Below are 71,102 nucleotides of genomic sequence, written 5' to 3'. Positions count from 1 at the left end.
GCAAATTCCTGGGCTCACTAGCCAGCCAGTATAGCCAAAAGAGCCAGCCAGCCCCTGGTTCAGGGAGAGACCCTGTCTCAAAGGGATAAAATAGAAAAGAATAGGACAGTACATTAGATGCACCCCAGCTTCTATACACACATGCATAGAGCATATTGCCACATACATGGATGTGCGCACACACACACACACACGTAAACACACACACAACGTTTTAAAAGTTGAGTAACCATTAGCCCATTTCTCCCCACCACCACCAAAACTCATTTATTTCCATAAAAAGTGGAACAAACGCTGATTAAAATAGAATGAAATTAGACATTACTTGAGGTGGGAGGGGCTGGTTGCACTGGGACTCTGAGTCTGTGCGTGCCAGATCACACTCACCTGTACGTCATCCTCAGGTATGACATCATGTACTCTTGCTGGAGTGCTGATCCCTTGGACAGACCCGCCTTCTCACTGTTGAGGCTGCAGCTGGAAAAGCTCCTGGAGAGTTTGCCTGACGCACAGGACAAAGACTCCATCATCTACATCAATACCCAGCTGCTAGAGGGCTGCGAGGGCCTGGCCGACGGTCCCTCGGTCACCGGGCTAGACATGAACATTGACCCCGACTCCATCATCGCCTCCTGCACTCCCGGCACCGCCATCAGCGTGGTCACGGCGGAAGTTCACGAGAACAACCTTCATGAGGAAAGATACATCTTGAATGGGTGCGATGAGGAGTGGGAAGGTGCGGCCTCCACTCCTTTTGCTGCCGTCGCACACGGAAAGGATGGGGTTTTATCAGAGGACAAACTCACCAAAAATGGCGTCTCCTGGTCTCACCGCAGTACGCTGCCCTTGGGGAGCACGGCACCAGATGAGCTTTTGTTTGCAGACGACTCCTCAGAAGACTCTGAAGTCCCGATGTGAGACCAGCTGGGTGGAGACGTGACAGAACCAAGCAAACGCTGCGTCCTGCAATTGGTTGTCTCAATCACTTTACTATTGCTGTGATGAAACATCATGACCAATGCAACCTTTAAAAGACAGGGTTTGATTGGGTTTACAGTTTCAGAGGGTGAGAGTCCGTGATTGTTGAAGGAAGGCGTGGTGGCAGGAGCAGCTGAGAGCTCACATCTTAAATGGCAAGCAGAAGACAGAGAGCACTCTGGGAAATGGCACCAGTCTTTTGAAACCTCAAAGCCTGCTCCCAGTGGCAAATCTCCTCCAACAAGGCCACACCTCCCAATCCTTCCTGAACAGTTCCACCAACTGGAGACCAAGCACTCCACTGGGGGGCCGTTCTCATTCAAACTGCTACACTGATGTCTTGGTATTTGTTTTCCTTACCAAGTAAAGTCTATGGCCCTGACAACACCGGGTAAATGCTGTCAAGTCAGTTTTCACCATAATCACACAACCAGGGTCTGGAGAGATGGCTTTTTACAGCGATTTCTTTTATAGGGTTGCCAGGAACTAAATCGTGTGGCTCCCAACCACCTACAGCTCTAGTCCCAGAAGGTCTGATACTCTCTTCCGGCCTCTTGGGGCACATGCACACGTGAGGCACACTCAAACACAGCCATATAAATAAAAAATAAATCTAAAAATAAGCAAAGAAACAGCAAGCCTGGGAGTATGACTCCGCAGCTGAGTGTGTGTTTGTTTAACCTCTGGACTGCCCTGCATTCCATCCCAACACCCCCAAACAGAACAAAATAAAAATACAAAGGCTAAGGGAAATACTAAAGTCCTTAACTTGCAAGCACTAGGACGTGAGTCTGAGCCCCAGAACCTACGTAACAAAAAGGCTGATGTGGTGGCACACACATGTAATCTCAGTGCTGGGGAAATGGTCTCATGGATTTCTGAGGCCCGGTGGCTGGCCAGCCTAGGTGAATTCCAGGCCAAGTGAGACCCTGTCTCAGAAAAAAGGTGGGCAGCACCTGAGGAGTGGTACTTGATGCTGTCCTCTGACCTCTACACACACACACACACACACACACAAACACCAGCAGATACATGAACATGCACACATGCAAGAAAAATATAAATAAAATACATAATATATTTAAAGAGAGAATATATATGTATATGGTGGAGAGACAGGATATTATATTTTAATAAAAGATGACTTATTTCACTGACCTCAAAGATCTTCAAATGTATTCCTCAGTGTTAACATTTGTACAGAATCAATGTTGCTTTTTAAAAATTGTTTTCTTTTCCACAGTATTAAATGTAAAAGTGTTTGTAAAATGAAATGTCAGATTTGACTTTGATTTTTATTTAATCTTTATGGGAAGCCTCCTATACCTCCATGAATCATGTGCCTGATAAAAAATGATTTATTTGATGTTCAAGGTTTTATAACTGATTGTCTGATATGACTTCCTAATAAACTACAAATGAGGAAGGGTGTGGTCAGCATGCTCCAGACTTGGAAAGACAGCAGTCACTAGCAGCCCCGATACCTTTGCAAAGGGATTAGATGGCTGACCCTCGCCACAGCTCCTCTGTCCATTCTTAGCACTGGTTTTGAGAGAAATGGGAAAACCATCTCAGGAATCCACAGACAAATAGCTGGCGAGATGGCTCAGCTGGTCAGGTGCTTGTCACCAAGCCCAGTGACCTGAGTTTGATCCCCAGGACTGACAGGGTGGAAAGGGGGAACCAACCATGGCGTCCTCAGTCCTCCACATGGGCACACCCATACACACACAAACACATACACCCACACTAAATAAATTAGTAAACAAGCAAATGTAATTTGAAAAGAGTTCATTCATAAAGGAGAAATAAAAACAATTAAGGATTCAAGATTATATGTGCTCTGAGAAGATTTCAAGTAAAGTGTGAAAGAGTTTGATAGGTGAGTCATGTTTTGATCGGGGAGCTGTCACTCACATGAGGTGGCAGGGCAGGCCCAGGGCATAGGCTATAGAGTTCTGCCACCACTTGTTGAGCACGTGCCTTATTTTCCAGCCCTGTAAGTGTATGTTCCCTTTACTGTGTGTCCTTACACCATGGGGCCAGTGTTACCATCATGTCTAGGCCAGGAAACCATTGCTTGGGAAGACTGAGTAGTCTCCTTATGGCCTCCAGTAGCATCTGCATGCATGTACACACACACACACACACACACACACACACACACACACACACACACACATACATAAATCTTAAAGGTTTGTGTTTTAAAACATATTTTCAACATACATTACTGAAAATTTTTTGACTACTTTAAAAATTAATAAGACACATTTTGTTCGTTTCTTTGTTTCATTTTGTTTCTCTAGACAAGGTTTCTCTGTAGAAAAAGTTCTGGAACTCCTTTATAGACCAGGCTGGCCTTGAACTCACAGAGATCTACCACCTCTGCCTCCTGAGTGCTGGGATTAAAGTTGTACATCACCACTTCCAGCTAATAAAACATTTTTTAACACTTGTGCAAAGCTTCTTTTTAATGATACAAACAAGAATTTGAAGAATTTGGGTCAGTGAGATGGCTCAGTGGCCAAGGGCGCTTGCCACCAAGCCTGAGTTTAATCCCTACCTGCATGGTAGGAAGAACTGACTGCAAGGTGCCCTATGACCTCTACATGAGGTCAAAAACATTATTAAAGAAATTGAAAAAGCCAAACTGGTAGCTCACACCTTTAATCCCAGCAGTCAGGAGGCAAGCAGAGTTTAAGGCTAGCCTGGGGTCTACAGAGTGAGTTCCAGGACAGCCAAGGCTACACAGAAAAACCCTGTCTCGAAAAACCAAAAAGAAAGGAAGGAAGGAAGTGTGAGACAGAGAAAAGCCTAGAGAGATGAGTCCATGGTTGAGAACACTGGCTCTTACACAGGACCTGAGGTCAGAATCTAGCGTCCACATGACAGCTCACAGCCAGCAGCTCCAAGGGATCCAAAGCTCTCTGCAGTTTAAACATGTACTCAAAGACTGAAAAGGAAAAATTATTTTAGCACCCAGCCCTAATCTCTAGCTTTTGGTCAAGGAAGTTTTGATCCTCCTCAAAAACCTCTGTTTATATAGGTTTTTAGCTATAATCTTGTAATCTTTGTTAGCAGGTGGCTTTTAGGTACACCACTATCCCCCCCCCCCCCAACGCACCTAAGATACATTTTCTGAGCAATTAAGTGAGTTTTGTAGAATCAAAGAACTGTGGTTACAGCAACAGTTACATTTCTGGGGCTGGCAAGATGGCTGAGCTTTAAGAGCACTGGCAGCTCTTGCTGAGGACTAGAGTTGGCTCTCTAGCACCCACATGGCGGCTCACAACTGTCTGTAACTCCAGTTCCAGAGGATCTGACACCCTCTTCTGGCCTCCACCGGGGATGCACAAATGTGGCACATAGATGTACTTGAACACAAACACACGTAAAATAAGTCATTTAAAAAATGAAAGCTACAAACCGGGCATGGTGGCACACGCCTTTAATCCCAGCATTCAGGAGACAGAGGCAAACTAAGCTGATTGCTGTGAGTTCAAGGCCAACCTGGTCTACAAAGAGAGTTTAGAACAGCCAAAACTACACAGAGAAACCCTCTGTGTCTCAAAAAAACAAAAATAAAAAACAACGGAAAAAAAAAAAAGAAAGCTACATTTCTGATCAACAAAACAGACAAGCAGGATTTGTCCTCTGGGCAGCTGGCAACCAAGGTCATTCCTAAGGGAAAGGGGGTTTAATGAGAAAGGAACCCTAATGAAAGAGTTTCAAAAGACAGCTTCAGCAAACGTAAATTCTGATACAAATCAGAAGTATAACTCTTTCATTTTTCTAAGTTGTCCAGGCAAAGCCCTTTAGTCAGCTGCCCATCTTAGAGTTTAGTTTGAGTAACAATCAAAGCAGGCCCCTTTGGCTAAATTTCTTGCTTCTGTGTAACACTGTGTTCATGTTAGCTTGTTAGTGACTCAATACGCTTTCCCCTCCACCACCACATTCAAACCTCCTCCCGGTGAGACCAGGGTCTGTGGGGTTCTCAGTTATAGTCTTGAACGCTTGAAAACGTGGGCAGCACTAACTCTCCCCGATCGCATGATCTGTAAAGAGCCTTTCCTGTTCTCTGTGTATATACACCCAAGTCACTTTTCAAAGTGGCTGTTATGGTAAAAAAAAGCCTGAGAGAGGAAGTGGGAAGAAACAAATCGGGCCATTGTCCTCTGCTAAACTTGGAATAGGGCTGGGTGACCAAAGGACAGGGGGGAATAAACAAACAGCAGAAACACTAATCTGCAGTGTCAGCCTCGACCACCCTCGTAAGGAGGCTTTTTCTTCTTTCTTTTCTTTTCTGTTCCTTTCTTGGCTTACTCTAGCTCTTTCTTCCCTTCCCTTTTTTTTTTTCTTTTTTCTTTTTTGGTTTGTTGTTGTTGTTGTTGTTGCTGCTGCTGCTGCTGCTGTTGCTGTTGTTGTTTTTCCAGACAGGGTTTCTCTGTGTAGTCTTGGCCATCCTGGACTCAATTTGTAGACCAGGCTGGCTCAAACTCACAGAGATCCTCTTGTCTCTGCCTCCCTGAGTGCTGGGATTACAGGTATGAGTCACCACTATATCTGGCTTTCTTCCCTTTCTTAATGAGAGGGGAAAAAAAATAAAGTACAGGCCCCTGTGGCCAGAAGAAAAGGTTGGATGGGGGCTATTCAACCCTGGAACCCTTGGGCAAGACACAGCGCCCTGCAGGGGAAGGGGACGAGGCAGAGTCTTTGGAAGAACTCTGTCCTTGCAGACTTGCCAGCAGTTCCCCATCCCCTATGCAGCGCAAGGCCACCAACATTTGTCCCATCAGCACCGTCTCCCTTGACTTACTGTCAGTTGCCTTCTAAGCACTTGTACTTAGACCCATACATAGCTTAGCACTGCGCTCAGCCCGGCTCAGAGGAACTTCTCTTTGCACTGGGCAGCTGTCAACGCAGTGACTTGGAACTGAAAAGAGCTGAGAGTGGTTGTTGGGTGCTCAGGCCTACAAGGAACACTTCAATCAGCTACATCAAGGCTCAAGGAACATCCTAGGAGTGGAAAAAATGCAAGAGCTGCGGGATTGGAGTGGGACCTGGCCACCCTACTCATGAACTCCCAACAGCTCTTCTAGCCTGCACTGCACCTCTCACCGGACAAGTCAGTCAACTCCTGAGGCCCCGCCCCCTTGCTGAGGAGCCACTGGCAGTTGAGCTGCTGGAGGAGGGGGCACTGGTAGGTTGCCCATGTTCTGGTGGAAGACCCCATGCCAATACTCACATGCAGAACTAACTGGGCTGTGTGTTAATTTTTTAAAGGAGAGGACAAGAAGGTAGGAAGGGGATGTGCTGGAGGGACGGTAGGGACAGGGGAGGGGATGAATATTATATATATATATATATATATATATATATATATATATATATAGTGTGTGTGTGTGTGTATATATGTGTATGAAGTTGCTAAAGAGTAAAGAAAATATCCTTTAAAAAGAAATAAATATTTTCCTTATTGTATTAAATTGAGAGAGAGAGAGAGAGAGAGAGAGAGAGAGAGAGAGAGAGAGAGAGAGAATATGTTATTTTAGGCAGAGTGGAAGATGACATTCCTCACTCCTCACCTCAAGCAAGCTGTTGGGTTCTGGAGCCTGCAAGTTGCCTCCTTTGCACACACTTGGTCCTTGTTAGTCACTGACCATGTGAGCCTTGGTGTCCATCCCCATGTCCTATAGGACATAGGGACATGAGGTGGGTCAGAATGTAAAGCTCCCCCACAGGAAATGACCAAGCACCACCACTGATCTTAGAGGCCAGGCTGTTCTGGATGTCCTCACTCACAATGTCCAGATGCTGTAACTTCTCCCCATCAATGGCTTAAGCAAGTTGGGACTTCTGCTGAGTCAGTGGAAAAATAGCCACCCTCACAGTAAACTTGCACAAGAGGCAACTTCCACTTCTCTAAAGACCTTTCCTCACTTTGGAACATAAATGGGAAATCAGGAAGTCTTTCATGAGCATGTCAGTAGTGTAATGTACAATGCTCCTCTGTTTAGATTTTATTTCCTCACTTTTCAATGAAAAAGGCTGAAAAGCTATTGTTCTGTTTAATGTAAAGCTTTTCCAATTACTTATTTCACCCATTTAAATACAATGATTATTTCTATAAACTATACCCCACAGACCACTACTTTAGAATGCTTTTGTGTAAAGCATATTTTGTTAAAATGGAATTTGAGCTGGAGGAAAAGCTCAGATGGTGGCACGTTTACCCAGGATACACAATGGAATGTTCCATCCCCAAAATCGCATAAAATGAGCAAGGTGGCCCACACCTGCCATCAGAAACTTGGGAGGCAGAGGCAGAAGGGTTGGAGTTCAAGATTATTCTTAGCTATATAGATAAAGAGTTTGAATGTTGGGCATGGTGGCACATGCCTGTAATCCCAGCAATCAGGAGGCAGAGGCAGGCAAGGCTCTGTGAGTTCAAGGCCAGCCTGGTCTACAAAGCTAGTCCAGGACAGCCAGGGCTGTTACACAGAAAAACCCTGTCTCATTTAAAAAAAAAAAAAAGTCTGAACTCAGCCTGAGCTACAAGAGACCTTATTGTTGAAAAAGAACTTAGTGATTAAAATTGTACAATATGCAAAAAATAAATAAAAACAAAAAGTTCCAAAAAAAGAGAACATGGAGGGGTCATGTGGATCCCACATATAAATATTTAAAAGAGAAATTTAAGAATGATTTGGTTGTCTTGGACTCACTTTGTAGACTAGGACCAGGCTGGCCTCCAACTCACAGAGATCCACCTGCTCTGCCTCCCAAGTGCTGGGGCTTAAAAGCCTGTGCCACCACATCTGGAAAGAATTATTCTTAAATTTAAGAATTAACTCTTCCTAGTCCTTAAAGATATGATATTTTTTAGCTGTTTTGTTCAGAGAATGCAATTATAAATCTATGCAAGGAAGCATTTTCAAGCAACAGTTAGTGGCTCATATACAATGACCTCACCTAGTCACAGATTCAGAGGAAGAAACCTAGCTCTACGATCTAAGCCAACTCTAAGACTGGGACCTTAGTCAGACTGCTTAGATGACAGTTTAGACTTTATTGTCTCGTAGCCAGACAAGGCAATGGATGGTTTCAGATGACTCATTTCTTACAGAATATCCCTCCTCTGTTTTTCCAGAGGACTTTTTTTTTTTTTTTTGAGACAAGATACAAGGTTTCTCTGTGTAGCCTTGGCTGACCTAGACTCACTTTATAGACCAGGCTGGCCTCAAACTCACAGAGATCTGCCTGTCTCTGCCTCCCAAGTGCTGGGACTAAAGGTATGCAGCACCACTGTTCAGGTTAAGGACACTGCCTGTTCTTCCAAAGGCCCTGAGTTCAATTCCACATGGTGGCTCACAGCCATCTTCTATATTGAGATCTGGTGTGCAGGCAGGACACTGTACACTTAATAAATAAATTTTAAATTTTTTTAATTAATTCTTTTTTACATATACATTTATATTATTACTCATATAACAATAAGCTACCTACAGCAAGAAGAACCAAGAAACAATCAGGAATTATATAAATGTTACATTCATAGTGTTTTGGCTATTTGTATTTGGCAACCTTGAAGAAAACATCTTTCCTATCTTGTTGAGTCTAAAATTCTGAATGTAAATCAATATCTATCATATCTCATCTCTATCAACTTAAAATATTTATCTAGACCTAAAAGCATCTTAACCACTAAACAACTAAGCTTAATTGTAGAACTAAATTATCTGGTCTTCAATCCCATCAGAAGGATAAAACTTGAGAGGGAATAAAATTAATCACCTTGAGTAAACAGAAAATGCAGGTTAGTAGCTTCCAAAATGAAAAAATGACTGAGACAGTTTTCTGCCTAAACAGTCACCCAAAATTCTCTATAACGTTGGAGCATCATCTTCAGCATTCTGGCCCAGTATATCTGACAGACATATTTGTGAGGCAGGAACTATTAAGGACTTGCTTACTCTGTCTTGGCAGAGTTTGGCTGTCAACTCTGCCTGCATCCAAGCTTGCCCATTTTCAGGCAGAATTCTGTCAGTGGCTGACATGAGGACATTTTGCCCAGTGGCTCATTTGTCACCTTTGAAGCCATCTCCATAAGGAGGTTGTTTGATGCTCATCATCTTCTTCAAGGTAGGCTAGGTATTGCCAGGAGTTAACCTGTCTTATTGTCAATGAATCTTTAAAATAATAAAAACATCTCTAAATGCCATATTGTGTAGGTCTCTGGGGTTTTTGAAGACCTAATCTAACTATTTTACCTTATCTATCTATAGAATCATATATATCTGTTAAACCTAGGATATGCATTCTTATAATATAAATAGACTAGTAATTGACACGACCATGATTTGGTCAACTAACAATTCATTTGTCTAACTTACTTATCCTAAACAGCTTGCAATAGCACTTTCAAAGTATTGGAGGTAAACCTTGTATTCTACTTGAGTTGTATGGGTACCATACTTCATATTAGAGTAGAAATATATATAATGTGTGTGAAAAATAATCTTAAATTTGAATTCTATACCAATGTATCAAAATTAAACTTATTTTGCATCGATATACAAAATTCTATACCAATAAATTAAAAATAACCTAGTGAGTAACAGTTAAGGCCTTAAGTTGAGGAGTAGATTTAATAATCTACTTTTTGTCCTATCACCCCTACATATTTCTGTATTCCCTCTTCTTCTGTTTCAACCCCTATCTCCAAACCTAAGAAAGAAAGATAAAGGAAAAGAGAGACATTCCTGAGGCCAACCTCATTTTCTCTCTGAATAAGACTAATAGTAACTTATAACCAACTCCCAATGAAAATAAACATCTATAGCCCAAGAAAGCAACCAAAAACCTACCCAACTTCCCTTAAGGGAAATAAGGCATTGTTCTCTTAAGGTTTCTTCTGGCTGATTTGAGATGAATAATACCTTTGTAGGGACCCAGATAAAGCTGGGGGCAATGGTTAAACAAGCTAGGAATAGCATTCTCTAAATTTTGAGAAATTCCAGGCTTAATAGAAGTCCTGTGTGGGACAGTCTGAAATGCTGGACAATTGGGATCAGAATCTTTCCTAGAAACTGTCCTGAGAGCTGTCCTGTTCTGATGAAGAACAGCAACTGAAACACTGGCTGCTGGAACATGAAGGACGCAGGATGTCAGTGTCCAGCTTGCTGAAAAGAATGGATCTTGTCAGGTCTGATCTAATGTCAGTGTCTGGTTCTTTTGTTCTGAAAACACAATTTCTCACAAAGCACTATACAGTCCTAAAATTATAAATGTATGAGGTGTGCGGGATGTACAGAACAATTAAGGCTGGCTCTCTGCTCTTTGTATGAGCAGAAGAAAGACGTCTGCAAATCTTCACTCATGCCATACGAAGAATGGCATCTAATCCTAAGTCAGAGGGATTCTATAGCCAACAAAAAGCATTGTCTATGCACAGACATTCATGTGTCAGTCAGCTTCAAAACATAGAAATTGGGTTGGGGCTGTAGCTCAGTTGGTAAAATTACTGCCTAGCATGCACAACGCCCTGGGTTCAATCCTCAGAACCAAATAAGCTAGGTGTGGTGGCATATGCCTACACTCCCAGAACCAGATGTGGAAGCAAGAGTTCGAGGTCAGCCTCAGCTACTTCTTGAGTCTGCAGTCAGAGTGGGTGACATGAGAGCCTGTCTCAAAACAAAAGCAAAAACAAACCAAAGGCCCCACAAAACAAACTGACAGATTGCTAGGCTACATGAAGACAGATATGAGTCTTGACTATATAAAGAGCTCTTACCAGTTTTGCACCAAGAAAAAAAAAATTTGACTTCACGTTTCTCCCAAACTGTGCAAATTGCCAAGAAGCAAAAGAGACTCGGCCTCCCCAGTCATTAGAGAAACTCAAGTCAACATCACCGCCAGCAATGACTTCAAGCCCGCTGAACCACCCAGTGTCAAAGTCGGGCACCAGCAGTGTTAGGAACTGGGTGTGGTGGTGTATTCCTGTAATCGCAGCACTTCTGGATGGACACAGAGTAAGGAGGAGAATCATGAACTGCAGACTAGCCTGGGCCACACCGTAGGACCCTATCTCAAAAACAAACAGCTTTCATTCTGAACGGCTATTGTAACTTTGCAGAAGTTCATTGAGTTGTTTAGTCTTTGAGTCTGATTCATTTTCATGTATGATTTCGTGTGTGTGTAAATTTTTAATAAGCCAGGTGTGGTGGTGCATGCTTTTAAACACAGCACTCAGAAGGCAGAGAGGCAGGCAGATCTCTGTGTGTTCGAGGCCAGCCTGGTCTACAAAGCAAGTCCAGGAAAGCCAAGGCTACACAGAGAAACCCTGTCTTGAACAACAAAACAAAACAATGAAATTAATAATAAGGTCTAAAATGAAATAAATCCATTTTAAAAATACACAAATGTCCATAGGATCAGCATTCACAAAAAACAAAGGTAGAAAAAAGAAAAATTTTTTATCAATAGATGCATGCATGAACATGAGACATATTGGTATAACAGAATATGATTCTCTATTTAAAAGGAAGGGAGGGACTGGAGAGATGGCTCAGTGGTTAAGAGCACTGTCTGCTCTTCCAAAGGACCTGAGTTCAATTCCCAGAAACCACATGGCAGCTCACAACTGTCTGTAGCTCCATTTCCAGCTGATCTGACACCCTCACATCAATGCACATAAAATTAAATAAATCATTTTAAAAGGAAAGGAATTTTGACACTTGCTCAACATGGATGAACCTTGAAAATACTATACTAAATAAAAGAAGCTCTCTCTCTCTCTCTCTCTCTCTCTCTCTCTCTCTCTCTCTCTCTCTTTCTCTCTCTCCTCCCTCTCGCTCTCTCTCTCTCTCTCTCTCTCTCTCTCTCTCTCTCTCTCTCTCTCTCTCTCTCTTTTTCAATGGATAAATTTTGTATAATTCCATGTACTTGAGGACATGGAATTAGAGTCTTAGTCAGATTCAGAGGGGCAGAGAAGAAAATGGTTACTGGGTTAGAGAAATACAAAGTCAGTGTTTAATGGCTACAGACTTTCATTTGGGGAAGAGGAGAGTTCTAGAAATGAATGGTGGTGGTTGCACAAAAATGTGACTACCTTTGATGTTGTTGAACAATGTTCTCCCCCCCCCCCCCCCCCGCTTTGGTGTTTTGAGACAGGGCTTCTCCGTGTAGCTCTAGATGTCCTGGACTCACTTTGTAGACCAGGCTGGCCTCAAACTCACAGTGATCCGCCTGCTTCTGCCTCCCAAGTGCTGGGATTAAAGGTGTGCGTCACCACACCCGGCTTGAACAATGTTCTTGAAAGCAGCTAAAATAATATTTTTTATCTTTTATGTATTTTACCATAATAAAAAGTATGGATTTTTATCTCAGTCTATAAAAATAAATTAATTAAATCATTAATAACATAAAGGGAAACTCCATATGATCTCATTAGACATGGAAAATTGTAAAAAAAAACAAACAAAGAAACAAACAAACAAAAACAAAAACAAAAAACTCTTGTGACAAAAGACTCTCACAAAACTAGATATAGATATTGATAGAAACTTCCTTGAATGCCAGGAAATGAAACAAAAAAGAAAACAATGCCAGGCTGGCACTCTACAGAACCACACCCCTTAGTTCTTTACCCTCTAAACAATGCAGTATAACAACTGTTTACACAGCATTTATAATACACTAGAGATTAAAGACCTCTAGGACGGGACAAATGTGAAGGTACTTAGCTGCCAAACCTCACGACTTGAGTTTGACCCTGTGACCCCCATGGTGGCAGGAGAGAACCGGGACCTCTCCACATGCATCGTGGCATGTGAATGCTCCTTCCACAAATAAATCAATAAATGTAATTTTTAAAAAAGTGTAAGATATCTAGATAGTCAAAGGAGTTCGGGAGGTGTGCACATTATAGGCAGATATGTTTTAGGAGGCACGCACATCATAGTTTTCTTATGCGTGACCAGAATTCTGAAGGACAAGGGACAGTGGTGATCCTCCACAGACCGGGGTCTCTGCTGAAGAGTCAAAGGGGCCTCCCTCCTGCAGACCTCAGAACCGCGCCGCCGTGCCACTCTCTCTCTCTGTTCCCTGTTCCCTCCTGCACACTCTGGCTCCCTAGCTCACACTGAACTCCCAGCTCTGTCTTCTCAGACCCTGCTGCCTCTGTCTGGATTCTTGCTTCCCACTCCACAGCTTGGAAACTGTTCTCAAGTTGGAAATCACAGGAGGGATCACAGGACTTAATATCTCTTTTTCCCCCTGCCCTCTTTTAGTGTGTGTGTGTGTGTGTGTGTGTGTGTGTGTGTGTGTGTGTGTCCTGTTACCTGTGTCCCCTACTACCTGTTCATTGGGAATAACTGTGTTTCATCACCGTGTCCTAAACCCTATGGTTTCATACATTTGGCCTGATTTATTGTTGCTTTACACAGGGATGTGAACTTAGCTCCTATCATGATAGCCAGCAGAAACTCCTAAAGCACGTGATGCAACCTCATTACTGCTGAAGAGCTAAACTTATATAAACAGGCAGAAGGGTTATGTGACTGTCCATATATCCTTCTCCAGGCTTTAAAAGAAAATAAAAATATCGACTCAGGCTTCGAGAGATGGCTCAGCGGTTAGGAACACAGGCTGCTCTTCTAGAGGACCCAGTTTCAGTTCCCAGTCCCTACACAGAGGCTCACAACCAATTAGTTAATACTTCCAGTTCCAAGGAATCTGATGCCCTCTTCTGGCCTCTGTGCACCCAGTGCACAGACATAGCTGCAAGGAAAACACCTAAATCCATAAAAACAAAGCAACAATAATGATACATTTAAAAACTAATTCATAGCTCTTTTTTTTTTTTACCTTTGTCCATTCCCTTCTTGTATTGTTTTGAGACAAGTCCCGAACACCGTGTGAGTTCGTCTGCAAGAGTGGCAGAGTGAGTTTCCTCGGAGTCCTTGGGGTGGCCCTCCTTGCCTTTCTGTCTTCTATGTCAGAGCTGACTTCTGCCTGTCATGCTCTGTAGTTCTTTGCTATTCTGCCTTCCTCGTGGGTCTCAAATTGCCCTCCCAGCGATAGCCACGCTGCAAGGGTGAGCGGAGCTGAGCACCTCTGCTCCCTGGCCCTGGATGGTCAGGTTTTGATACAGCCGTCCTAAGTAGAAAGCATCTCACCTTACCCATACTCATCTCTAACCTGAGTCTGGGGCGGGAAGCTGTTCAAATATGTCACACCAGCTGGGCACCCTGGCACATGACTGTCACCCCACAGGAGTCTAAAATTATGACCCAATATTTACCAGTTAGAAGAAACAAAAAAAGCTGAGTGTGGTGGCACACACCTTTAATCCCAGCACTTGGGAGGCAGAGGCAGGTGGATGTCTGTGAGTTCCAGGACAGCCTGGTCTATAAAGTGAATTCCAAGGCAGGTAAATCTACAAAATAAAGAAAAAAAAAAGGGAGGGAGGGGGAGGGAAAAAAGAAGAAAGGAAGGAAAGAAAGAAGGAAGGAAGGGAAGAAGAAAGGAAAGCCAGCGAGCATTAGCAGGCCACAGCTCCTCAGGAAGGGCTAGAGCATCATGGCCATCTCCTCCGTCCATAATGGATATTGAAGGACCCAATGTGAGAGGACAAATAAGAAGAAAAAGAGGTTCAGAGGGAAGGGAAGGGAGGTGACAGTGGGTAGTGGGGTGAACATAGTCATAATACATTGTGTATATGTAGGCAATGTCACTTTTATTTTATTCCATGCTAATAAATAAAATCGTTTCCACTATAAAGCAGAGAAACAGAGAGAGAGGGAGGGAGAGAGAGACAGACAGAGACAGAGACAGAGAGAGAGAGAGAGACAGAGAGACAGAGAGACAGACAGAGACAGAGACAGAAAGACAGAGCGAGAAAGATAGAGACAGAGACACCGGGAGATGCAGGGAGAGGAGAGAGGCCTGGTACGGTGGCACACTCCTGTGATTCTAGCACTTAGGAAGTGAAGGAGGGGGTTGTGAGTTCAAGGACGGGGGTAGATACTGAGCAACTGTCTCAATGAAGAAGAAAGAAGCATTTGACGCACCCAGCCTACAAAGCAGCCAGCACGGCAGCACAGCGCACTGCAGAGCTCCCTTGTTTGGTTGCCCAGGACCACCAGTGAGCAGCACATCACACATCTCCAGCCGCGAAAGACCAACATTAAAAACAGTCTGTACTGAGTGTGTGCCACCTCTGCAATACCAAAAAGCTGAAAAACTGTATGTCGAACTATCATAAGCCGGGAACCATCTATACACACAGCCCCACTGCCTGGTAAGGTGACTCGGGGACATTGCTCACACACTTTTCCAAAGTGTCTCTGCGATTACATGCCATTTGCAACCATGGTAGCTGACGGGACAATTATGTTATCTTGATTGTCCACAGTCCATTTGCTGTCACATTTGTTCACTGTCTGGATTTGATTTGTTAAGATTGACAAAACAAAGTGCCAGAAGGTTGGGCGCCTCAGACAGCAGCAGTGAGCCCTTCGTCGCTGAGGAGGCTGACAGCCCAAGTTGTTGACACAGTTAGATTCCTCTGACCGCCTCTATCGTGGGCTTGGCTTGGCTCCTCTGGTTTACAACGTCCTCCCTAGGCTACGAATGTCTCCCAAGCTCCTCCTGTGACGGGAAGGCCAGTCATACGGGATAAGGGCGGCCCACCCTGAAGACCTCACCTCACCTTATCTTTCTCTATTCACATTTGATGAACTGGAGATCAGAACTCTAACACGTGAGTTTCCGGGACGCAGTATTTGCCCCAGAAGGCTAACTTAGTGGCCTGTACACTCCTTTCCTGATGAACTGGAGTCTTTATTCCAGAGACTGCTTCAAGAAGCATCTTTAAAAAAAAAAAAACTCTAAAATATAAGGACTTTTAAAAATGCTACTTATGGACTTTTAAAATTAAATACATATTTTAGATTTACGTGTTTTATTTATGTGTATGATTATTTGGCCAGTATGTGTGTATGTGGACCACATGGGTGCCTGGTCCCCAGGGAGGCTGGAAGAGGGCAACAGATGCCCTGTAACTAAAGCAGAAGAAGGGCGTAAGTCACCATGAGGATGCTGGGAATAGAACCCAGGTCCTCTGCGAGAGCAGCCGGTGCTCTTACCACCGAGCCATGTCTCCAGACTCCATATCCACAGGATGTGACCAGTTCCCCCTGTGTGATTAGCTCCTTCTGGAATGCTGGGGACTGAACCAGGGGCGAGGGCATATTGGGCAGATGCTACACACCCACCGCTTGCTGATGGCTCTTGGCTGTGTCAGGTTGTATTGATCTTATCCAAGCAGAATGCTGTGAACCTAGGGAGATAACTTACTGAAAGAAGCAAGGTTAGCAGCACTCTTCTTTGGAAATGAAATTACCCTAGAATATGAAACATCTAATTAACAAAAGTAATTACTTTTTTTTTTTTAGATGAGCACATTTTTAATGGCACAGTACAGGCAAGATCACACAATCTGTTTATATAATCCCATGGTGCAGTGTTTGGTATTTGATCAACACCAAGTATGTGGCATTTACAGAAGCTACAAACTTAGGTATAACAGAGCCGAGTATGGACATCTTTTGGGTTTTTGGCTTTATCCATTGGTGTAAACTGAATTATTTTTGTATGTTTTTAAAATTTTTATTTTATTAATTTATTCATATTACATCTCAATGGTTATCCCCTCCCTTGTATCCTCCCATTTCTCCCTCCCTCCCATTTTCCCCTTATTCCCCTCCCCTATGACTGTGACTGAGGGGGACCTCCTCCCCCTGTATATGCTCATAGGGTATCAAGTCTCTTCTTGAGTAACTACTTTTTTAAAAAATGCAATCACATTTTATTTCAGTATCGAGTGGGGAGCATGTGGAGGTTAAGGAGCTTCATGCCAGAGTCTGTTCCCTCCTTACACCTCCCAGGTTCCAGGAACAGAGCTCAGGAGGCCAGATGTGGCAGCAAGTGCCTCTGACCTCTGGACCATCTCACGAGTCCATCTGCTCTTCAATAACGTAAAATCCCTGCTGAGTCTATTGCTCGGTATCACTGTGCAATACCTAATGAGCAGTAAGACACAGGTGTTCTGAATTAATTACTGGTTTAATGGTCTCTATTAAAGGCTCTCCTTGTAGTGTGAAATGTTGCTAGCAGGGGAAGGTTTTGGGGGTGACCAGGGTGTTGTTAGAACTTTCTAGAGACCCATTCTTCTCTATTTCATTGTGAACATAACTGTGCTTGAAAATAGTTAATTTATTAAAAATAAGCGAATTAGAGGTATGGATAGCAACTCCTACTTAGCATCTGTAATTTAATCGGAACCAAAATAATTTTCAGGGAAGATTCAAATTCATATAAAACATCAATTTACTAGTGCCACCTACTGGTAAGACCTGACTATTGCTCTATAAACAATTCCCACCCCAACCCCCCAACCCCTTTAAGAGCTCGTTTTTGATGGCTATTTAACAAGGGTTTTTTTGTTTGTTTGATTTAGCTTTAGTTTTTGTTTTGTTTTGCTTTTAGACAAGGTCTCATGAAGTTCATGCTGGCCTCAAGCTTAGGCTGTCTTTGGATTCCCACGGTCCTACCTCCACCTCCCAAGTACTGGGATCTTCATTTCTGCAAACTTGTAATTAGAGAGCCCCATTATGCACCCCGGCCTTTCAGCAGGGTTGCGGCCAGATCTTTACTTTCTAGTTGTCCTGAAGGCCCTGCCTCTTTTTCCTCCTCCTCCTCTTTCCCTTTCCCTGCCTCCTCTTTCCGACTTTCCAGCTGCCTCTGGTTCCGCCCAGGCCCGGCCCTTTCAATCTCATTTTCAGTCCCGCCTCCACACTCTGGCCCCGCCTTTCCCTCGCCCAGGGGAAAGGCCCCGCCTCCTCACCACGCCCCGCGCTATAACCCCTCCCTAATTAAGCTCTTGGCCCCACCTCCACCCTCGGCTTCACCTCCTCAGCCCCGCCTTCTTCTTTGGCCCCGGCCCCTCCTTGGGCCAGAGGTTCTTCTCACGATTCTCCCGCCTCCCTTCCACGCTTCCTGGGTTCCGCCCAGGCCTAACCCTAAAATCCACCTACGGGTTCCTCCCCGCTTCCTCACACAGCGCCTCCCCGCCTCAGCCCGAGACTCCCCTCCGCACTCCCGCCGTGGCCCCGCCCCCTAGGGGCGGAGCTGTGCCAGGTGCGGCCCCGGGGCGTGGCCGGGTTCCGGGAGCGCAGGTGCGGCTTCCGTGTCAAGATGGCTGCCGCCTGCCGCTCTTCGGCTTGGCTCCCTCCCGGCCTCCCGTGCCGCCTGCCCGCCGGGGCCCAGCTGCTGCGCGTTGCCCTGTGCCTCCTGTGCTGGGTCCCGGCGGCTGTAGACGCAGTCCCTGAGCTCGGGCTTTGGACGAGGAGGATCAATGACGTAAGTGCGCTGTAGGGACTGAGGCGTGGCGCTTCTCCTGTTCCCGGGGCCCTGGCAGGGTAGCTCCGCCCGCGGACTCGTCTAGCTTTGGGCTTTATTCACTTAGGGCTCTGACGGGCTAGCAGCGGGTCCTCCGACATGCTTACTGAGCCTTTTGTCCAGACTCGCTTCTGGGAAAGGAACATCCCCTCTGCCTGACGTGGGCTTCAGGGAAGAACGATCTCATCCCAGTTGCGCTTAGGACGGCTTTCCCTTCCAAACGCTCTTGGTGTTCGTGAGGCTCCTCACGCGCTTCGCCCTGGCCTCTCTCACTGTGCCCTGACACGGCGTGTCTAGATCATGTCTTTATTTATTCAGTTCCGAGCCCCCAATCTCTGCATTCCCAGCAGCATCGTTGGGTCTGAACGCTTTGGTTAGATTACTGCTTCAGGGGGTTTGTCTAGTTTGTCTGTTACATCGTAAAGTTACTAAGCTCTACAGCCATGCATATAGTCACCTCGCCTCTCTCTGTCTTGCGTTTCTGTATGTTTTCAGCGCTCCCATCACAGTTCAGGACTTGTAGGTGTGTAGGTGGGTCAGGGGGTGGTTAGGGGTGTTTAACGGGCAAGTCTGGAGGCATGGGTGGATGAAAACTTCCTTAACTGGGCAGGCCATTAGAGAACTTGACATCCTGTGTGGTTGAGATGGGGTGGGAAGAATGCAGAGGCAGAATTATGGAAAGTCTTGCAAAATAGACAGGATATTGGGAAGTGGCATGTCAAGTTTCTCTAGAATCATGTGACTTACCCAGTGCTGCCTAGGGTGCATTGAAACAACATCCAAGTCCTAACGATGAAATTTATGTTTATTTTCCTTCAGCCAGAGGGTCCACACACTTCCAAACACAAAACTACGGAGGATCAAATACAGGCTTCTTTCTGTGTCCTGGCTCAGTGTAGTCATTTCTTTTTTTAAGACTCTTCTGAGTAGGTCCCCTGTGTGTTTTGACTGTCTTATGCTTTGGTCGGGCTGAGTTTATTTCATGTGTAGCTCAGGCCAGTAGTGTCAGCAAGCCTTTCTTTGCAAAAAGCAGGCTGATTTTTGTTGTTGCTGCTGTTCTTAGAATAAGTTGTCAGAACTTGTCTTTTAGTACAGGGAAAGTGAGACTTTCATTTGTTTCATCAACTCATCAAAAGGAAAAACAAAGTGGTTTGAGCATCACCATATGCTATTTACTAGACTGGTCATTCCTCTTGCAAAGATGAGTTTTAGATACAATCCTTGCCCTTGGAGAGCTCGCACAATATCGAGACAACACATTTTTAGGTACACCATAGCATTCTTGGGGTATTATTATTCAAGTACTGATGGAGCCAGCCTAACCCCTACTTCTGGAGATGTGAAAAGATGAATAAGCATTTCCTCTGTAAGGAAAGGAGTTGAATAAAAGGAGCGAGGGAAATTCTTAATGTGTCTGTTTAAAGCTCTGGAAGGTGGGGGGCTAAGGTCACCATAGGCCTCCCTCACTAGCCTTTGGCTTCAGACTCCGGGAGCTACCGGGCTGAGACAAGTCATGTGTGAGGTAAGCTGAGTTGGGACAGCGTGTCTCTCTTGAAATCAGTAGTTGTTATGCTACTCTCCCTCTGAGACTGGTTTATTTTTTTCTTTTCTTTCTTTCTTTCTTTCTTTCTTTCTTTTTTTTTTTTTTTTTTTTTTTTTTTTTTTTTTTTTTTTTGAGACAAGAGTTTTTCTGTGTTAACAGAGCCCTGGCTGTTCTGGACTCATTTTGTAGACCAGGTTGGCCTGAAACTCACAGAGATCCACCCGCCTTTGCCTCCTGAGTGCTGGGATTAAAGGCGTGTGCCACCATCACCTTGCTCTGAGACTGTTTCTAATAGGAGAGTGACAGACGAAAGTAACAACCGCATGGAAGTCCAGCTTAGTGAGCCAAGGAGTGCATAGGGGTTACACATAAGAGCAAGGGTGCCCCTGGCTGCAGGGGAGGAAACAGTATGGCTCATAGGCACAGGACTGCCAGGTCTCCTTTTAAGTGAATCTGGAAGCAAGGTGTCGATTATGTCACCTGGCTCAGGGTTGTTATTTGTTTTTGTTTTTAGAGGTCAGAATGGCCCAAGCATGCACCCTTCCCCCCATGTTGGGATTTGATTAGACCCTGGGATCGTCAGGAATTACTTTAGAGTATGAACAGCCAAGAGCCATCACTGGGCTTTTGGCAGAACTGCTAACTATTCTGGCTGCCTTAGGCTCCGGACTGGAGGCAGAAGAACACTGTTGTTAGGATCAAAGCAGAAACGCTGAGGGGCTGCATCACAGTCATGCTGGTGGGTGTGGAGGGGAAGAGCTACGTGTGGGAAGCGTGGGCAGTAACTAGGCATGTGCAGGGGGTGGAGATGCAAGTGCAGGAGTGAGGGCGTGGGTGGCTGGGGGACTTCATCTTCACAGCAGACAGTGTAGGACTTGGTGAGACAGAGAGGAGTGTGCCTGTTGCTGCAGGTTACTGTAGTGTGCCTGTTGCTGCAGGTTACTGTAGTGTGCCTGTTACTGCAGGTTACTGTAGTGTGCCTGTTACTGCAGGTTACTGTAGTGTGCCTGTTACTGCAGGTTACTGTAGTGTGCCTGTTGCTGCAGGTTACTGTAGTGTGCCTGTTACTGCAGGTTACTGTAGTGTGCCTGTTGCTGCAGGTTACTGTAGTGTGCCTGTTGCTGCAGATTACTGTAGTGTGCCTGTTACTGCAGGTTACTGTAGTGTGCCTGTTACTGCAGGTTACTGTAGTGTGCCTGTTGCTGCAGGTTACTGTAGTGTGCCTGTTACTGCAGGTTACTGTAGTGTGCCTGTTGCTACAGGTTACTGTAGTGTGCCTGTTACTGCAGGTTACTGTAGTGTGCCTGTTGCTGCAGATTACTGTAGTGTGCCTGTTACTGCAGGTTACTGTAGTGTGCCTGTTGCTGCAGGTTACTGTAGTGTGCCTGTTACTGCAGGTTACTGTAGTGTGCCTGTTGCTGCAGATTACTGTAGTGTGCCTGTTACTGCAGGTTACTGTAGTGTGCCTGTTGCTGCAGGTTACTGTAGTGTGCCTGTTGCTGCAGGTTACTGTAGTGTGCCTGTTGCTGCAGGTTACTGTAGTGTGCCTGTTGCTGCAGGTTACTGTAGTGTGCCTGTTGCTGCAGGTTACTGTAGTGTGCCTGTTGTTGCAGGTTACTGTAGTGTGCCTGTTGCCGCAGGTTACTGTAGTGTGCCTGTTACTGCAGGTTACTGTAGTGTGCCTGTTGCCGCAGGTTACTGTAGTGTGCCTGTTACTGCAGGTTACTGTAGTGTGCCTGTTGAGGTGGTTCACCGGTGCATGGATCTGGAGAGCAGAGGAGGGTTCTGGGCTGTTGCTTCTATTATTGTGGAAACTGTTGGGAAAGAGAAAGAGTGACCTGGCCTGTCAGTGCTCTTCAATTCCTAACTGCTCTTCCGTTTAGCACGGTTCCTTCTTAGAGGCTTTTTATTGTCGGGAAGAACTGTTTGAGTTTACTCATGGTGTGAAACACCGTGGCTGCTAGAGCCTGCAAAAAGGAGATATATCGGGGGTCACGGGGAGCACACCCAGGTCCTGTCACATGCTGAGCAGAATCTCTAGTGAGCTACACTCCCAACCCGGAACTGGTTCTTGAGGTAAAAAGGAACTAAGTAGAGGATGGAAAAGCATAAGAGGTGTTTGCAGTTTTCAGATTGAGTGCTAAGGTCCTAGCAGCAGGAATTTTTTCAGAAAGGAAACACTGCTGGAGAGGTGAGCCGGCTTTGATGTGTGGGGTCTGTATGATTTTGGTGAAGTACAATGGTAAACAAAATCAATTTGGAGAGAGATGTTATTTATTGGGAGTACTTTTACTTTGATACCAAGAGAACAGCATGCAAATATGCAGTTTGTGCTATGGCCAAGCAGCACTGCCCTTCTGCCAAAGCCCTTCTGCCTTGTATATCACCAAGGCCCAAAGAGACCTTTTTTTTTTTTTTAATGTGCATTAGTGTTTTGCATGCCTGTATGTCTGTGTGAGGGTGTCAGATGTTGGAGTTACAGATAGTTGTGAGCTGCCATATGGATGCTTGGAATTGAACCTGGGTCCTCTGGAAGAGCAGCCAGTGCTTTTAACCACTGAGCCATCTCTCCAGTCCCCCAACTAAGACTTTTTGAGGTGTTTTTTTTCTAGACAAAGTTCACTGTGTGACCCAGGCTGGCCTTGAACTCATGGCTACTTCTGATCCTTCCATCAACTAGGGAATAGACACAGTGATAAGAGTTTAAGCCTGTAAGAGATGTGATCAATTTTATATTTTGAAGATTTATTTTTAATTTTTAATCATGTGTATAGGGGTGGAGAAGCTTGTGTACATAAATGCAGGCACCTGTATAGGTCAGAAGAGGGCATCATATCCCCAGGAGCATATGATATGGGTGCTGGGAACTGAACTCAGGTCCTCCGCAAGAGCAGGAGGCATTCTTACCCAGCCAGGCATCTCTCTAGCCCCAGTTTTATGTTTTAAAATGTCTTGACTCAAAGGCTAGATGTGGAGGCTTTAAAATAAAATCCTGCTGGTCGGACAGTATCACAGGACTAGAGTGCTATATTTAGAAGATAAAGCTATGTTTAAATGGAGAAAGTTTCAACTAAGATTTTTCTGCATTTGTTTTTCACTTTAGAAAACAGGACCTTTGATATTCAGGAAAACTATGTTTAACTCTACTGAGATCAGGTTTTCTGGTAAGTATATTAACATACAATTCTGACATGTTACAAATGAACATGTTAATATAAACTAGTGTAAGATACATTAAGCTGAATGTTTTGTTTTCAACTGGTTCTGACATTTTAGAACATTGTTTCATTCAAGACTTAGTTAATTGCAAGAGCGGACCTTTTTCTATAGTTCTAAAGCAGGCTTGGTTTGGGTTTCCATCCTTTAAGACACTACTCAGCCGACCCTTGCCTCCTGGTACTCATTGTCCATCATGCCTTACAGAGTTGCCTTTAAGCATCTGAGTCTATGTTATAAAAAGACACTCTGGCTCCTCTGCCCCCTCCCTGGTCTCTTGCTGTGAGGAAGCCAGCTGTCGCAGCATCAGACGCTCCCAATAAGAGATTTCCCTGACTTTGGAACTAACTCTTTTCAGTCTTAATCATACCACCTAGAGCTTTAAGCATTTGGTGGCGCTTTATGGTATTCGAACTGAAGGTGAGACTGCTTGGTCTGTTTTAACTGCGTGTAGGCAGCCATCCTTGCTCTGTGCTCACTCTTACACTTGGATGCCTCTCTCGGCCCTCCTCTCCACTCCACTAGCTCCTGCGTTTCTTCCTCCAGGTAGCATGCCTTAGTGGCCCTGGATCATGTCACGTGCCCAGTGCCCCCTTGACACCCTGTTCTCAGCCGTAGGCTTCTAAAAGCGCCCAGGTGTTAACTCCCCACAGCGTTTCAGTTCCTAAAGAGGAACTGTTCTTGTTAGCTGCTGTGTCCTTTCATGTACACAGCAAGGAGTTCATTCGGGGGGGGTTGGATGACTTGATGAGTGAGAGACTATGTTAGACTGAAAGCAGCCCCAGCTTTAACCAGCCAGGATGCTTCCTTGACTCCCAACATTGGACTTAATGTGGAGTAGTGTTGTAGCAAGTTCTGAGTAGCTGTTAAAATTTAATGAATTTATCCACCTCATTTTGAGAAATTAGGTAATGTTTTACTCATGTTACTATTAAAACAGCCAGTTTCAGACAGCATTCGTGAAGCCTCAAGTTTATACTAGACTGCAATTAATATACAATAAAACTCTTTGTCTGGTCAGTGAAATCATTCAGTTGCTCTGGACCTGTGAAGTTTACCATCGAGTGGCATTTGAAGTATCATACCTGTCACAATGAGTACCCTGGCCTGGAAGAGGTGAGTGAAAACACGTCTTTAGTGTGTACAAAGCTGTGAGGGAAAATTATAAATGCAAAGATTAAATAGCACACCAGGTGAGCAGACTAGAAGTGAGCTTATGATTTTAGAAATGCTCTAAGTTCGAGAGAAAAAAAAAAAAGAAACAAAAAAAAAAAAAAAAGAGAGAGAGAGAAATGCTCTAAGTTGATTTGGACACTTAAGATAAATGAAAGTGTGTGCTTTGGTTGGTTGGTTGGTTGGTTGGGTTGGGTTTGGGTTTTGGTTTTTAAGACAGGGTTTCTCTGTGTAGTCCTGGCTGTCCTGGAACTCTTCTTTGTAGACCAGGCTGGCCTCCAACTCACAGCAATCTGCCTGCCTCTGCCTCCAAGTGCTGGGATTAGAGGTGTGCGCCACCATGCCCGGCAGGTGTGTGCTTCTTGACAAAACTATAAACTTTGCAATCTTCTTGTGAGGTATCTTCTAAAAATATTGGTAATGTTTAAATCAGGCTTGTGGGCCCACTGATAAAGGGCTTTGACAAGTCAACTTAGTTTGAGAAGGAATCGAGATTTCACATCATTCAAACAGTGAGCTGCTGAGGACCCAGGATGTTAGGACGGTGAATAGATTTCATGGTTCAAGTCAGTTGGAGTGCAGACACCTGAAGAAGAGCAGAGAGGGTGTGCTGAGAGTGGGGTCTCCTCTCCCGGATGCAAGGGGCTCTTTGACGAAGCTCATCATGGTTGCTTAGGAAGCTTCTCCATTATGGATGGCCTCTGTCCTGAGTAACTCCTTAGTAACACTGGGCTTCCACTTTATCAGTGCTGCCTTTTTAGAGCAAAATGTCCCTCAGTTTAACCATCTCTGCTTCTTCATGCTCACATGGTGCTTCCGGCAGGCGTCCTACACCATACTGGGTTGTCCTCTGTCTGGTGGTTAGCTTAAGCAGTTGATAGAGGAAGTATTGGTTGATCTCTTCACTGTAGAGTTAACTACGTTTTGTTGGTGCACAGAACAGTTATTTTTACAACTATGTAAATCCTGCTTTTTTAAAATCAAATATTTATCCATTCATTTTAGCAGCCTTTTATGAGTCCTATCTTATGAATCAATTTTTATTATAATAATTGACAAATGACTATTTTATTATTTGGAGTTTTCTCTTATATTTTTTCAGCATTTTCCTATGTGAATGAGCTGCCCTGTTTCTTCTATCTTTTCTCTTAATCCCAAGCAACAATACACATTAATTTTTATTTTGCTTATGTCTCATTCAATTAATTTTGTTGTTGTTGTTGTTTTCATGTTTTTGTTTAAGACAGATTTTCTCTGTAGTTTGGCTGTCCTGGAACTGTCTCTGTAGACTAGGCTAGACAGAGATCCACCTGCCTCTGCCTCCCAAGTGCTGAGATTAAAGGCATGTATCACTTTTCCCATCTCTTGTTTTTTGAGACAGAGTCTCCCTGTGTGTCCCAGGCTAGTCTTGAATAACCTTCAAGGTCTGGAATTAGCAAGCATGAACTCCCATGCCCACCTACGGGAGGTTCTCAGTCTCTTTCCTCACAGTAAGATCATGCTTGTACTTGATACTATATGCAAACATATTGAAATGGCTCAGATGGTTTGGTCTCCTCTGTTATCTTAGAGTCACAGTTAATGTTTTTTTCTCCTTGTTTTTTTTTTTAATTGTATATTTTCAAATATTCCAACCTGAATTAATTGTTGGTATTCTTTAGCTATGAAGGTGGTTTTGTTGTTGTTCTTTCTTGTTTTTAATCTCGTAGAGAAAAGACTGAATTATAACGTATAATTTGACCTTGGCTAGGAGCTGCTACAGAAGCAGGAACTTCATGCCGACGCAGACTTCTGTGCTTACTTCAAGAACATTGACTGTTGGACAACAAAAAGTGAAAACCTGGATTGTAGCAGTGACACCCAGGCATTTCCCTCACTAAGTGTGAGTCTCTGCTGTTTTAAAATCATTTATTTTTATTTGAAGTTAATACAGACACCAAGCTTGAGTAATGCTTTGTCAGTAGTTTCAGAAAGGATCTGCTTGTCTTGAAGTCTTGGTTTTAGTTTTTGCGTACATGCTTTAGGATATAAGGAAGAAATTGGTATCCTGCTTCTTTTTATTCTTCTTTCTCTTCCTTCCTTCCTTTGTACATATGTATGTATTTATTTATTTATTGAGAGAGTCAGTCTCATTATGTAGTCCTTACTGACCTGGAACTCTCTGCGTAGACAAGGCTGTCCTTGAGATCCACCTGCCTCTGCCTGCAAATGGCTGGGATCAGAGGTGTGCACCACCGGGCGTCCCGTTCCTTCTCTTGTCAGCCTTACAAGAGGCTGTTATGGTCTGTTCTCTCCCGATTCCTCTCTCATGCTTCTCGCTACCATTCTCAGGCTTTTGCTTCTGGCATCCTGTCAAATGCGCTCTGGTCAAGTTACCAGTAACCTCCATGTTGTTAAGGCCAGGTCTTACCTCCTCACTAGCAGTTAGCAACCTGAACACTACTACTTCTTCTGGTGTCTTATTCTGTCTCCCAGCAAGTGATGTTATGAATGTTAGTAAAACAATCATACCTGATAACCTGGGTTTTTTGGGTTTTTGGGGTTTTTTGTTGTTGTTGTTGTTTTTTGTTTTCGGCAGGGTGGGGAAGGGGAAGTCAACTTGACACAAGCTAGAGTTATCTAGGAAGGGGAACTTCAAGTGAGAAAATGCCTCTAGCAGATTGCCTATAGGCAGGTCTGTGTGGCATTTTCCTGATAACGATCACTGTGGGAGGGCCCAGTTTACTGTGGGTGGTGGCACAGGACACTGGGAGGCAGGTAGTCCTGGGCTGAATAAGAAAGCAGGCTAAGCAAGCCACAGGGAGCAAGCCACAGGGAGCAGGGTTCCTCCATGGCTTCTGCTTCAGGCCTGCCTCAGTTCCTGCCCTGACGTCCCCCAGGGATGGGGCATGACTGAGAGTTGAGAGACTTAAACCCCTTCCCCCCTGGGCTGCTTCTGGTCATGGTGTTTATCACAGCAATAGAAACCCTAACTAAGGCATGTGGATAGGGAGGCTATGGGTCATTGTAATTATCCTTTTCCTGAAAATTCTAAACTAAAAACAGTTTCAGTAAAACATTTAAAGTTGGTTTTAAAATGTATGTGGAAACATAATAAACATACAGAAGTACACGTATGTGCCTCAGTGGTTTTCAGAAACTGCAGACTTGGAGCGGGTATAGAACCGAGCACCTACAGCCCGTTTACTTCCTACACTTCCTGTACCCACTCGCCAGCATCCATCACACTGTTAAGGAAGCAAGTTTTAAGCATGAGCTTTGTCAATTCATGTTCGGAGTATGGTGAGACTCGTTCTCTGATACACAACTTTTAAATCGATTTTCTTCTAATGCTTTTGTTTTAATTTTCAAAAACTACATAGACATGTAATAATATAGAATGGGATTGTTTTACTCTTTTCCAGAATAAAGAACTAACAGGCATCAGAAACATTTCAAGCCAGGAAGGATCAATGGTAAACCCTTTTGTCTTTAAATTCACTATGCACAAATTAGAGTGAAATGGAAAAATCAGTCTGATGACTACTTGGAGAATGGTAGTAACTAAAATTGGAAGAAAAAAAAAGTATGCGATTTGAAGCATACATACATGTTGTTTCCCTATATTTGTTTTGTTTTGTTTTGTTTTTGAGGCAAGGTTTCTCTGTGTAGCCTTGACTGTCCTAAACTCGCTTTGTAGACCAGGCTGGCCTAAACTCTTACCTCTGCCTCCTGCCTGCTGGCATTATAGGCTTGTGCCACTACTCCCAGCTAGCCTTTTTTTTTTTTTTTTTTTTTTTAATTCCAGTTCTCAGTGTGCAAGACAGTATAGTAATGGGCGGCTGCTGTCCTCAAAGGTATACAGTGAGAAACCAGAGTGTGGCACAGCAGGAAAGGGAAATTACAGCATTTTGGGGGATCACTAAGAGGCAGAAGACTGAGTGCAAAGTGCAGCACTTTAGGAGAAATTATGTGTAGGACTGAATTGGGCATAGGTGAGACAAAATTTAGCTTTTATAGAGTGACTTTACACTTTTTTCAGCCATTCCAAACAGGAATCTAATAGGAAGCCAGTCACTGCAGTGGCTAGGACAGAGTCTGTACAAACTGCCTTATGTGAAGGAGTAGGGTATGAAAGGAGGAAAGAATGCCCATAGGTGTGTCGTGTTGGTCTTGTAAGGCCACTGGAAGATTCGTTAGCATTATTGTGGAGGTGTGAGTGTGCGTGTGTGTGTGCTACAAGTGTATTGATTGCAGGTCCCTTGGAGCTGGAGTTGCAAGCTGCTGTAAGCCACCTGATGTGGATGCTGGGAACCAAACTCTGGTCCTCTGGAAGAGCAGCAAGAGCTCTTAGCCTCTGAGCATCTCTCCAGCCCCCACTGCACAGCTTTGTTTGTTAGTGGAACAGCTGGTAACAGAGCACCTGAAGACAGTGGAATCCTTTAGTCCGTGTGGGTTGGCCCTCAGCATCTGCAGGTTGTGCATCCCTGGGTACCATATCCATGGATACAACCAAATGCAGATCAAAAACAGTCAGAAAACAATTCTATATTGAACATTTACAGGAATTTTTTTATGTCATTCCCTAGACAATCCGATATAGCAACTGCTTGCATAGCACTTACATTCTAGTAGGTATTAGAAATAATCGAAAGATGATTTTAATAAGTATGCAGAAGGATGTGTGTAGACTATGCAAATGCCATGACATTTTATATGAAGGACTGGGCATTCAAGGATTTTGGTACCTACTGGGGGTGATGCTGGTACCTATCCCTTGTGGAGACTGAGGAACAACTTTGTGGTGATATTTTGTTTTGTGACACAGTCTTACTGCTGCCCAGACTGGCCTCAGACTTAAGCTCTCTGGCTAGTCTGACATAGTTTTGACATCTCACTTCTCTCTCAACTCAGTTTTTAAAAAAACAGCATTTAGTTAAAACTAAATGTTTGGTAATATTAGGATGGAATATGAGAATTCAATATTAGAATTGTTTGTTTTGTTTTTTAAGACAGGGTTTCTCTGTGTAGCCCTGGCTGTCCTGGAACACTCTCTGTAGGCCAGGCTCCAGGCCAGGCTCCTGCCTCAGCCTCCCGAGGGCTGGGATTAAAGGCCTGTGCCACTGCTTCCCATCAAGTGGTTTTGTTTTGTTTTGTTTTGTTTTAAGACTGGGTTTCACTCTGTGGTCTTGGATAGCCTGGAACTTTCTATAGACCAGGCTGGCCTTGAATCCCCAGAGGTTTACTCGCCTCTGCCTCCTGAGTATTGGGGTTAAAGGTGTGTGTCACCAAGACCAACCCAGAAGGAAGGATTTGAATGATAATATTAAAGAGAACACAGAATGAGCGTGCATGGGGACTGTGGCAGTGTGAGTCACGGAAGATGCTGAGGATGAGAACCTTTCCCTCCCTCTCTCGGGTAAGACGTAAATGGTGGCAGTGTCTTCCCTCCCGCCACCTGTGTGATCTGTTCAGTTATTAAAACTGTCAAAAAGGTGTTAACTATGTAACTGTATCTCACATATGAATCAGCTTCAAAGAACCAAGACTTCTTCTCCTATTGCAGGATGTTGTAGCCAGGACCCAGAAAGATGGCTTCCACATCTTCATTGTCTCTATTAAAACGGAAAAAACAGATGCAATCTGGGATTTAAACGGTACACTTAACCCCGATGCTTACATTATCTGTATTCTATAGTTTTTGTCATTAATGTGAATATTATCTGTTTAAAACATGTTTTTCTTTTTTTTTGTTTTTTGGTTTTGTTGTTGTTGTTGTTGTTGTTTTCTTTTTGGTTTTTCGAGACAGGGTTTCTCTGTGTAGCCTTGGCCATCCTGGACTCACTTTGTAGACCAGGCTGGCCTCGAACTCACAGCGATCCGCCTGCCTCTGCCTCCCGTGTGCTGGGATTAAAGGCGTGCGCCACCACACCCGGCTCAAAACATGTTTTTCAAAGGCAGGTTTGTTAGCCATACATCTATTTTGAAGACTTGATGCTTATCTTAATACTAATATACTTTTTTAATAGATAGGGAGAAATGAGCTTATGTTTAAAAGTTTTTTAAAATCTGATCATTAATTAACTCTTGTATTTCTTCTCCTTTCCTCTTGGTGCTGTCACTAGTGTCTCTCTCTATGGTGGGGCCTCATGGATACATCTCTGCATCAGACTGGCCCCTAATGATTGTGAGTATTTCTCTTCCTTTTTTCCAAGTGAATTTTTAAGAATTGTAAGAGTTCCGTAGTAATAAGTGCTTTGTAGGTAATGCGTTGACATTCCCTCTATTTCTGCTTCCAGAGTGACTAAGAAATGCAGGGTGGGAGACTCGAGATGTCAGCTCTCTAGAGTCAGAAGGGTCGGAGGCTAACATTGTTTCTCTTCCTGCAGTTTTACATGGTGATGTGTATTGTTTACATATTATATGGTGTCCTCTGGCTGATGTGGTCTGCCTGTTACTGGAAAGATATATTAAGAATCCAGTTCTGGATTGCAGCTGTTATTTTCCTAGGAATGCTTGAAAAAGCAGTTTTTTATAGCGAATACCAAAACATCAACAGCACTGGACTGTCAAGTAAGTTTTGACCGTTTCCACGAGTGTGTGTGGCCAGCATAAGAACGTCAGGGGCCTGGAGGGTGGTTCAGTGCGTAAAGCACGTGATAAAAGCATGAGGACCTGAGGCACATTGCCAGGTCCCACTTTAAGAGCCAGGTGTGGCTGCATAGACGCTTACAACCCCAGCACTGTGGGGGATCCATGGAGCTTGCTTGCTAGCAGCCCAGCTGCAGGTTCAGCGAGAGACTGTCTCAGGGGACTAAGGTGGAGCGTGCTGAGTAAGGACACCTGTGTCCCCTGGTGTATAGGCTTGTGCACCTTCCATGCCACACACAAGTGAGAGTGTCAGAGTAGGACCCCAGCCATCTGAGTTTTCTTTCTTTCTTTTTTTTTTTTTTTTTTTTAATTTTCCCTTCACTTTTCTTTCTGGATAAAGAAAATTCCCATTCTCCAAAGGGTACTTGAAGTGTAGCCAGTGCTTTTGTTTTGGTTTGGTTTGGTTTGATTTGGTTTTGGTTTTGGTTTTGGTTTTGGTTTTGGTTTTGGTTTTTCAAGGCAGAGTCTTTCTGTAGCCGTGGCTGTCCTGGACTCGCTTTGTAGACTGGGCTGGCCTAGAACTCACAGCGATCCACCTGCCTCTGCCTCCCGAGTGCTGGGATTAAAGGCATGTGTCACCACGCCCAGCTTGCTTTTGATTTTTTTTTTTTCCCCTCTTCTTTGAAAAAGAAAAGAAAGGCTCTTTGGCCCTAAAAAGTAAAATGAGTATCACCAAAGTGTGTGGTGTCTGTAGTTTGTGCTGTCATCTTTTCTTCGCCCTGCAAAAGCTTCCTGTGACCAAGGGAGGCACTACCATGGCTTGCACAGTGGGATGTCTGAAGCTGGCAAGGCTGCTGTCACACATTTCAGATGTGAGCCTCGGGCTTGTAGAAGATAGAGTCAAACAGGGCAGAGAAGTGAGGGTCCAGTCTTAGTACTGACACTTTGGAAAGGGAGAGATTTCAAAGGGATAAAAATGCCCATTTGAGCTCAGTCACAAATGACCCCAGCATAGATTATTAACAGACAATAGTGATGCTGCCATCATGAAACCGCTTTGGACTCAACTGGCTATTGAAGCTGAATGATGGATTCATAGAAACTTATTACAGTGTTTTCTGTCTGCTGAGGAATGTTTCTCAAAATAGACGCATGCCTGAGAGTCAGCACAGGCAGCCCATCACCTCTCTGTTCTGGGAAGGATCGCCTACCTAGACAGAACAAAAGTAATATGAAGTGAAGAGCAGCAAACCCCAGACACCCAGGAAGAGATGAAGGGCCATTGCAGCCATTGGGGAATCCAGGTCCTTCATCTCGGGTGCCACCAGAGATTGGCAAAGAAACGCTGGGTCACTGTCAGTATATTTGACGAGTCCTGTAAAGTCCGTGTACTAAATATTTCTCACTTTGCATACCACACGGTCTCTGTTGTAACTACTCAGCTTTGCCATTGTGAGGAGCAGCCACAGACAATAAATAAAGCATGTCTGTGCTGTGATGATAAAGTTGACTTACAGAAATATGCAAGGCTACCCTTGGCCCCTAGGCTGTAGTTTAGCAAGTCCTCTTCCCTGGTAACTACTGTTGACTCCCTACTGCCTTCAGCATTAAGTCTAGATTATTCACCAGCAGAGTCCCCAGAGCCCTGAGTGACCCTGCCTCTGTCCTCTGCTCTTCTCTTGGCATCTGACATTCCCCTCCACTGCATACACGCTGTGCCTCGCCTCTCTTGTGCCTCTCAAGGGCTGCAGCATTCACCCTTTCCTCTTCCACGTATTTCCACTTAGTCTTTAAGTCCTATTGACGTGTCACCTGCTGTGAGTTTTGCAGACCAGTGACGCCCCTCCCCCTGTGTATTGCATTGCTTCCTCCTAGCCCCAGGGTTACTGTGTCCCATGCGGACCCCGTGTCTGCTCACATGGGCTGGCCACAGTTCAAAGTTTGTGCAGATAGGGATCAAGGGGCCTCTTCTACTATCGCAGTCACACAGCAGGAGCAGTGACTACTTTTGTTTCTTTTTGTGGGTTAGGATTTGAACCCCAGGCCTTGCACATTCTAGGGTAGCACTTCACCACTACAAATATACGTTTTAAATGAATAAATGACAAAGCACATGGAAAAAAGAGAACTCCAGAGAGCATGATGGCTTTCAGATACTTGCTGGACATGACAAGGGATGGGCTAGAGGGGAGCCCTGGTAGGTTTCAGGGTGACGTAAGAACACTGCCCTATGGTGAGTCTTCAGGAGGTAGTGTTGCCTTCCACTGAGGCCTGAAATATTACTTGGATTAAATGGCTTGTAAATTACAGTGGCTAATTAGTCTGATGTCAATGTCATTGCACACGGTAATATTTTAGAGTCTTAGAAGGCCTCCAAAAGTACCCATGACCAATTGTTTTTTTTTTTCCTCGCCCCTCAGCCCAAGGCTTACTTATATTTGCGGAGTTGATATCTGCACTAAAGAGGACATTGGCTCGCCTGCTTGTGATCATTGTGAGCTTAGGTTATGGCATCGTGAAGTAAGTATTGTTGCACTGAACAGCTCCTGACTCCGGTCTGGTGCTTAAGCCTGTGCACACCATGGCCTCTATGGAACTGGGGACTTATCAGTGTTGCAACCTAAATCAGTTCCCAAGGAAGAACTCTGCAGGAACATGGATTTTTAAAAAAAAAAAAAACTTGCATGGGACTGGGCGGTGGTGGTGCACACCTTCAATCCCAGCACGTAGGAGACAGAGTCTGGCGGATCTCTGTGAGTTCAAAGCCAGCCTGGTCTGCAGAGTAAGCTCCGTTACAGCCAGGGCACACCAAGAAACCCTATCTTGGGGGAAAAAACAAAAACAAAAAACCAGCAGCAACAAAAAAACCTGCCATTTTATATTATCTCCAAATGAAGACCCTGAAATGAACCCCAAGTAGCCAAGGTGGCCTGAGCCCACCAAGTGCTGGGATTATAGGCGTGTACCACCTTATATCAGTCTGTGTTTTATTATAAAGGTGCAGCAAATCCAAGCCCCAAGTACATAGCCATCATAAATAGGGCCGTCACTTATTTTCTGCTGGACATCCCATCTTCCCTTGCCCTGTAGATCACAAAGCCATGAAGTACTCTGTTCTAACGTTAGAGCCATGAGAGCTCCATAATAGGTCCAGAAACTGCAAGACTGAAGCCAGGAGGCTTGACCCCACCACCCCGAGGCTTCCTCTCTCACGACCTTGGTTACCTGTCTTGACTTTGTTTTAACAAGCTTGCAGAAGAGGCTAGGGCTGATAGAAGAACTGAGTAAGAGGTACCTAGGTTTGCAAGAAACATGAGCTGGGCCCAACTTGCAGCGGTTCCACTAGTCATAGTGGGGGTAGTGAAGGGGCCAGTGCCCATAGCCATCCAGATGTCAACACTGTTACTGTCTATAAAGCAGTCTGGGGGTGGGGGGGTATGTACCCAGAGGTGACTCCGTGCTTGGGAGGGCTGTGACCCACAGGAACACCCTCCCTGCTTTTGTGGTGATATCTGGTAGGAGACTGAAGATTGTCATCATCTGGGTCACTCCCGTCTGCAGGCTTCACTAATGGGCTGTGGTGCCATTGACCTACCCAGGGAGCCAGGAGGGGTCATGCTCGCCCAGAGTAGCGTCCCACCTGAGACTCTAACCCTACCACTGCAGCACAGGCACAGGCAGCCCTGCAGAGGTGAGAGGAAGGTCATTTTGAAGTAGAAATCTTGTAACGTCAGCCATTGTCCTTGCACAGTAGTGTGAACGGCTGGCAGGTAGTTTAAGTGCATGGCTCTTTTCAAGGTAACAGGATCATTGGGGAAGCAACCCTGATGTCAACTACTATAAAAATACTGGGAGAAATGGAGGCGCTCTGAAGTATCCACGGCAAAGGCAGAGATAGAAAAGTGGTACTAAGAGCGTGGCTTCCAGCTGGGCGTGGTGGCACAGCCTTTAATCCCAGCACTCGGGAGGCAGAGGCAGGCGGATTGCTGTGGGTTCAAGGCCAGCTTAATCTATAAAGTGAGTCTAGGACAGCCAAGGCTACACAGGGAAATCTTGTCTCAAAAAAAAAAAAAAAAGGTGTGTCTTCAAGGGTCTGCATTCTTGTGCCGTCTTGCTGATTCCCGTTGTGTTTGGGAGACAGCTAGCGCCAAGGTGTCAGGCTCCTAGGCGTTTCCTGAAGATAGACAGGAGGGAAGCTAAAACAAATGATGGAGTTGGGTTAGCTCTGTGACCAACGCAGAGATGGCATTGCTGTGTCTGGTGGTTTTTTCACAAGGGCAGTGGAGACTCTGTGTAGAAACTGCCATCTCAGTCCAGATGCAAACATGGAAACCCAGCCATGTCCTTGAATTACAGATCTTCCTTCCTAGCTGTCACAATGCTGATCTACCAATCCCTCTGGTGTGAGGATTCTGCCCACCATAAAGACTAAGACTTTCTTTTTTTTTTTTTCATTTAAGCCCCAATTTCTGACATGTTATTGGCTAATTTAACTCATAGCTGTCTTGGAGTTCTGGTCACTTTTGTAAATGTTTTTTATTCAGCTTCGTTTCTAATTGAATGTGTCAGGTATAGACAAACAACACTACAGAGTAGAGATTAGCTAAATTGCTTACCTCTTAATGGTGCTGAGAGCCAGCCTATGTATGATCTTGTTGGCTTTCTAGTCGAGGGTCATCATCCACAATTGGTTCTGCTGAGCTCTTTCCATTCTAAAGGCAGGACACTAAGCAGGAGCTGTGCTTATCTTAAAGGGGCACAGCGAGTATTCATCCCCATGACGCGTGCTTCCTAGAGGGCTCTGTTACATATAGCATTCCCGAGGTAGTGAGGATGCTCTTCTCCCTAAATGTGTTGGGCTATTATAGCTGGTGAAAGTTTTCCCCCTAATTTTTGACAATAATGGTAAAGCTGTCATGACCATTGACAAACAAGCTTTTAGATAGACTTGTTTTGTTTTCCTTGAGTAAGTATCACGGAGTAGAATTGTTAGGCTATAACTAGGTCTCTTGACACCCATAATACCAGCACTCAGAACAGGGAGTCTGAAGGATCACCAGTTCAAGGCCAGCCTGGACCTTGCATTCCAAGCCCATCCTTACCTGTAATCTGACAGGGGCCACCACACTCCAGCTGACACTTAGCTCCTCACCTGAGTTTTTAGCATGATTGCCTTGTACTCATTTTGCAGTGTCAGTCACAAGACCAATGGGCTCCTTCAAGACAGCGCTCTGGGTAGTTTGTAGGTGGCGTTAGTAGACGCTATCATCTTGGTCAGCCCTAGAAGCTGACTTATCCTAGGTTCTCCAGCCTGTTCCTGCAACCTAAGAAATAGTACTTGGTTATGTTCATCCTAGTGCTTGGACTTCAGCTCCCCCGGCACCTTTGTGGCCACACTCAGGTTCTTCGCCGGCACCGGGTGCTCCTGGGCCTCTGATGTGTCCTGTGAAAGAAAACACAGAGTCCCACGCACTGCTCTGTGACTAGATAGTGCCCTCTCTGTATTGACACTGCGAGTTCTGTGTTCACATGCTCTCTACTCACCATGTGCCCCCCCCCCCCCCACCTTCTGCTTACTCCAGGCCTCGGTTGGGAACAGTCATGCACCGGGTGATTGGACTGGGACTGCTTTACTTGGTCTTTGCAGCCATTGAAGGCGTCATGAGAGTCATTGGGGTAAAAGTCACATTAACCCTTCACCCCTTTTTGTTGCTATAGAATGCCATCATACTTTGTCTCTTCGTTTTTCTTTGTTTTTAAGATAAAAATGTATGAACTTTTTTCAGGTGGACTAGTCTGCTCTATTAATACTTGGTGAGGGAAAAGCCCAGCGGAGTGTTTCCTAAAGTGGCAGATGGTGAAAGCACCACTGATATCACCCTTGGAAGTAGCTCTATCCAGAAATGTCTGTGGTCATTATTAGGGACCTCTAACTTTGCCCTTACATACTTTAAACACAGACATATCTTATCCTGGGCTCAGAAACAGGTCCAAAGGGACAAAAGGGAGTTATGCTCTTGACTCTCACTTGGCTCTAACTCTGCTCTGACTGGACTTGCTCTCTGAGGAGTCCGGGCTCATTGTTGGAAGACCCAGGAGGAGCTCAGGCTCAGGGAAGACCCGGTCATGTGGCCAGCAGCACTTTGTCCTCTGAGGAAGTGTTGGAATTTTAATCTGTAAAAAGTCCTAAGGAAAATAAAAGCAAAACAGCCCAGCAACTCAGTGAAAGGAGCAGGGCTTCCTAAGCTGTCGAGACCAAGTGGTTAAGGAGCTTGCTGTAGTTTACTTGATCCAAAAAATCTTGTATTTTACCCAAAACGTATTTGAATTCAATGGGAAGATGATGTCCTTGTGCTCAGAGCAGTTACTCTGTGTGTTTTTGTTTGGCTCTTAGAGGAGGACATTTTCAGCAGTGTTAGAATCTTCATGCCATTGTTGTGATGCGTGTGTGTCTCTGTCAGCAAGCCTTCTCTCTTATTCGTTGAGCATATTTGTTCTTTTGCGTAGTCATGAAGAATCCTTTATATATATTTAAATATATATGTATATGTATAATTCATAGGAGGTTAATCTTTGCTAAAAAGTCTAGGAAAAATAATACCCCATCTATAAACAATATAATACATTTTAAATTTTACATACTGAACAATTAAGGTAGTGGCTGTTTTTAATATGAATTTTGAAGCAAGTGCCTAATTTATTATTTGTTACTCTTTTTCCACCCACTCTCCGCCCTTACTCTGCCTGTTCTGCATGAGTGCGTCTGTCCCTTTACCGGCAGGGGAGGTCAGGGCCAGATTTCTTTGATACTCCCAGCTCTAGGTTTGGAAGGATCTTGAAACGGCAGGTTTGGGTGAGACTGGGGCACGACAAGCATTTTATTTATTTGCCAATCTATTTATTTCTAGCATAAAATAAATTAGTAAGAAAGTACATTCATTGTTTCCAAAACAGATGACTTCTGTGTGCTAAACCCGATTCCATCAGGGTATAAAACCATCCATGGCATTGTAGTTAATGAAAAGCAAAATTGTCTCTCTTCATCAGATGGTACTTGTACACTGCAATGAAAGTCGTGTAAATTTAGGCTTTCCCTACTTTTATCTTTCAGGGCTCTAAGCACTTGTCTGTTGTTTTGAGTGACATTGTTTTAGCAGTTATTGACTCCATTTTTGTGTGGTTCATATCCTTTATCGTGTCCTTCCAAAACAGTTTGCGGCATCATTAAAATCACATTACTGTTAATTCATAATAATGATAGAATGAAATATAATTGTGCTTGATTTTTTTTTCAATATAGAAGTTTAGTTAAAGACAAGAAAGTCGTAACTGTCCAGATAAGAATGTCTTTATTTACCTGTTTGTTCCTAGGCATGTAAGTGCTCAGTGTACACCTCACAGTGAGGTGCAGAGAGAGAGCATTGTCTCTGCACTTACAGAGTTCGCTGAAACAGCAGAGCAGGAGAAGTTGCCATTTTAGAATGTTGGTGTGAGAGTAGAGGCAAGAGGGAGAAGCGTAAAGACTTCACAGAAATGATTGAGTAGCATAAGCAGGAGTTTATGAGGAAGGAAACTGAGAGGAAACACTTGGAGAGGAACTGAGGGGAACACAGAGTTAAAGTGTGAAGTTAAAGGAGACAGTGGCAGAATGTCCCACCTCAGTTTGTGTGTGTGTCAGAGGGGAATCGTGGCAGATGAGGCCACAGGAAGAGTGCACTGCAGTGGCTTCTTAGAGCCGCTTGCCTTCCTGCCAAGAACGGACAGGAAATAGACAACTCTGGGACTGGGAGGATAAGCAACCCCCAACCCCCAGCAGTACATCTCGGTCCTAACGGCTTGTCCTCTGCCATTGTGTATGTAGAAAGGAGCCTGAGCTGCCCTTTGGAAATTGCCTCTTTCCTAAAATAGCTTGTGCTCAGAGCTTTTCACAAGTCAGGAAATATGTCCTTGCATCAAGCAGAGGCCAACTTGAGCTACAAAGAGAGTTCAGAGACAGTCAGGGCTCATAAAGTGACTCTGTCTTAAAACAAACAAAGCTGGACGTGGTGGCTCACGCCTTTAACCCCAGCACTCAGGAAGCAGAGGCAGGTGGATCTCTGTGAGTTCGATGCCAACCTGGTCTACAAAGTGAGTCCAGGACAGCCAAGGCTACACAGAGAAACCCTGTCTTGAAAAAACAAAACAAACAAAATGTATTGTTTTCTTTCGGAAATTTAAAGATATATATATAGTCCAAAGATTTCTTTTTAACCACCCAGAGTGATTTATTGGGAAAACACTCAGGTAGTTTTCCCTATCATGGAAAGTTCTATAGAAAAGCAGCTCTTTATTTTCTGATCCCATCTCTGTAAATGTGGGCAGGGTATCGTCTCCTTTGCACAGCATGGGCTTTGTTTCCTTCCGGTAGGGGCTAGGGAGGTGAGGAGAGCAAGATGAGAGATATAACTTACTCAGTGTCATAAAGAAATGTAGAAATTAAAATTATTCTGGGTGGTATTGATTTACTCTAATACCCTTTTCCTTTGAACCTGAATTCAGAGTTTGCTATCAGCTGCTGTTTGGTCATTTTCAAGCACTATAGAGTGAGAAGTGGGTTTCCTGAGTGGTTACAGATGACAAGCAGGAACTAGCAGGGCTAGATTAAAAAATTGATGGTTTTAGATAATGACCTTGCTTTCTGATTTTGATGAACCTAACACAAAAGCCGTTAATCCCGTCAGAATCTAACTTACAGGTTTGGAGTTGGCAGCCTTTTTTTATGTCTCGCCATACCCCCCTTTCCTGCTTGCTTATTTTTTTTATTTTATTTTTTTATTTTTGCTGTTTTGCTGCAGGCGAATGACTCTGACCTTGTTCTTCTGGCCAGCCTGCCTCTCTCTCTCCTTGACTCGGGCTTGTGCTGGTGGATATCCTTTTCTGCCCCTGCCGCAGCATGCTCGGCTGCCTCTCTCCACCCTGTGGGGCCTGTGCGCTTCCTCACGGCTTTCCCTTCTGCAGGGGGCGGCGGTGGGGGGAGTTACACTTGACCTAAACAGTGTCTTGGTAAGTAAAGCTTTAGGTAGCCTCAAATTTGCTTGTGATATTTTTTAATCCCTTGGCTTCTAAAGAACACTTTTGGATGATTTAATGAGAACAAATTTGCTTGTTTCATTTGATCTGTTTAAAGGGGTACAATGTGTTTGCATTTTTGTAGAATGTCACAGTAGGTCCTAAGTAGTTGGATTGTGTTGCTTTGGGAGCCAGTCGTGCCAGGCCTGGTGATGCACACTTTAATCCCAGCATCCCAGCATCCCAGCATCCCAGCATCCCAGCATCCCAGCACTTGGAGGCAGAAGCAGAAGAATCTATGTAGCCTTGACCAGGGCTACATAGTGACATTCTGATTCAAAGAGCTTTGAAAAAATTAACTAAAACAAGAGAGAGAAAGAGAGAGAGGGAGAGAGGGGGTGCCAGGGGAAGAAAGGAAGGGGAGGGAACATCTTGTAAAATATTAGACGTTTATAAAGATTGAAAAATCAGTTTTTATAAAGTAGGTTTAGTTTGAACAGGATATTTTTAATTTATGAAGTAGTCCTTTACATAACAAGCATGAATCCAAAGACTGCTCTGCATTCTATTATTGTGGTGTCTGGTTCATTAATAAATGCTGCTGCTCTCTTCCCAAAGAGGAACCCACTAAATGAGCAGAGACCTGCAGGCCTCTGCTGGACTGGGGGTCAGCAAGGACGCCTCTTTCCTCATTCTTGGCAGGATTGACCTTTGCTGAGCCTGGTGCTCCTGGAAAGCATCCAGCGCTGAAAGTTCCCCTCCACCATTTTGTATTCTGGGGAAAGTCAGCAGATCCAGGACGCTCCTGCCTTACTTGACTACAGCCCCGTGTCCTCCAGTGCTGTTCTCTGTCTCATGAATGATTAGCTGAGCCTTCTGACCCATTGTCTAGTTTAAAAAAAAAAAAAACAACTAATTTCACCAACGTCAAGCCTTTCATTCCAATGTCCTTGAACCCAGTGCACAACCTCTTTAAAGGCCCCATGTGAACCCAGAGACCTCATGGAAAGACCTGTATGGTGTCACTGTGTCCGGCCAACTCCCCTCGCTTGCTTCCTCCTGTCTCCAGGTCTTCTCCTTGGCCTTTAACTCTTAAAGAGCTTATATTCCTAGTGTGTCCCTATCTCTCCATAAGATACCTATTTAAACTCAGTCTTGTGTCATCTGTTAGTTTTTAATTTATAAAAGGGAATTGATAGATGCCCTAACTACTCACTTACACCTACTGACTGCACAATGCAAGAACTAGCTAGAAAGCCAGGTGGTGGGGGCCCAGCCTTTGATCCCAGCACTTGGGAGGCAGAGGCAGGTGGATCGCTGTGAGTTTGAGGCCAGCCTGGTCTACAAAGTGAGTCCAGGACAGCCAAGGCTACACAGAGAACCCCTGTCTCAAAAAACAAACAAACAAAAAAATTCCCGTGTACTGGCCAGCCACAGCAGTGTTTCTTATGACCAAGTACCCTCCTCAACACCTTCTGTCTTTGGCAGCCACTGGATTAGGATGTACAGGAACGGATATGGAGGCTTCCAAACTGGAACATCGCATGTTCCCCCCCCCCCTCGCTTTCTTTTTTCTCTTTGAGATAGGGGCTCAGGTATTTCAGGCTGGTCTTGAACTGTTCGTAGCTGAGGCTTGCCTAGAATCCCTTGTTCATCAGGGTCCATCTCTCAAATGTTGGGCTTACGATGTCCATCTGTTCCTCAGCAACATCACCTTTCCTACGTTGGTGTCACCTCCATTGAAATGTATAAAAACCTGGTGGGCACCCCCCACCCAAAAAAAAAAAGAACTAGCTAGAAAAAGAAAACAAAAAGCAACTGAAAAGCCTTGCAGCAATTAGTGTCACAGGTAATAGAAGGCATGTCTGAGCTGAGGGCTTCTGCTTTGACTACTCCCTGCACTGTCCTGTGTTACAGGAACACATCACAGGCCTTCTTGCTTTTTTCCCTTGAAGTCTGTTTACTTTTTTTTAAAAATGTAAAATTTTGTATAGCTGGGCATGGTGGTGCAGGCCTTTAATCCTGGCACTCGGAGGCAGAGGCAGTTGGATCTCTGAATTCGAGGCCAGCCTGGTCTATAATGAGAATTCTAGAGCAGCCAGGGCTATTACACAGAGAAACCCTGACTTGGAAAACAGAAAGAAAGAAAGAAAGAAAGAAAGAAAGAAAGAAAGAAAGAAAGAAAGAAACTATCTATAATGAGATCGAATGTTCTGGCATGCAGGCAGAAGACTGTATAAATAAATAATACATAAATAAATCTCTTTTTAGAAAAAAGAAAACTGTAATTAACTAATTTTAGAATGGTCATACTGTATAGATCAAGATACATTTTCTGTGTTTTGACTTCAAATGTTAAGAACTGTATTTAGCACTGATGTATTTGGGAATATAGTACAAGATTCTTACTGTGTTTTCTTTTAACTATACTTTGCCATTTTCCATGTTTTTCCTTAACTAGTTTTTCACATTTTTATAAGTTTGGCACAGACTATGAAGACTCTAAGGCTCAGAAAGAACACGGTGAAATTCTCACTGTATAGGCATTTTACAAATACTCTCATCTTTGCTGTGCTGGGTAAGCCTTCTGTGCCTCTTTCTAAAACAGCCCATGTCAGGATTGTATGTTTTTTCAAAGGTGACTCTGTCTGTCCTTCAGCTTCCATAGTGTTTATGGTGTGGACAACGAAGACCTTCAGGATCGCAAAATGCCAATCAGTAAGTAAAATCTTAAGTATTTCAAGACTTAATTAAATTGATTAGCTAATAAGTGGTTAATTAAATTATTAAAGAATTGTCATTTATTTAATTAATTATTAATTATTGTTTTTAATTATACTGTTTTATTTTGTGGAATTTCAATGAGTTTAGTTTGTAAAATAATTTTATTGAGGATTTTTCTTTCATTTTGACCTATTTTCTGTAGAATCATCAAAACCTCTCTCTCTCTCTCTCTCTCTCTCTCTCTCTCTCTCTCTCTCTCTCTCTCTCTCGGGGGAGGGGGGGCGGGTTTCCGAGAAAGGGTTTCTCTATGTATCCTTGGCTGTCCTTTGTAGACCAGGTTTCCCTTGAACTCACAGTGATCCGCCTGCCTCTGCCTCCCAAGTGCTGGGATAAAAGGCATGCACCACCACTGCCTGGCTTCTTTTTTCCCTTTTAAATAACTCTGAAGCTAAGGGTGGATCTCAGTTGGTAGAATGTTTGCCTCAGATGCACAAGCCCTGGGTTTAACCCCAGTGCCGCATAAACTGGCCATAGTGGTACAAGCCTTTATCTCAGCACTCAGGAGGTGGAGGAGGAGACAGAAGGATCCAAAGTTCAAGGTGAGCCTGGACTACATTTGACCCTATCTCACAACACCAAAAATAAATATCTATCTGAGCAAATTCCTCCAGAATTTTTTTTATCCCTTTTTTGAACTGCTTTTTATATATTTTGAAAAGGAATTTTGTGCTCCTTTCCCCCTTTTCCTTTCTTTTTACTGTTTGTTGCTAGAGTGGTACCCAGGACTCTGCACATGCTCAGCACGTGCTCTGCCTCACTGAGCTACGCCTTCAGCCAGGCTTTGTATCCAAATGGGACTAAACATCTAAGTGTGGTGTTGCATTGGTGTCCCACTCAGCGTTGGCTTTGGGGAGATGCCCCATGCTAACTGGGAAAGCATACAGTTCTCCCTCAGAACCTGGTTCTTGAGATCACGCACACCTACAGTGTGCCCAGAAGCCTCGAGCTGCTGCAGTGTAAGAGAGGACTAAAGGAAAGAAGCTGAACCTTCTGGCTTTTCCCCTCTCCTCTTTGTTATTTTCTGCTTAAAGTTCTAAGTCTGTGTTTTGATTTTAACCCCCTAAATCTTTCTGTTGGTCCTAAAATTTTGTGAAGGTAAATATGTATGCCTTTTCAAAACAATGCTTACAACGTAGGATTCCTTGGAAGAAAATTATTACTTGTTTATTCACAAGGAGGGAGGTCTCGGCACTGCTGCGCACTGTTTGAATGGGACATTTGCACATTTATCGGAAAGTGGATGCTTTATGTTTGGATCGTCCTTGTCCTAGGATTGGATGGAGCTCTGGGTTGATGATGCATTTTGGAGCTTCCTCTTCTCCCTCATCCTCATTGTGATAATGTTCTTGTGGAGGCCATCGGCCAATAACCAGAGGTAATTAAGATGGGGAGACACAGCTTGGAAGCATTTGTTGGCTACCTTCTGTGCTGTTGAAAACTGTAGGAGGCGCATCTCACAGAAAACATTAGAAAATCCAGAATTATTAAACACTAGGCTTTTCTTTCTTGAAGGGAAGAAAATGACTGACACCCCATTCACCCAGAAGGCTGGAGTGAATGTTGTCTGACAACCTGGCAATCTTTTTGCTGTTCTATGGAGCCAGCCTTCACCTGACTCCCCCAAAATCCTGAGCATTGTTTAGGCCCCTATGAAAGAGGTCCCATGTATTTTGACTCCTCCATCAACAGAATCTGCCCTCGATGCCTATTGCCCGGCCACTGTTTGTTGTAAACGTGCAGGTGCTTTGCTGCTTTGCAAGGGAGTTTTTGATGTAGCTTTAGAATTTTTCTAAAGCTTTGTTATGATAACTGTCATATGAAGACAATCCCTTCTCCCGCCCAAAGTTTTACTGTGCTTAAATGTGTAAGAAAAACAAATCTTGAGGTCAGACTCTGGAAGTTTTGACCCAGCGCCTGCTAAAGTGGTGCTGACCCGAGTTTCATTCTCCACCTCACGGATCCCTTCGCTACGGGCTGTGATGCTTGTCGGGACCCTGACACAAAGCACGGACAGAGACTGTTGGGAAGTGCTTTGTTTTTAAGTAATTGTAATAGTCAGGTGGAGAAGACAGGCATAACAAAAAGAAGACAGAGAGAGGGGCATGAAGCCGGCCAGGAGGTAGATGAAGATCTGAATGTACTGTGGTATAGCTTTAAGATAGAGTTAGCATGTGAAAGATTAGGCTAGGGAGGAATGTGTGTCTGAGGAGAACTGAGGAAAAGCCATGTACATAGACGTCATCAAGTGTGCAGTTCAGTTGGTGCAGCAGGTGCAGCATTCTTAGCCCACATCCTTAGAACTGCTTTTGGCTTGGTATGTTTTCTTCAGAGTTTAGAACATTTGCATAGAGTTCGCAGGCTAAGCATCCTAATCTGAAATCCAGAATGCTCAGTGTCAGAAGCTTCTAGAGCACTGACCTGATGCTCCAGCAGGTATAGAGTGTGGGGTTCTGGATTTCAGCCTATTTTACATTTCAGGAAAGAAGGACAGAGAGAGCAGGACCCAGTGGCCCAGGGCTGAATGTCAGTTCAGAAAGCCGCACTGTGGACTGTGATGGTCAGCCCACCTTCCCTTGCACCTCTTCTCCGAGGAGAGAACTACTGAGTTTCTATGTATCCCTCTAGGGAAAACGAAATGGGCATGCCAGGAAGTGTTTCCTTTTCCCTTTAACAAAGGGTCATATTGGGCCAGTGAGGTGGCTCAGCAGGTGAAAGCTCTTGCCCTCAAGACTACAGACACGGATTCATTGTTGGCACCTGTATGTTGGAAGTAGAGAACCAACTCCTGAAAGGTGTCCCTGACCTCCAGTAGTATGGGCACATGCAAGCCCATGTGCACACACAAATAAATAAAAACGTTTAAACCACTGGGCATGTTAGGGCACACCTTTAATCATAGCAGCCAGGAAGCAGAACCAAGTGGATCTGTGTAAGTTCAAGGCCAGCGTGGAATACACAGCAAGATCCTGTCCTTAAAAGAATTTTTTAAAAAACTAAATAATAAAAATAAGAATAGTCATATATACATGTATTGTTCTATACCCTTTTTTAAAATATGCCTCTATATTACCATAGGTAGACGTATCACAGTAACCAAGGGCTGTGCAGTCTTTTGTAATGTGAGTGGATACACACACACACACACATATACATACACACATACATATATATGTGTGTGTATATGTTCCAAAAATATTAGACATTTTGTTATTAGATTTTTTTTGTTATTATCAGCAATGTTTTCTGAATGCTTTTGGAGGTACTTTTCTAGTGCTATGAGACAACAGAGCCTTTACTTTGATAGATATGGCCCAAAAGACCTTAGGAAAGATGGTCTCCTTCAACAGTGCATCATATGTAGTATATTTATTATATGATGTATTTAATAATTAAAATACAAAAATGTCCAGAGTATTCTAAAGTGTAAATGTTGGCTTAAATATAGATTCATTTAGTGAGATGAAAATAGAACATCAGCCTTCTAAACATAATGCTTTTTAGCCAGGCAGTGGTGGTGCACGCCTTTAATCCCAGCACTCAGAAGGCAGAGGCAGGTGGATCTCCGAGAATTCCAGGCCAGCCTGGTCTAAAAAGTGAGTCCGGAATAGCCAGAGCTACACAGAGAAACCCTATATCGAAAAAACAAAAACAAAACAAACTCATAAGGCTTTTTTGTCTATAAACATTTTCTTCTTGAAGGCTAGAGAGATAGCTCAGTGGTTAAGAGTGCTGGCTGCTCTTGCGGATGACCCAGGTTTAATCCTCAGTTCCCACACAGTGGCTCACAGACACCTGTAACTCCAGCTGCAGGGCACCAGATGCCCTTCTCTGCCTTCTGCAGATACCAGGCATGCAATGTTCTGAAATATATGCAGGTGACACACTCATACACATAATCAGTCTTTACATTTCCTCCTTTCTATGCTTGACAATTTGTAGCAATAAATTTTGTCATCAACAGTATTTTTTTTTTTTGAGACAGGGTTTCTCTGTGTGGCCTTGGCTATCCTAAGACCAGGTTGGCCTTGAACTCACAAAGGCCTCTGACCCCCCTCTCCCCCCAGAATGCTGGGATTATAGGCATGCGCTATTGCACCCGGCTCCATCAACAGTAATTTTGAGAAGGTATTTGATCTTATCCCCCTTAATGTCACTAATCTGATTAGCATCCTCTTTTCATTAGGGAAACCGCTAAAATGTGGTAGGTGGGAGGTTAGTTGTCTTAATGCATAAGAAACCTGGGCAGTGCAGTTTTTTATATGTAGTGACTGACAGGTGCAGGTTTAAAGCCTCCTTTGCTTTTGTCTAGGTATGCCTTCATGCCCTTGATAGATGATTCTGATGATGAAGTCGAGGAGTTCATGGTAACATCTGAAAATTTAAGTGCGTGATTTTTTTTCTTTTTATGATTATTGTATATATATGTGACTATTGTATATGTTTTAACATAAAGATTTTTTGAGGGAGGGGCGCTTTGAGACAAGGTCTCTCTGTGTAGACTTGGCTGTCCCAGACTCACTCTGTAGACCAGACTGGCCTCAAACTCATGGTGATCCACCTGCCTCTGGGATTAAAGGCATGTGCCACCACGCTCGGCTCAGAAAGGAATCGTCCCTTGAGATCCAAGGTCACATATATTGCTTAAATTTTTGCCTATGAGGACTGGGGAGATGTCTCAGCCCATAAAATTGTTTGCCTTGCAAGCCTGAGGACATGAATTCAGTTCCCAGAACCAGTGTTAAAAAAAAAAAAAAGCTGGGCATGGTAGCTCACTGGGAAGGCAGGCCACTGGAGCTCACTTACCAGCCAGGCTGGCCTAACTTAGTTGATTGCAAGCTAGTGTAGGTGGATGGCATCCAAGGAATAACACCAGAGGTTGTCCTCCACCACACACATGCATGTGTGCACAGATGTGCATACAGACTGTCAAGGCGGCCCACAAGTGTTTGCTATACACTGTGAGAACTCAAGTTTGGATCCCAGCACCTGCAGGAGTCAGGGGGGGAGGAGAGTGGGAGGGGCAGTACAAACAGGCAGCTCTGTAGGGCTTGCTAGCCAGCCAGTCCTCCTGAAATGGCGAACTCTAGGCTCAGTGAGGGATGCCACCTGAAAGAAAGAAAAGGTAGAAAACGATAAAAGAAGAAATCCATTGAAAGGTTACCCACCTGGTAAACAGTGAACAGAAGACTTGAACAGCGTGCAGATTGAATGTGCTTGGAGTTCTCAGTAACCATGGAGATACAAGACAGCACTGAGCTGCTCCACCCACCTATAGTGGTTACCGTCGGCATGACTGATGGCCAGGTGGAGCGGATGCCTCACACACTGCTTATTACAAGTGATGGACAGTGTAAAATCTCTTTAAGAGGATTTTGACCTTCATGTACATACCCACATAGACACACATGCATAATTTTTTTAAATCTAAAAAAATAAAAAGCTTTCACAAAATATGAAGAAAAATAATTTTTGTATCGTATTGTATACCATAAGGATACCCTGATGCTTATATGTCAAGCAAGTTAAAATTTTCAAGATATCTATGCATATGAGTGTGTGCCTGTGTGTGTGTGTGTGTGTGTGTGTGTGTGTGTGTGTGTGTGTGTGTGTGTGTGTGTGTGTGTGTATGGGGTGCTAGTAATGAAACCTAGGGCTTCACACATTCTGGGCAAATGCTCTACCACTGAGATATATCCCAAGCCCCCAAAGATGTCTTATTTTTTAAATATTGTAAATCTTACACATTTCTAAATCCTTACACATTAAAATAAATTGAATTTTGGGTGTATGTATGCTTGAGCGCCCCAGCTGCACTTCAGGCCAGCAAGTTGAAAACCTGCTTGTTGTGCTCCACAGTTACTAGAGGCTGAGCCTGGAGGACACTCCTCGGTGAGGTTGGCCAGGGCAGGAAGGCAGATCCCGTTTATTACAGACACAGAGCAAGATGGTTGCTCTCAGTGCAGAGAGTCGCAGAGGTTGAGCCTAGGAGAAAAAGCAGGAACAGTAACGGGACAGCAGTTGCTTAAAGGGACAGAATTTGAGTTGGACAAGAGGACAAGTGCTAGAGGGTAGTACAATACAGTGACTATGTTAGGGATTCGGGGTCTGTTCAGACAGCTGACAGGCCTTCATTTCCCGGTGCAAAGAAGTGATCATTTTGAAGTGACATTTGGCTAATTACCTTGATGTGCTCCTGCCCCACTGGGTGTGTTCACCTGTAAATGCCCAGTTGTTGCATATTGATTCAGAAGCCTGTTAGCTTTTCCTGTGCCTCTTTTCTAATTCTGAAATGGCATATTAACACTACTCCCGTGGCCAAAGTGGCCACTCCTAACTCTCTTTTAAAAAATAATCTTTTTTCTTATTGGGGTATTAAATGTGGACTTACAATTTTTATATATCTTGTGATGTTTCTCATTGTAGCTGAAGGAATAAAACTAAGAGCCTCAAAAACGGTCTCAAACGGAACAGCTAAACCTACTTCTGATAATTTTGTGAGTATCTGTATTTAGTGGAGTGACTGTCTAATACTTTAGAGTCTGTATACATGCTAGAGTCATCGATCATCAAAGGAGTTTTTGCTAAAGTTTATTCTTATTAAATTAGCTATTCCCATGCACCAGTGCATGTTCAGGCCCATAACTGCAGCGTCACTGTGTCTGTTGTCATCTGTCAGGTGCTGAGCTTGAGCCAGCAGCCTTTAGGCTTCCCTAGGGCTCTGTGTCTGAATCCATGTCTGGCCAGGGCTCTGCCAGGCTCATCCCAGACTAATGCTTTGTTTTGGTAAAAGTCCGTGGTAGCTTTTCAGCATATCTAAGCAATTTCTTTTGAAGCCATCTTAGGTACAGGTGGTTACCTGTTGGGAAAAGGACTTCATATGTCCCATTCACTTTCCAAAGCAAAAGGCTTTTTAAAACCATGAAGGCATGAATGAAATGTATAAATAAGGCAGGGGTTTATAAATTGTTTCATGTATATGAGTATTTTGTTTGTACGTATGTATGTATACCATGTGTGTGTGTGCCTGGTATCCTCAGGTCAGAGGAGACATCTGGAGCCTCTGGAACTGCATGGTTCCAGATGGTTGTGACTCAGCATTTGAGTGAACCTCACTATGCAGGCCAGGCTGGCTTTGAACTCAGGTCTGCCTACTCTGCCTTCTGAGTGCTGGGATTAAAGGCATGTACTTGCCACATCTGGCTCAAAGATGAGTCTTTTTTTTTTTGTTTTTGTTTTTCGAAACAGGGTTTCTCTGTGTAGCCTTGGCTGTCCTGAACTCGCTTTGTAGACCAGGCTAGCCTTGAACTCACAGCGATCTACTTGCCTCTGCCTCCCGAGTGCTGGAATTAAAGGCGTGTGCCACCACCAACCAGCTAGAAAATGAGTCTTAAAACACCTTATAGTAAAAAAAAAAAAAAACACCTTATAGTGGTGGCGTGCATAAAAGTGATGGTGGTGCTGGTTGAGCAGAATGAAGCCTTGCACTCTTTTGCACTCTGCTGCCTTGCAGTGATACTATATAAAGACTGCATATGTGTGGGAGCTCCACAGGGCAGGTGCTGTATGTTCCATGTGTGCTGTTCACTGTTGGACTTGACGAATTCTTTCTTTCTTTCTTTCTTTCTTTCTTTCTTTTTTTTTTTTTTTTGGTTTTAATTTTGGTTTTTTAAGACAGGGTTTCTCTGTGTAGCCTTGGCTGTTCTGGATTCACTCTTTAGACCACTCTGGCCTCAAACTCACAGAGATCCACCTGCCTCTGCCTCTGGAGTGCTGGGATTAAAAGTGTGCACTGCCACCACCTGGCATTTATGAAACACTGGCACATAGTGTGTGACACCTAACATCTGGTTTAAGTATGTACATTTACAAACATGCTACCAAAATTATGTTTTCAGGTGATGGTTAATATAAATATTTATTTCTACAGGATGAAGATTTGAAGTGGGTGGAAGAAAATATTCCTTCTTCGTTCACAGACGTGTAAATATCCTCTGTTCACGTCTGAACCTGAGGCTGTAGTTTGAAAGGATTCCATTCTCTGTTTCTCAAACCTGTGTGTGTGCGCGCGTGTATGCATCTGTGAGTGAGTGGGGGGGGGGGAGACAGTGTGTGTGTGTGTCTGTGTGTCTGTGTGTGTCTGTGCAGGACCCCATCACTACTTCTCACACAGCTGAACACAGCTCCCACCTTCTCCCTGTCCTTCCACTGTGCACCCATTTTATACTAGTGGCCTGCAACTAACTGGCTCTTCCTGGTTTCAGTTTTCAGAATCATTTTATTTTGTTTTTAAAGAAAAGTGCAGACATAGGTAAACCACTTACTCCATCCATTTGTGTATGTGTGCACACATGGTCACAGAGGTCAGAGAACAACTTACAGCGATGGTTCCCCCCTTCCACATGGGGCGCAGGGATCTGACTCAAGTCATCAGTTGGTTGCATACTTACCCACTGAGCTATCCCACCAGCCCGATGTCTGCTTTTAGTTAATTAATTAATTGTTTGTTTTTCGAGACAAGGTTTCTCTCTGTAGCCTTGACTGTTCTGGAACTCACTTTGTAGACCAGGCTGACCTCAGAACTCAAAGAGATCCGCCTGCCTCTGCCTCCCAAGTGCTGGCATTAAAGGCGTGCACCACCTTGCCTGGCCAGCCAAGTGTCAAAAATAAAAAAATAGCAAAGCATTGAGAATAGGGAGTGGAGTGTGGCTTTTGTTTAGAATACTCATGTGCATTTTCAACCAACTGCCCCATGTGCAGAACTGCTTGTACTAGATTGTTTCTATTTAAATTCAGAGTTTTAAAATATTTCTGTTAACTTTAGACTCAACATTTTTAAAGGAATACACGTTCTGGAAAACACACATCCTAGGTAGATGTCAATGCAGTTTTTAAATAAGTCCCTTTCTGTATCAGATGGTAGAACACAGCCAGCACCCTAAGCCCTGGTCCTGCCCAGAAGCCCTGCCGCCCCCACATCTCTGGTTGTAGAGTGGCTCATTTGAGGCTTCCAGAGACTTCACATTAGTGAGCCTGAGTGCTCCCTTCTTGCCCATTGTCCCAGTCGGGTTTCCATGACTCATGAGCGTTGCTTGAGTGACACTGTCTTTGTTGTTTCTTTTGTTTCAGAGCTCTCCCAGTGTTAGTGGACTCAGATGAGGTAAACATATTCTTGCTTACTTCCCTAGAGCTGTTTTCATTTTCACGATGTATTTCACAAAAAGTTAATTCTGCAAGTTACTTTTTGAAGCCATTTCCAGCCGAGCAGTGGAAGGATGCGGTGTGAGGCCTTGCAGTGTGCAGGACATGGGCTAAGTCCCTCTGCAGGCCAAGAAGCAGGTTAAAGCTGCTTGGTGCAAATGAAGGGAAGAGACAGTTCAGGAGATTTGAGTTTGGAAGTGTGATTTCAAAGGCATTATGAGCCTGTTGTTTAGCATCTGGCAGTATGTAGATTAATTTGTGGGGATAGTTTCTTTCCAGCTTTACTTACTAAGCATGAAATTTAAATGAAGTTTTTGGGTGGGGAAGTAAATTATGGGTCAAGTAGACATTGCAGGGTAGCCCAAGGCAGGCCACATGTGCAGTATGTGGATTAAAGGAGAAATGACAAAGTGTTGGCTCACACAGGGCGGTGGTGCACACTGTTGGCTGTAGGGCTTGAGAGCAGCTGGAAGGGGGATGGCTCTGAAGTCACCTTGTGTTCCTTTGTAGCAGGGTCACAGGGTGGAGGGTCTGCAGACCTCAGGAAAGTGCACTTTAATCCACTTGGTATGACAAATAACTCTGGATTCAGTAATAGGAAACAAGCTTCTCACTTGAGGTCCTGTTAGCTACAGTCCCGCCCCTCACAGGCGGAAGGAAGCTGACCTTTTCCCATCTCTGCTGATAATTGTTCTGCTGTGTCAGAGCATGGGGGGGAGGGGGAATCTTATCTGATACATCCCCAAATTTAGGTCTATTATAAGATTAAATAGTGACTTGTAAGAGTGGATCTAGCACCAGAGCTTGACACCCATCTTTTTCCCCCTCCAGGAAATTATGACCAGATCTGAAATAGCTGAAAAAATGTTCTCTTCAGAAAAGATCATGTGATCGGGACCGCAGTGGGTCCAGTGTGAGTGGGAAGTGCGGTTGACAGCTTCGCCCGCCCGTGATACAAGTTTTACTGTGTTGTTCTCTTGGAGATCTGTGTACGCAAATGAAGAATTCAGGTGTGGGAAGTCTGCCGCCTTCATAAAGCCATCTTTAAAACTGACTCATAAAGCAGCTTCATTGCTGTTAAGCTGCCTGAATTTGGAAATAAGTTAACATGTCTTGGTGGTATGTACTCAGATGCCTGCTGGGTGGCAGCCACGAGCATACAGATTTGTGATCTCTCAGTTTTCCCCAAGGAAAGCAGACTCTGTAGCTGGGCATGATGGCACATTCTAGTGTCAGGTCAAGGCCAGCCTGGTCTACAGTTCCAGGACAACCAGAGAGAGCTACGTACTGAGACCCTGTCTCAAGCAACAAACAAAAAACCAAAAAAAAAAAAAAGAGAGAGAGAGAGAAAAGACAAAGAATCTCTGTCAACACTCTCCCACTCACATGATCTCCGGAATGCCAGTGCCAGAGTGTTCGTCTTTTGTAGTGATAATTTTATTCGATTTTTTTATACTGAGGTGACAATATTGGAACATGAGCATGTTCATACATTTAGCCTTGCCATTTTGCTGGTGTGCACAAAGCTCTTGTTTGTAAACACCACCATGCTCTGCATGGTCATGGAGTCTAAGCTCGGGAACGTGTACACAAAGAGAGACAGGTATGTCCAAAGACTCGCAGGCCACAGGTACACATGCTGCTGCTAATTCTGCTGTGTGTGACCCCCGGCCACGTGTGACTCCCGTATAGCACTTTATCCCAGCCCCTGGGTGCACCGTTTCTTGTGAGCCTCATGTGCACTTACGCAGAACCGGTTGGTTACACCAACATCTAACTATACCATGCATCAACATGTAGTTAACCTGCCCTCAACTGTATTTCACACCTTGTCTTGTTAAATTATGCTTATAATGTATGATTGAAAGTTTCTGTTCTAATATTTTTTAAAATACAGAATGTTCTAGACTTGAAAGGCACTTGAATGTAGTGTGATGAAAATGTGAATGCTTTGCTACTTTCATGACCAAAGATACAAAGCTGGTGGACATTTATTGTGGTAATGAATGGGAGGGTCTCACATGGCTTCTCGCTGGAGGACTTCTGGCCTTATAAATTAGAAGAACTTGGAGTAATTGGAAAAACATGAAAATATGACGAGGAAGAGCATTCACCTATGACCTGAGATAATTTTCACTGTGACACCACAAAACAAACCTTTTTCTTTCAACTACCTACTTCTGAATTTATTTCCTGCGTGCTCGTTTGAAGGGGTTATACACATATGTTTCTATAGATATTTCTCTTGAAAATGTGGTCTCCATAGTGAACATTGCCAAAGTGCTCGGTGTTGGCAGACCCGGTAGAGAAAGGCTGGCCTACTGCTCCCTGGCGCTTGCCAGGGGGAGAGTGGCCTGTTCAAGCATGTTGGTGTCTGTTCCTTTTTTTCAGTTTCAGCCTGTGATGGTCTCCCATGCACTGTGCTTCCTGGTATGTTGTCTGTTTTAGCTTTGCCATAGTCCACCTTTTAACCCAGTTCTTCTAACCCTCCTTCTTAACCAGGAGGTGTACTTGCTGGTGGGGGTGAGGGTGCGGCCGGGTGTCACTGTGTGGCCCAGGTTGAAGTTGGACTTGCCAACCTCTTGTTAAGATTGCAGACATGCACTACCGTGGCCCACTTCTCGTTTGTATTTAATGCCTGGCCTTCAACCCACATGCCTGCAGGTGACTGTTTCTGCCTACAGCCAGCAGGAGCTACACGTTGAGGAGGGTGTGAGTGGGGAGTTGACAGCCGGGGAAATGTGTTTCTGATGCCACATCAGTCATGTTTCTGAAAACATGTTTCTGAAAACAGGAAAGACAAATGATGCTTCCTGTGCCACAGCTCCAGGCTGAAATGAACGTTTTCTTTCTTTCCATCCAGAGAAAGTGGAGTTTCATCCTAATCTCCTTAGAAGTGTTTCTGCAAGCATTTGTGTAGTGTCTGTTGCATTTAATGATAACTGTGCTGATGTTCGGGGCCCTGTAGTTTGAGTATTTCTTGGGGGCCATCTTAGCCCCAGCATGTGTCCCCGCGCTGTCACTGTGGATCACAAGGACTGAGAGGGCCACCCAGGTCTACCATGCAGCTCCATAACACCCTTCCCCACCTGCCTCAAGCTCCAGACAACTTGGGACTTCCCAGGTGCTCCACTCAGTTTCTGTTCAGGATGCGTTTGGACGGGCCGACCTTTTACTTGAGAAGTCTGAGGAGAAGTCTCCAGCTTTGTGTTCAAGACTTCCTGCTATACACTTCATGTTAGATTCTGATGGTTAGATTATGAGGTTTGCTTGAGACATTTTTCATGATTTGAATCAGGTTAACGTTTAGACACCTGCCTTTGGGGGTAGTTATTATATTTTGGAAAGAAACAGGAGGTGGAAATTTTAAGATTGGATTTTTTGTTTGTTTGTTTCAGGGGTTTAGTTGTTTTTCTGTCCTGTGGAGAGTGCCACCTGCTTTCTGGTGCATCATGTTTGGACTACTGTACTGTCAAGATTAAGCTTGAGTGTACATACATACAGAGCTGATTTTCACACCCTCGTTCTGAAGGTTTGGGGCTCTTGCCCTGGCTGTATATGACTAAAGCTGAGAGAGATCATCATGCTGGTTTTGTCTCTCGTTCTGATACGTGTGTCTTCATATGATCGACAGCATGCAGTAAGCAATACAAAACACCAAGCCTTACGTCTGCGAGAAAGAAGTTTAATACATAAAGTTCTGAACCTACAAACGTGTGTAGGTGACAAAACTAGATTTTTAAGGAAGTGTACGTTATAGGACAGGAACTCAGTACTGTATTAAGAAGCTTCTTTAGATCTAGGAAAACACTCATTTCTTTGGGGAGAAAATTTAGAGGTTAAAAATATATTCTCTATTTAAAAAGGTTAAATTATAGTTTGGAATAAATTTCTTTGAATATTGAACACAGAAATTTAAAGGACTTTCATTTGAAAATTGTATTTTTGTGCCTTATAATATTTGATTTGTTTTTTTTTTTAAATAAATTGCTTTCTGACATTTGGAGATTGTTTTCTGGGATGTCTGTTAGTGCTGCCTCATGAAAATCTGTAGGAAATGTGAATTCAGGAGATGGCAGGACACAACTAAAAGTCAGAAAATGTCCAGCCTCAGTTGTGGTAAACCAGGTAAAAATGGGAAGGTACTTAAACCAGGTTAGCCTAAATTTGTGTACCTGTGTGTGTTTATATGTACTCATGCGCATATGTATGTGTGTATATGTACTTGTCATGTGTGTGAGACCTGTCAGCTCTCAGTGATAAAACGAGAGTTCTCTTGATGTGTTCAGAAATCTCTCAAGTATACAGAACAAGGTTTCTGCACACACAGTAAAACTAGACATAGGCTAATTAATCTCAGCACCAGACAAGAGCAGTGAGTGAATTGTGCCTCGTCCGCCTCCTATGGAAGGGTTGCAGCTTTTGAGTTAAAGTGAAGAGTTTGTGATAAAAAGGAAGTACATGTATGAAGCATGAACAAGGGCACATGTGCAGACCTCTGCCTGTGGGAAGCAAAGCACAGGACTGAGCAGCAAGGTGTTGAATGGCTCCACAGCTTGTGCTGGCATTGAATTCAGCTACCAAGCGATCACGGCTGGGTTCCAGCCCGTCAGAAATTACAGTTAAAAAAAAAAAAATCCAGTCCATGGTCTAGAAAAATGGCTCAGCAGTTAAGACCACTTGTTCTAGCAGAGGACCTGAGGTTTTCCCAGCACCCACATGGCAGCTCACAACTGTCTAACTAATCCCTAAGGATCAGATGCTTTCCTCTGGCCTTAGAGCACTATACCCCATACACCATGTGCATGCAATGCGCATAGAAGCAAGCAAAAACACTCGTACCCATAAAATATATAAATCTAAAAATATGAGATTTTAAGAAGTTATCTGAGCCTGGCATAGTGACGCATGCCTTTAATCCCAGCACTTGGGAGGCAGAGGCAGCTGGGTCTCTGAGTTCAAGTCCAGCCAGGCCTACAGAGTGGGTCCCAAGACAGCCAGGGCTCCATAGAGAGACCATGTTTTGAAAAACAACAACAAAAAGTGATCTCTTCAAATAATGGTTCTGGGTGAGTGAAGAGGTAGGAAGGGCAGCCCTCCTCCGTATGGCTCCGGAGGGTCCCACAGTTCATTTCCATCTGTGGAAGCAAGACACACGGTCTGCATCCAACCAGCACAAAGGGCAGAGACAGCCTGGACACTCCAGGGCTAGACCCAGAAGCGGTGGACTTTGCTTCTGAGTATGTTGTCGTATATGGCCACATCAGCCTGTCAGTTAGTCCAGGAAGTGACATAGTCATGGGCCCCGCCACTGCCCTAGTTCTGTAGAAGACAGAACTAATACTAAGTTGTCTGAGGCAGTAGCCTGTGAGAGTCTTGAAGCCTTACCCTTGGCTCTCTGTGTTTCCCTAGTGTTTTTAAAGGGAAGCACACCAAACAAATACATAAAATATAACAGTGTCATAAGAAAAGGTATGCAAGCCAAGTGTGGTGGTGTGTGTATGTCTTTAGCCTCAGCACCCCAGAGGCACAGGCAAGTGGATCTCAGTGAGTTCAGGACAGCATGTTCTATATAGAGTTCTAGGCCAGCAAGAGTGACAGAGAGAGACCCAGTCTCAAAAAAGAGCAACATGATAGGAGATAAATGAAGAGCCAGTGTGGCCTTAGGGCACAGGCATAGAGCACATCCTGCTGTAAGCAGGTGTGAATGCTTCACAGCCTGGAGCTGTGCTGGGGGAACATGGAGACCTCAGAGGGCATGCCTGAGCTGTGTCTCTAACAGCAGTCACTCGGGAGGAGGGGCAGGACTATTTGCAGGGCTCCAGGCTTAGTTCACCGCTATTCTAGCCAAGATGCCAGGAGGCACATTACTGTAACTTCCCCTTGGCTTAAAGACGAGAAAGCCGAGAGTCACAGATTAACCAGCTTGCCAGGGGTCGCCCTCCTGACAAAGTGAATAGGCTAGTAGCATACTAGCAGGCATCATCTGTGAAAGAGTTCCTCAGAGTCCTGGGGATGGGGGGGGGGAAGGGGGAGGGGGACGGGGGGGGGCAGTTTTGGTTATTTGCTAGTGAGATGCGAAGGTAATACAGAAGAAAGTGCCTGGTGTGCAGCCTGCATAAGTCAGCAGAGGTTGACGGCAAGCTGCAGCTGAGACTGGGCCATGGGGGGCCAACTTGACTGAGACAAACTCCACCTTAAACATTCAAAGGTTGATGTACTCAGACTAAAAGGACAAGCCCCCCCCCTCCCTTAAGTGATCATCAAATCTGCTCCCACAGGCTGATCTGAAGCTGAATTCAGGTAAAGACCTTGACAATTATACACGGGCAAACGTACCCAAACCATTCAGCGGGTGATGCCAAACACTTTCTCTGAAGAACTCTGATTTCCTTGCCTTTAACCAACTAATAAATGCACTTACACTTATTAAATGTCAGTCTGCCAATGTGAAAGAAAAGGCCTTAAAGAAATTAAGCATGCTACCTTTTAAAATGTTTTGTTTATTTATTGGCTTTTGTAGACAGGTTTTCTCTTCATAGCTCTGGCTGCAATGGAACTCACTCCATAGACCAGGCTGGCCTTGAACTCAGAGATCCACCTGCTTCTGCCTCCTGAGTGCTGGGATTAAAGGTGTGTGCCACCACACCTGGCCCGTGCTGCATATTTAAGTGCTGGACTTTTCAAACTTGTTAAGAATAGGCATGAGGCCTTAGGTTCAGTTCCCAGTGCCACGTGCACACAGGAATGGAGGAAGGGGCTGGAAGGAGCTGGGTAGCTGGACACAGGTGCTGTGCGCGGAGAACTGGGGGAGGAGGCGGTAAGAATTTAGCTGAAAACTAGTGAAGGAATCCCAAGCAAAGAGAGGGGGCTGGGGGAAATTACATTAGGGGCGTTTGAAAAGCCTTAGGGAAGCATTGCTTTTTGTTAACTTAAAAATACATGTGTGTGTGTACATGTTAAAGGATGGATAAACAAGTAGGTAGATACATAGATTGATTGATATGCCAAGCATAGGAATTATCCCCTTCAAATTGTTGGTCAGGTTAAACCTAGAAGATTCCCCGAAACAATGCTGGTTACTGCTGTTGCCCTTTGTCATCTTCCAGAACTTGAAGGTGAGACCCTAATGCTGAAGTTACCGCACACTTTGGAAACCGTACTCAGACAGATCTCCAGCTGGAACTGACCCAGCACCCTCTTCCCTGAGCACTCAGAGTACCCAAAGTTGCTATGCAACTGCCAAGGGGGAAAAGCAATCAATAGTCCCACCCAGGTAGGACCCCTACAAAACACAGCAATGAGCCAGGTGGGTGCTACACACCGTTAATCAGGGCACTCAGGAGGCAGAGGGACATGGAACTCCAGGAGTTCAAGGCCAGCCTGGCCTACAGAGGGAGTTCCGGGACAGCCACAGCTACACAGAGAAACCCTGTCTCAGATAAAACCAAAACCAAAACCAAAAACCTACCACAACAATGGCCACACGACAAGATATCCTCAAAGGTGCAGTAGTGGAACTCTTAGGGGTGACCAAAGTATAATCCACACATTGGGCATAAGGGCCACTCAAGAGAAGGAATTCATACCCGAGAGTGTGAGCCCAGCCAACTGCATTGTGAGGTCATTGACCTGGAGGAGAACCCACTATCACCACTTCCCCAAAACAGTATAGTTTGTTTATTTATTTATTTGTTTTTTAAACTTTATGTGGATGGGTGTTTTGCATGCATGTATGTGTATGCAGACATGCATGCCTGATGTCCACAGAGACAGAAGAGGGCATCCGATCCCCTGTAGCTGGACTCTCAGATGGTTGTTAGCTGCCACGTAGGTGCTGGGAATTGAACCCGTGTCCTCTGGGATATGTTCCTAACTACTGAGCCGTCTCTTTAGCCCCTGGCATAATTTCTGGCTTCATTCTAAGTACTTATCCTTATACCAACAGGTAAAGTAGTTCTTGCCCCACATCAAAGAAGCGTCTTTTTGTAGTAGAGACTAATACCGAAATCCACAGCGCAGAGAACAGCCGGTGAAAAGGTGCCCAGCCCTAACTGGTTTCCGCTCCAACACAGCCACTATATCTAAAACACAAGAGAAGATAGTAAGGGTCAGAGGAGCAGGGCATTTGCTATAGTGTCTCCTACATATGACAAGGAACCCATGACATCTCAACAGTATGACTTCCTAAACGAGACCTGCCCAATAACAGCACCAGGTGACATGCTGATGAGAACCAGGAAAGAACTACAGCCAGTTATGGCTGCTGAGAGAAGGGAAGTCAGCCTTCTCCAAGGATGAGCCTCCTGAGAGCTTCTCCCACCCCAAGCAGTCAGCCCTATGTACATGTACATACAAGGAACACTACATGGGCCCAGCAGGTGGCATTCCTGTGTGCGTATGTAAATACACATAGAAGTAAAGAAGAGGTCATGAATTTGAAAAGGAGTGGGAACTCAGGAGGAGTTGGAGAGGGTGAGGTGGAAATGATGGAAATGCAGTGTCTCTTGTGGGATTCTCAAAGTTAATAGTCTGCCTCACAAGATACAGAATGTGGGATGGCCAGAGAGAAAAGGATAAAAATGAAAGTTTACTGTGGTGTTTGAATGAGAACGGCCCCCCCTATCGAGTCATGTTTGAACCAGTTGGTGGAACTGTTCGGGAAGGATTAGGAGGTGTGGTCTTGGAGCATATGTCATTGGGAACAGGCTTAGAGGTTTCAAAAGACTCAGGCCATTCCCAGGGCCCTCTCTCTGCTTGTGGTTTGGGAGCACCCCTCCCCCAATCTGGTCAATATTGTAATGAAGAGTTGGCTGGAGAGATGGTTCAGCTGTTAAGGGCTAGGCTCACAACAACAACAACTGTGAGGATTTGGTTTGGGGTTTTTTTGTTTTTGTTTTCTGTTTGATTTAGGGGTTCTGAGGGGGCTGTGTTAATCAGGTTTTTAAAAAAAAAACAGCCTGACAGAGACAGATTAAAAGGGAAAGGATTTATTTTGGTTCATGGTTTTGGAGGTTTTAGTGTAAGGTCAGGCGGATCCAAAGCTTTTGGCCTGATGGCAGGCACGATATCCTGGCAGTGGGAGTGTGTGCAGAGACTCCCACCTCATGGCATCCAAGAAGCAGGGGGAGGTGGGCAAAAAGGCTGAAAGAGGATGCATCTTTACCAGGGCATTTCCCCCACGAAAACCCACTTCCTTAGATCTGCCACCTCCCCACAGTCCTTTGCTGGTTGGATGCATCCGTGAAGTAAACTTTGATTAGGGCAGACGATACATGATCTGCTGGCCTCTGGATATGCCCTCAAAGGCACAGTCATGGGTTTTACTGCTCAACTGGGTGTCTTTCAGTCCAATCGAATTGACCATTAGGATTAGACATCTCAAGATCTGACCATTAAAGTGACATCCCTGATAGTCCTGCCCAAACCCAGGGTTCAGGATTTAATCCTAGCTCCACTGAGTACGGAAATGTGGTTCCTCCTGGCCCACACTTCTGCCATTTTGAGTTTCTTCTTCCATGGTCTTTCTGCATGCTGCTTTCTGTGGGACCATCGTTAGAGACATGACACAAAGGTCGGGACTGGCTTGCTCCTGCTGTTCACTTCTGCAGGCCCTGCAGGTCTGCGCCAGTGGCTCTCACACTGTAGCAGTCCATGTGTCAGCCCATGGCCTCCCGCCCTGCACAGTGGGATGCGCACATCCAAAAGTGATGTTGGCTGGCCCGGCAGGGCGCCTTCCACAACCTCCTCCTTCAGTGGCTTAAATAGTGGTCAGATTTTGAACTCGTTTTACCTTTTGTTCACTCGCTTATGGAGTGTGAGTGTGTATGTGTGTATGTGTGTGTGTTAGTGTTGTTATTAATTCTTTGGGAATTTTGTACAATGTGTCTTGATCACGTTCATCCCTCACTTTCTCCAACTCCTCACCGATCCATCCCTCCTCCCCCTCCGCTTCCTCCTTTACCCTTCTACCTTCTAATCCTCTAATACTTCCTCTTGTCTTCTCCCCCTCCTTTTTGTTTTTTTTTGTTTTGTTTTGTTGGTTTTTTTTTTTTTTTTGAGACAGAGTTTCTTGGTGTAGTCTTTGCTGTCCTGGACTCCTCAGACTCACAGCGATCCCCCCTATCTCTGCCTCCCAAGTGCTGGGATTGCAGGCGCGCTCCACCATGCCTGGCTTCCTTCTTCTTGAGGAGATTATCTCGAAGCAGATGTCTTGATCCTGTGACTCTTACCGACGTCTCCCTCTCTTTCATAATGTTCCCTGAGGCTTGGGAGTCGTGTTGTAAAGTCTTGACTGGGGACAGACACTCCAGTCAGGCGGTCTTTGCACCGTGACAACTTGTAGCTTTCTGTGACAGTCTGCACTGCTGCAAAAAGAAGCGTCTTGATGATTGCGAGAGCTTCGCCTACCTGTGCATGTAAGGGTACGTATTCAGAATGCAGTGAGCAATTATACTGGCTTAGGAAGCAGCTACTAGCAGGTTTTCCTTAGATTCCATGGCCCCTGTAGACACAGGTAGTTAACTGGTTTACAGTGCCAGGCATGGATTCCCTCCTGTTGAACCAGCCTTAAGTCCAATTAGACAGCTCTTGTTTGCCCCCCACCCCGGATGTAAGTGCCACTATTGTACCTTTCAGAATAACTTGCAGTGCTGATGATCGGTGCAGGAGTTGGTGTGTCACAGCTGGATGGGACGATTGGTTGCTGTTCTCCCTTGTTGGCGTGCATGGCTCCATCCAGTGCTATGAGAGCTAGTCCCCAGGGAGGTGGCTTCCAAGTCAGGTTCAGCTCTATCCCTTTAAGTTCTGGGGCCACGGTGTGTGGTGCCTTCAGCAACCGAGGGCAGTGGCAATAGCCTGTGTTGTTTGGGGAGTCTCTTGGACTCTGATAACCAACGGTTCAAAAGGAAGTGTCCCATGTCTGGCACTGGGGTTTTTGTTAGTCTGTGATTTGAGGGGAGGTGTGTATTATTACCCCAAGTGATGTAACTTCAATTAAACTCTATGTGTATATGCTTTATATAGCTAAGTAAACATAAAATAACTTCCTATAGCTTCTTCAAACATCCTTAGCATCATAACTCCTTCATTATGTCTGGCTCTTATCATTTAGAGTATCTTATTGACTCTGATAAATGTTTTTATTTTCACATAAATGAGGGAAGCAAGACCTGAAAGAGAACCACAAGTCCCTATTGGTACCCACTCAGCTGAGGCCTGGCTCGGGCATGGCTGACTGCAAGAACTGCATCATCCCCTAACTGAGCCACTACTCTGCCCCATCCACAGGCATTTAGAGGTCTTTGTGGGATGGCATTTGTGGGTTTTCAAAGCCTTTCTTGGCACTGAATGATGACACAATGAAGTCTAGTTGTTGGGATTGTTGTTGTTGTTGTTGTTTTGTTTTTAAACAGGCATTTGTCTTGTAAGATTGAAAATGGTCTTCAGAGCATGCATGACCAACAGCTTCTCCTGTCTGCCCTGATGTTGTACACAGTCAGTCAACGTCCTCAAGTGTCCTGCACAACCGCATGGCTGGCTGACCGAATCTCTGGATATAATGTGTGACCATAATGTAGCACCTGGCTCAGGTCCAGGCCCGGAGTTGGCACTTGATAAATATTTGCATAAGGAAGGAGTTGGATGAAGTCATGGCTCTCCTGCTGAGTGAGCCCCTCCCTCCTCTTGCACTGCTCTCCTCTTCCTGACTCACATGCCCGGCTTTGCTCCTGAGACCTTCGGAGTAGCTTCTTAGAGGCTGATGACATTTAGGGCCACACGGACAGATGCAGAGGTGTGAATGTGCCGACAGCAAGACTTGGTCATGGGTGGATCAGGAGCAGAGAAACATGATGTGAGCGCCCTCAGGGACCATGAGGGCCCACAGGACAGCCCTGGAAGTACTGCTTTTCCATTTGACGCGGCCAGTAGCCAAGTCTTCAACATAGATTTCTACAACGAATCTTTCTCTCTCAGGCAGGAAGGGAAGGGTTTCTGAAACCATAGCCTGGGCTACCTAGTAAGAGCCTCTCAGGCAAGCAAACAAACAAACAAACAAACAAACAGAACTTTAAATGCCGAGGAGATGGTTCACTGAGTAAAATGCTTACCTTGCAAGCACGAGGACCTCCTGAGTTTGAGCCCCAAGAACCCACATATAAATAGCCAGGTTGCAGTGGGGCACACTTCTGATTCTGCTGATGGGGAGGCAGAGACAGAGGATCCTGAGGCCAGCCAGCCTAGACCGTTGGGCAAATCCCAGGCCAAGGAGCAAGCCTGCCCCCAAAGAAAAAGGTGTGCAGTACCCAACAAATGACACAGGAGGTTGTCTCTGATCTACACAGACAGACTATTAATAAAAATTAAAGTCCAACTTCCCTCTTTTTTTGCATTCTTGCTTTCACACACACCCCCAAGTGCTGGTATTATAAGTGTGTGCTCCCACACCTGTCTTATGCAGTGCTGGGGATCCAGTTCAAGGCTGCACCAATGGCAGTCTACATACTCAGTCCCTAAAACTGTTTTCTTTCACTAAAAAAATTCTATTTGTCACTGCAGAACTAGGCACATCCTCTCCCACTGAGGCCAGACAAGGCAGCATCAGAGGCATCAGAGACAGCCCCACCCCCCCACCCCCGCTCTTCTGTTGGGGGATCCACATGAAGACCAAGCTGTGAATCTGATACCTATGTGCAGAGGACCAGCCCACGCATGCTCTATGGTTTGTGGTTCAGTCTCTGTGAGGTCTCATGGTTAGTTAGCTGACTCTGTAGGTCTTCTTGTTGAGTCTTTGGCCTCTCCAGCTCCCTCAGTTGTTCCCCGAACTCTTCCATGGGACTTCCCAAGATCTGTCTAATGTTTGGCTGTGGGTCTAGTTCATCTGTTTCCATCAGCTGCTGTGTGAAGCTTCTCAGAGGAGTTATGCTAGGCTCCTATCTGTAAGTATAACAGAGTAATGTCAATAGTGTCAGGGATTGGTTCTCTCCCATGGGGTGGGTCTCAAGTAGGGCCAGTCTTTGGTTGTCCATTCCCTCAATCTCTGTTCCATCTTTATCCCTGCACATCTTGTTGGCAGGACAAATTTTAGGTCAAAAGTTTTGTGAGTGGGTTGGTGTCCTTATCAATCCACTGGAAGTCCTGTCTGGGCTACAGGAGGTGATGACTTAATGTACCAGGGCATGTTGGTACCCATGGAGAACCTCCTCCTTCTCTGAGGAGGACAGGGGAGAATGGGGGAGGTACATGCGAGGGGGAGACTGGGAACAGAGGAGGGCAACAATCAGGATGTAAAGTGAATATGTAAATAAACTTTAAAAAAAGAAAGACAGCTGGGCAGTGGTGGCACACACCTTTAATTCCAGCACTTGGGAGGCAGAGGCAGGTGGATTGCTGTGAGTTCAAGGCCAGCCTGGTCTACATAAGCGAGTCTAGGACAGTCAAGGCTGCATAGAGAAACCCTGTCTCGGAAAAAAAAAGGACAAATACAGTATATTTTTAAAAACATATGAAATGTAAGAAAAAATGGCAACTAATAGGAATAGTATAAAATTTTAGTTACCAAAGGCAGAAGAGAGAAATCAAAGTTTATAAAGTTATATCTATATAGGATGAATAAGTCTTGGCGTGAGAAAAAAAATTATATCTGTCCCTGCCCCTAGAGGCAATACAGGTATGACTTGTGTCACATGTGTGTCAGTAGGTGACAAAGAGGAGAGAGGCTGTGTTTGTGCTCAGTGTTCTGCTGCACGGACATCTCAATGATTAAGTAACCTAACATTCCTTGAAAACAGCAGGCTGAGACAACCACCAGTCTGCTGTCAGGCAGGCCTGGAGGGGACCCCAGGATGGGGTGCAAGCCAAAGACTAGAGCCTGGGAGCCCAAGACAGACATCCCCTGCAAGGGGCCACTCAGGCAGGCCAGGTGAAGAGTGAGCCTGAGGTAGCCACCAGACCAGTGTCACACAGGCCTCAGAAGTCAGGGGCAAACCATGCCTGATACCATAATGGACAAGTCAGGCATAGCACCCCACAAACCACTCCTGCGATGACCCCCAGACACTCAGAGACCCCAGGTGCCACTAAGAGGAGCAAGTAAGTGGTGGGGAAATGGAAGAGAAAGAAACAGAAGGGTGTGTGCTGGACCCTGCTGCTCAGGACGAAATCTGGCATTACCAGAAAGCCTCTGAGCTCGGTGCTAAAATGACAAACTCCCTTCCTCAGCACGGTTCTAAGGAGTGGCACATAGCCCTCAGGAAGACTACAGGACCAACCTGTTCAGTGTGCACCTGGGGGTTCCTGGAAATACCCTCTCCCATGTTAATAGGATGTTATGGTGTCTTAGCTTTCAACCAGTGACCTTTTTCCATCCCTATAACCATACCTGGAATTCTTCTTCCAACCCCCTAATGCCCACAGAATTATTAAGTACTATGTTCCCCCTCTTAAGATAGGACTGTGAGCCAGGTGTGGTGGCACACGCCTTTAATACCAGCTCTCGGGAGGCAGAGGCAGGTGGATTACTGTTAGTTCAAGGCCAGCCTGGTCTACACAGTGAGTCTAGGACAGCCAAGGCTAAACAGAGAAACCCTGTCTCAGGGGGTGGTGGAAGGGGGCGGAGAGAGATAGGACTGTGTTGCTGCATGTAAATGAAGTATCCTTGGCAGCCCTAGCCACATCAACTCAAACACATTTACCTCAGAGGTCCCCTCGACTCCCCCAGGAAGCCGACAGTACCCCGCCCGAAAGGGAAGGATGCAATTTTGGTGCAGCACCTCGCAGCGGTGGCAGGGAGACACAGAACAACAGATGTGGGCACAACGAAGAGAGGCAGAACTGGAGACCCGAAGGTAGTGAGTAACAGCCTGGTGTGGGACTGGAACCATGGTGGGGCCCTGGCCCGTGCTGCTATTTGGGGCCAGGTCTAGGTCTGTGATGGCTCTGCAACCATAGGGATCTGTTACCACCAAAGACCAGGCAAATGTTTCTGGTCTGGGCATCTGTCTGGGGACATGTTGATGTCTGAGGGCTGTGCAGAACTGGCCCCACCCTCACTTAGACATCTTGGCAGGAGAGCAGGAGAGCAGGAGAGCTGCCCTAGCCCATAGCCATCTCTAGTTCTTGGGCAAGTGCTCCACCACCCTCCCAACCCTGCACATTGTGGGAGTTGTTGTTAAGCTGGCCCTGAGAATATGAAGGTGGGACAGCTGGCCCCACCACTCATCTCCTGAGTGGTGGTGTGGATGAGGAAGAAATATCCTCCCCCTCCCCCCCCCCCCCGCTTCCCTTACCACCTAAGGCTGGCAGGAGAGCTGGCCATGGGGTCATGAGTGCAGGAGAGCTGTCCCTGCCCCTTACCAGATGCAGCACTTGGGAGATTTGGCCCTACACCTTATCCAGGCAGCATAGTAGCCCTAGCTCTGGATATGGGGGTTGCAGGTGAGCCAGCCCTGAGGGTGTGAGTGTGGGAGATCTGCTCCTGCCTCTTGTTTGCTGTGTGGTGGCATCAATGAGGGAGAGGTCCCATTCCCTCCCCTTTGTTCTTGCACTGGCAGTGGGCAAGAGAGCTTGCACCAACAGGATCATGAGAGCAGGAGAGCTGTCCCTGCCCCTCACCTGCTGCAGCACAGTAGAACTAACTCTGATTGTGTACGCACTGGTGAGCTGGCCCTAAGGGAGTGAGCATGAGAAAGCTAGCCCTGCCTCTTGTCTGTTGGGCATGGCATGGACATGGATGAAGGAGTGATGCCTTTCTCACTTCTCTTGGAAGCTGGCCCCGAGGGCATAAAAGCGGGAAAGCCAGTGGGCTGACCAGCTCAGATACCTCTCCCACCCAGATCCAGGACTTTGAATTGGCCCACCCCAGCATTTACCCCATCTATGAACTGCTACAGCATGTGAAGGGGCCTGCTGATACTACAGATCCGAAACTACAGGATCTCCATGACACAGAGAAACAACAGGATATCCATGAGGCGTCTCAGTGAGATTCCAGTACTGATAGAGGCCTCATGCTAGACCAATGATTAATTGCAATGAACATTTGCAAGCAAAAAAGTGTGGACAAAGAGTATACTGTGGAACACACTGTGACACACTACGGCTTCCACAATGAGATTTTTTTTTTCTCTGTTGGGGGATATGTTGCAAGAGTGGAGGTGGATACAAAGGGAGAGGAAGATGAGTGAATTGGGGTGCATGATGTGAAATTCACAAAGAACCAATAAAAAATTTTAAAAATTGTATTTGTTTATGTACGTGCTCTCTCACACATGATGGCTTTCGTGTGGAAGGCAAGGAACAACCTGTGGAATCTGGCTCTGTCCTTAGGATCCTTAGGATCGCACTTAGTGACCAGAACCTTTGTCTGCTGAGCCGTCTCACTGGCTCCAAAACAATTCTCCTTCGATGTCTTGACCACCGCCAAACCAGCCCACCAGTGCCCCCAGGTAGTCTCTTGGAAACAGAGGGAACAAAGTAGCTGACAGCCCCATTTTGTTAGGCCAGCAGTAAGCCCTGCATAGAGCTTATTGTCAGGGCCATCAGCTTTTCAGATTTATTTCATTTTATGCATGTGAGTGCTTTGCCTGCACATCTATATGTGTACCATGTGCGTGCCAGGTGCCCACCGAGGCCAGAAAAGGATGTGGAATCCCCTGGAACTGGAGGGAGAGTTGGCTGTGAGGTATCATGTGGGTACTGGGAACTGAGCCCAGGTACTCCGTAAGAACAGCGAATCCTCTAAACCACTGAGCATCACTCCAGCTGCTAGACACTTTTGAGATACCTTTGTCATGTTCTGCTTGTGGGGCAACTGCTTTGGTTACTGCCGATCGGGATAGCTGAGGAAAGAGAGAGAAAGGGCAGCCAGACCTCAGAAAATTAATTCAGATGAGCCCTGGGCACCTAATGGGAGTCAGCCATAAGACAAAGGTCACAAGTGGAAATTCACAAACAGGGACAACAAAAAAGCAAAAACTTCTGTTGATTTATAGAAATACTAGAAAAGTAAAGCAAACAAAAACAGCAAGACCCAGAGGCATCTGTGCCACTTTAAATAAAATTGCTGAAGTCCTGGGATTCCTGAAAGTGAAGAGCAGATTAAGAGAAGATGCAGTGTCCTGGAGGCCCCCTTCTGAGAGGGGACATTTGGACTTGAATTTGCAAACTTCAGGCAGGTCACCAAGTTGTGCTGTGTTAGTTACTGTCTGGTTACTATGACTAAATATCTGACAAGGGGCAGCTGAAAGATGAAGGGTTTCTTTGGGCGCATGCGATGAGCCTGGCATAGTGGAGAAGGCTGCAGTTCATCCTGCTTCTGCTTCCCCTGTCTTCTTCAATCCAGGCCCCCAGCCCAGAGCATGGTGCCATTCACATCCACAGCCTGTCTTCTCTCCTAATTAAACCTCTCTGGTCCCAGCACTCAGGAGGCAGAGGCAGGCAGATCTCTGTGAGTTCGAGGCCAGCCTGGTCTACAAAGTCAGTCCAGGACAGCCAAGGCTACACAGAGAGACCCTGTCTCAAAAAACAAAAACAAATAAACCTCTTTGGGAACACCCTCCATGATGTGCCTAGAGATGTGTTTCCTTTGTGATTTCAAACCCAGTCAAGCTGTGAAACCTGATGTGTCTCAGCTTAGTGACTCTGAGGACAGGGTAAAAGGAGAACCAACCTCTAGTGTCCAGTGTGTAACCAGAACCAGCTAAGAGTGCCTGGAAGTTGCCATATAAATATGGGGTAGTTTAAAACTCAAAAATAGCCACTCGAAGCAGAATGAAACCTTTCATTCACAGAAGACACATACAGCCAGGAAATGGATGGCTCTTTCATAGCCAGAGGACACACTGGAGACGGACACAGAAGCCTACCATCTCTACGGGCTACCCTGATTTGGCTGCCGCCCTTTCCTCTCTGTCTGGACAGTGACAAGCAGTGTTCGAATTAGGTCTCCGCAAGCACAAGAACATGGACCATGCTCTTCTGCAGGGAGCCGGAAGAAACCACTCAGTGGGATTTGCTGGGCAGCCAATGCCCATAGTCCCCATGCCAAATGCCCCACGCTCCAGGCTTTCCAGGGAATTGGTTATGGTCCTATTTCGAACTTCCTCCTCAATGTGGTAGTGTTAGGATATTTCTGAATTAGATCACCATAGTGAGGCCTCGTGCTGGACAATGGCTGCACTCACCTTTAATCCCTGTGCTTGGTAGGCAGAGGCAGGCAGATCTCTGAATTCAAGGCTAACCTAGTCTACAGAGCAAGTTCCAGGACAGCCAGGGCTACACAGAGAAACCCTGGCTCAAACCCTCCTTGCCCTTCCCAAAAGACCTCAAAGATCTCTCCTGTTTGTCCCCCAAAGTGAAGACAAAGGAAGTCTTCACTGGACACCAAATCTGTCAATAGGTACCTCGACCTTGACCTTCTAGCATCCCGCATCCAGCATCCCGCATCCCAGTGTCCTCCCTGAAAGAATTAAGTAACATTTTCCAGAGGTGGAGGTCTGAGGCATCTGGTTCACCCAGCGCCTGGGTGCAGGGACCTCAACTCTGTGCCTGTCCACCCTAGGGCTATCACCTAACCAGATCTTAGTGAGACTCTGTACTGAAACCCTTGTGAAACAGGCGGAAAACGGAAGGAAGGCTATAGAGTCTCAGTCACTGGGCACATGCCCTCCTAAAACGTTAGGGAGCAGAGTTGTCCAATGGGTGACTTAGTCTAACTCACCCCCCCCCCTTAAACTTCCCACTCACAGCCCCTTTTCACTGAGAAATGTTTCTGCCACCTCAGGAATTTAGGCACATGAATAGGTGTACAAATCAAACACTTACTGGCAACGAATCATAAATTTATTTTAAAGTAATTCTTTGGTATAAGTATGTAGTACAAAGTGGCAGAAAACGTTGTATGTACAGTAAAAACACTTCATTTCATAAGAGAAATAGTCTGTGATCTGAGCCAAGAGTTCTAGGTGCTTCTGTGAGGATCGATCCTGTGGTGCCCAGGGACATCTGACCAGCACCAGTCATGGTGACCAAGGACCCCTTGGACTGTGTGTGTGTGTGTGTGTGTGTGTGTGTGTGTGTGTGTGTGTGTGTGTGTGTGTAATTTTTGAGAGAAGAGAGAGGAGAGAGA

General features: G+C 45.0%; 2 protein-coding genes across 4 annotated transcripts in view; both read left to right on the top strand.

Annotated features, from left to right (window-relative positions):
* Positions 1–2,406, top strand: part of MERTK (MER proto-oncogene, tyrosine kinase) — a 96,220-nt gene extending 93,814 nt beyond the window's left edge. Inside the window, exon 19 of the mRNA XM_084777615.1 lies at positions 405–2,406. Coding sequence (XP_084633741.1) covers positions 405–918 — 514 coding nt within the window. The 3' untranslated portion in view covers positions 919–2,406. The remainder of the gene's footprint in view (positions 1–404) is intronic.
* Positions 2,407–18,192: 15,786 nt separating this feature from the next.
* Positions 18,193–55,982, top strand: TMEM87B (transmembrane protein 87B). 3 transcript variants are annotated; one of them, XR_014778063.1, is made up of 20 exons: positions 18,195–18,405; positions 23,091–23,151; positions 24,225–24,319; positions 26,127–26,258; positions 27,781–27,831; positions 29,922–30,012; positions 30,481–30,542; positions 30,745–30,928; positions 33,367–33,466; positions 36,529–36,622; positions 38,058–38,131; positions 42,466–42,572; positions 42,654–42,712; positions 44,050–44,153; positions 47,088–47,161; positions 49,202–49,272; positions 50,706–50,758; positions 51,905–51,935; positions 52,808–52,986; positions 55,375–55,982. XR_014778063.1 is itself a non-coding variant. In XM_084775908.1 (19 exons), exons 1-19 carry the CDS (start codon positions 18,241–18,243, stop codon positions 52,865–52,867), a joined length of 1,668 nt encoding a protein of 555 aa, XP_084632034.1. In that variant the 5' UTR covers positions 18,193–18,240; the 3' UTR covers positions 52,868–55,982. The 3 variants fall into 3 exon arrangements, 2 of the variants coding, with proteins under 2 accessions (XP_084632034.1, XP_084632033.1); XM_084775908.1 differs by lacking the exon at positions 38,058–38,131 and adding an exon at positions 39,781–39,854 and having other exon boundaries at positions 18,193–18,405; positions 52,808–55,982; XM_084775907.1 differs by having other exon boundaries at positions 52,808–55,982.
* Positions 55,983–71,102: the final 15,120 nt, after the last annotated feature.

Source organism: Acomys minous, assembly GCF_964271855.1.
Source record: "Acomys minous genome assembly, chromosome: 3".
Lineage (NCBI taxonomy): Eukaryota > Metazoa > Chordata > Mammalia > Rodentia > Muridae > Acomys > Acomys minous.
Note: the sequence above shows the minus strand (reverse complement) of the source record. Positions and strands in the feature narration are given on the sequence as shown.

What these genes read in the sequence shown, in the direction of transcription:
- TMEM87B (XM_084775908.1), top strand. Translation starts at nt 18,241, where the DNA reads ATGGCTGCCGCCTGCCGCTCTTCGGCTTGGCTCCCTCCCGGCCTCCCG. An exon ending in AGGCATTTCCCTCACTAAGT is followed by an intron (nt 26,259 to 27,780) that starts GTGAGTCTCTGC and finishes ACTCTTTTCCAG; the next exon opens with AATAAAGAACTAACAGGCAT. An exon ending in TCGGGCTTGTGCTGGTGGAT is followed by an intron (nt 39,855 to 42,465) that starts ATCCTTTTCTGC and finishes AGTTTTTCACAT; the next exon opens with TTTTATAAGTTTGGCACAGA.